The following is a 72,089-nucleotide window of genomic DNA, read 5'->3' as shown; positions in this document are numbered from 1 at the left end:
CTTCTTCATCGCTTCATGTGGCTTGACAACAAAGACATTGGGGCCATTCCCATTACACCTTGGAGTCAGTTGTAAGCCTGACAATTTTTGTAGCTATAACTAGCTCTCTTTCTCTCTCTACACTATCAATTGCTACATTGTCTTGCACTCATGAGCCATTGATGACAAGATTTATATTATTACATATCCAAGAAAATTGTTACATCAATGTAGCACCACACAACCCTTTTCTCATTAGGGAAATAATATGCAGAGGTGCAACTATTATGGCATTATGTCATGCTAACATACCAATTTACAAAAAAATCTTTCTATTTCCATTCTAAAAATTTTAAACCAAGCTCCAAAGAAAGAGTAAACACAATCAACAATGAAACACAAAATTGAAGTGATATTTCATTTAGATTTGGTAGTTCTATCTTATTCAACACGTCCCCTACACAACTATCATAACATTTGACTGGATGAACTAAAACTAGAATGAGACTATAACACATACAAGGAGTCTCTTACTCTAGGAAGTTATAGCTCTTCATCATCAAGAAAAATACATCACATCAAGGCCTAATATGTTCAATATGTCATCTCAAAAAGGTTCTACATTTGCCTCCCCTACTTTATTAACATCTTTTGCAAGAAGCACAAGTCTACATATCATTTTACCACTAGTTAGCAAACCTTTATTGAACACCCCCTAGAACCATGCTATGTGGAATTACACACATACTTTCAAGACAAGGTAGTCAAGGGCCTAGAGATTGACACAATACAAGTCATGAGACCTCGTTCTCTTAGTAAAGTAAGGGTGCTTAAGAAACAATCCTATCCATGGTATAAATACAATATGGCAATATTGCATTTTAGCCCTAAATCACTTTTAGGTCATGAAATATTTTAGGAAATGTGTTTACAACTATTTTTGTGCCAATGTGATGTTAGAGAACCTTCCACAAAGAGGTAGCAAGGGGCAATGAGCTCTTTTATCTCTGTATTGATATATGGTCGTTCCTTAAATGGTTGGATGAATGGGAGTGTGAAGTATCAACACGAATGTGTGGCTAATGTGGTAGGGTTGGCTTGCTTTTTTAGCTCTATTACAATAAGTTTTGGCACAAAAGATCATCAATAAGGATATCACTAGTACATCAACAAAAGAGTCCTCTTTCATGAATGGTGAGATAATTTGGCTTCTTTCCCACAATCCTACTCTCTAATTGCTCTACTACTATTACTTTTTGGAACACAACTCTTATATTCTTTTAGAATATGTTTCAGAAGGGAGAAAATATCATTTTCATGTGATATATCTACTCTTTTGGCTAGCCCATGGGATATCACTCAAAATTTTCATAGGACTCCAAAGGGATATATTTCTTAAGATTTTGGTAGTGCATTTTAGGAGAAGAGTAGAAGAACATAAAGCATAGCCATGGCTATAGTCATTGATTGTTTAAACAACTAATGTTTGATAATTCCATACAAAACAAACTTGAATGCTAACAATGTTGCTAAGATCTTTCTCTACTATAGATATTAGCATTCTATGCATGCTTCATGCATACAGAATGCTAGGTTTCTTCACGGCAAAGTGGCAAGTGAAGTTACCGTGTGGTAACTTCGCTCAACAATCCACTTTTCTTTCTCTCTCCTCTTTTCTCTCTCTCTCTAATTTGTTTTTGTTAACCCCAATACAAGGAAATCAAGGCAAAGCAAAAAAAGGCGGCAACTGAAGAAATAGGAGGTAAAAAGGCCAAGTGTAAGGGCAACCTTAAAAGTTTAGGGCAAGTGCAATAGAGGAAAGGCACATTTTAAATATAAAAGTGCACTCTAAATCTTTATAAAAGAGCACTAGTCTCCCTCCTGTGCAATTTGTGTTGAGAAGTAAGCATGTGAACTCTCCTTATACTGGAGAGGATAAGGGTAAGGCTCACGTTATATATCGGCCTGCTATGGGCTATCGCCCGTAGACAGGCCACGTGTCGGTGACCCTACACTTTTTAGGGGTCACATTCATTTTTTAAATATATAAATTTAATGAATTCATTCCATGTCAACTAACTGCATGGGTGAGATGGTAGGGTACCTGTCTAATAGCTGGAAGGCATGGGTTCAATTCCTAGGAGCAACATAGTAACATTTTGGCCCAAAAGGAGGGCTTTTCATTATCAACGGTTGTGAGCGAGTGCCATGTTACCAGGTAGGCCGAGATTTAACGTGAGCCTAAGGATAGCTAGTTGTAAATGAACTAGAGGACAGGGTAGCAAGGCGAAACCCTAACCCTAACTCCTCCAAAGGCTATATAAATTGCCTAAATTACACCCTCACAGTTGAGGAGAGTGTACTAGTTGTACCTTGAACAACTTACTAAGCAAGATCTTCTTCTTCTGCTTGAGCTCTCTCTCTCCCTCTTGTGCACACTCTTGAGCTTCCAACTTTGATTTTCCACATGGTATCAGAGCCACCTCTGATCCTTCAGCTTCTCTAAGCTTCCTTACATCAGTAAGTGCACATGAGCTTTCAACTTCTACCTCTTACCTCTTGACCACAATAGCCACAACCTGACCCACCTCTGATGGAGGACTTGGGGAGAACAAAGGAGGGCATTTTAGCTCAAGGTTTCTTCTAAGGAACTCCTCCCAAGCTCAAGGCACAGCAGCACAACACGAGAGACCCCAACATCGTGGATGCAAAAGGATGACATTGCTGAAAATGTAGGAAAAGGCGTAGTTTGGGCAGTGTGGGATCTTTGCATGTGGTGTGGTTTGCTAGTGGCACATTCTTCTCAACCACCATAGGGCTTTCATAGCCCCCCTAGTGGGCCATCTCCCTCTAAGAGGGTTTGGAGAAATTCCTCCTCTATTGGCTACTATGAGCAAAACCATAACTGTGGGTTTTTGGCAGCCATAGCCAGAAAGCTTTAAGCTTTCCCATTTTCAATTTTTTCAAATCTCTAATCATTAACAGTGATTCTAATCACTGAAGCATATACTCTGAAGTGTGTTCTTGGTCTGTGAGTAGCTCCAACACTTAGGGGATATCATAAGTTCACTGAGAAGCATGACTTCAATACCGGTAATAAGTCAAGTGTCTCACCAAGCTTGACAAGGTACTACCTAAACATCCCAATCTTGAGATGAGTGCTTCTAAGCACTGAAAAGGCATTCAGTGACATTAGTACTACTGCCCTATGAATATTGATGTGATTGAAATCTCCTCGAACTCTTCACCAAGTGCTCATTAATCGACCTTGCTAAACCAAATGCTCGTATACTAAACCGCAAGGAGGGGAGGAGCCGGAAGTCCAATCAAAGTTCACCTCATTGAAACCTAAGAAAATAGTAAAACTTAAATCAAGGGTTGTTCGCAAAATAGGACCACCAAAATCTTATCTTGAGATATTACATATGTATGATTTCCAACATTTTTCATCTTTACAGTTTTAAAGTTAGTTATCATTTGTAGGGCTATCAATTCTGCTATTTAGTTTGTACTTGGCCACCTGTAAAGAACTAGACACAGCCATTGCTTAAAGCAATAGGTAAGACCTTCCTATAATGGCCATGACCTATGCAGATGTAAGGCCTCAAATTCACAAGTTCAATGGAAAAGATTTTCATCCCTGGCAAGTTCTCGTAAAATATACAATGATGGAACGAGGCTACTAGCCCTTCATAAAAGGGACCAAAGTTATCGACCCATTCAATCCCCTTGATGTAGAAGATGATGAAAGAGCTCAGGACATCATCATGCTTCATTTGGATGAATCTTTAATTCATCATATTGACCAATTCTCCATTGCCAAAGGAGAAGTGGGATGAGGTTGAAAGGCTCTATGGCACTATAGGGAAAAACTCCAAGATCTTTCTAAAGATTGAGTTTTTTAGCTTGGAGTATAAACAATGAGAATATCTAAGCAAGTTTATTTCACATATGAAGGGGCTCATGGCACAGTTGGCCTCCGTTCAAGCACCAATTCATGATGAAGATGCCATTACCCACCAACAAGCAATCTGTTCAAGCCTCCTTTATCTAGGCATGATTCTCAATTGGTACCTGAGTTGCACCAACCCACCAAATCTCCATCTTAGACTGGAACTTATGCACTGGTGCTTGACCCCCACCATTCCTGTATTCCAACGCCCTGTTCATGATGCAAATGCTGACTCTTTCCATCTTTTGTCCTTTTTGAATCTGTGCTTCATCTAACTTCAAGGCAAACTTTAAAACATCATGACATTCCTCTAACGTGAGTCTATACATGTGAACCATTGCAATTTGCACTCTTCTTAGATCAACCCATATATTGTTAAATACATTGTATTCAAAACTAGATTTTATTTTTGTCTTTTCATATGACATAGATGCTTCAATATGAATGTATTCCCCGAAAACTTGTGGAATCATACGATTCATGGCAGTCCTTGCAATCGATACTCTTAGGGTTTGAGGTAACCCAAATGCAGTTATTCTATTACATTTTAGATTTTTAAACCATAATCTTGAGATAGCCCGATAATCTTTTTGACTAATGCCCACAGTATCACATGTCTCTACAATTTCGTTTGGTTTTACTGTGTCCTTTAAGTCCTTCACTAATTCTTTGAGAGTTGGGCCTCTCAAATCCATATTTTGAGGCGACCTAGGAATCCTCAAAATATCATTCTTATTCATTGTCTCTTTTAAAAAACTGATTCTCTCCTCACTCTCTCGAATATTAATACCCGACATGTTAGAGACATATTTTTTTGCAAGATTCAATCTGCTTCTTTGCTCTCTCACACAAGCTAGTTATATTTTTTAATGGTCTCTTTCTCTCTCTTAATCCTATTGGAGTTTTCTTTAAATGTGCTAACTTGTCTTGTAATGACTTATTAGCATTTTTCAAAATGTCAATCTTATTTGTAAGCTTAGAAATGCTTGTCTGTGCAAGAAATAATGCTTTTCTCATTTCATTCATCTGAGCCATGTATGTGTAAGATGCAGAGTATAACCTTTTACAATACCCAAGCATCCCATTATAACCTTCCCCAACATATCTCACGTAGTCATGAATATTTAAAAAATTAGGATTTTTACCTGTTGAAGGATCCTTTGGATAAATATTTCCATCTACCCACAAATCTATATGTTTCTTTCCTTGAGTTCGCAATCTGTTGGCCTCCATCTCATCTGTTAGTACTCGACGATGTATACTTCTCCAATATGAATAAATTGGATCTAGTTGGATGGCAAGTTTGTATTTGCATGTGCTCACATCTGTATCACTTGCAGAGGTGTTGCTAAACATTTTAGTAGATCAACGATCACAGTGATAAGAAAGTGAGAACACAGAAGAGAATGGTGAAAGAGAATGGAGAAAGAGCATGTGAAAAGAATATGTGGGAGTAGACAAATCGCGATATAGGTGGACATTTCTCGAAAATACAAATTCTCCCAAGTTCCAATACACAAAATGGCCGAAAAGGTGACCCTGACATAAATTGAATTTGAGGGACAATTAATGGCTCAGCTCTTTGATGAATTCAATATTCTCTCATTAATCACATCTGAGCAACCATATTTGGCATTTTCATTCTTCCAAAATCTCAACTAATTAACAACTTAATCATTTTCTTACAAGTGCCTTTTTTGAAGCGTTTTTGGCCCTAATGGAGGATTATACTTGTGTAACATAGGTATTGAGGAGTCGTCTCAACTTTATAAGCAAAGAAAAATATTTTGCCATGTCAAATAGTATTGTTCCTTGACCAATTCTACTAGTAACATGTAGCTTCTCTTCCATAAGAATTTTCTTAAGCAAGGGATATTCTAGTGTTAATTGAGCTAAGTACATACTTGAAATAGTAGCAAGTATGAAAAAAAAAGGCAGCCCGCTAATCAGATTTCAAGAGTGTGAGGTCTTTTGGATTTTACAGGATGACGAAACAACATATGGACGATTTAATGGCTAAAGGTGATTTACCCAAACCAACGATGGAACAAAAGTCAGACTTGATTATGATGCAACTTGATGAAGAACGAAGAGCCCGACAAGCTTTGCAAGTTCAATTGACCAATTTGCAACGATCTACCATTGACAAAGATGGACCGCAACCCGAAGATCTTATATGACGTACCATCGATGCGACACTTGAAGCCCAATCCATCCGCAAAGAAACAAAGATAAGTAAAAGAAACTTCAAATTTCGTACTTTCAATGGATCTCGAGATGGAAAGATTGTACTTGTATTTATTAGTCAATTTGATGATTACTTTCATGAAGAGACATATGCTGAGAAAGACAAAATTAAATGTGTCACTAACCATTTAGTCGATCGAGCATCTCTATGGTGGACTGTGGTTTGCAAGAGCATTGATTGTCCCACTACCTGGGAGAGTTTCCAAAAGAAGTTTTTGCAGAATTTCCTTCCTCCTTAATTCCATGAAAAAGCCATAAAGCAATGGGATCTTCTACATCAAAGAGATCGTGAACCTATTTCTCAATACACTGAACGTTTTTGGAATGCCCTACTGCAACTACGCATGCTCGAAGATGTACTTGAAGCGACTCACAAACGCAAGTTTATGTCCGGCCTACTTGGACATTACTATGTTGAAGTCAATATGTTCAAGCCAACAACCCTTGAAGATGCAATTTCTTTGGCTCATGACACTGAAGACAAGATTCACGGAAGAGACAAGCGACCACAACAATTTCAAACTAATGGTAACTATGGTTCCAAGCAATTCAATTCAAATTTTTGAAGATTCAATCAAAGTCGTTTTCTTCCATCTTCATTCCGTAAGTCTTGGACATGACCACCTGCATTGCTATCAAATATCAATCCAAACCCTAAGCCATCCTCACAGCCAAATCCCAACATTCCTAGACTTCCTGCCATTACCAACAATGTATCTAAAGCCAAACCCATAGTTTGTTACAAATGCCATCAACCTAGACATCTAGCAGCCAATTGTCAATCGAAAAATCCACCTATCCATATCAATTATCTTGGTGCAATGGAAGATGAAGAATGTGAGGAAATGCCTGACTTTACGGAAGATGATGACGACATTGCTACTACTTCAGATACTTTACCAGGTATGCCAACTCCACATTCTTTGTTGGCAATGAAATGTTTTTGTGCATGATAAAGAAAAGATTATTTTACATGATGATAGGAGCACACATGATTTTATTTCTGCAAAGTTAGTTAAAGAATTGAAATTACAAATTGTTTCTACACATTATCGCATTAAAGCAGCATTCCTAGGCACAAGATATAATGGAACACAAGAGGTGCATAACTTAGAAATTAAAATTGGTGAATACACTGAATGAAGAAATTTCCTAGTTGTACCTTTGCAGTCTAGTGATATTATCTTAGGTATGCCTTGGCGTCATCAGTATAATCCTGATATAGATTATTCCACGCATTCAATTAAAATTTATTTTCAAGGAAAACAAATCACATTGCATGGTATGCATGCTTCTAATAATTTTCCACTGCTTACTCATAATCAAGCTAAACGTGCATTACGTAAAAGTAGCAAATCTTATTTAATTTGGGTGAATGAAATTCAAGCTAAAGAAAAACATATGCATCCTAGGCATACACAATTTCTTGCTCAATTTAAATATTGCTTTGCTGATGATTTACCACCTGGACTACCACCTTCACGACCTGAAGATCACAAAATAGATTCAATTCCTGGTACACAACCACCTTGTAAAGCACCATATAGGCATAACCAAATTGAATAGAAAGAAATTCAAAATCAAATAGAAGAATTGCTTAACAGAGGATTAATTAGACCTAGTAGTTCTCCATTTGGCACACATGTTTTATTAGTAAAGAAAAATAATAATACTTATCGCATGTGCATCGATTATCATGCCCTAAATAAAATTACTGTTAAGAATAGATATCCGATTCCTAGGTTAGATAATCTTATGGATAAACTACAAGGTTCTACCATATTCAGTAAGATAGGTCTTAAATCTGGTTATCATCAAGTAAGATTGGATAAATTTGATATATTCAAAACTGCATTTAGAACACAATTTGGACACTATGAATTTCTAGTCATGCCTTTCGGTCTAACTAATGCACCAACTACATTTAGTCGAATGATGAATCGCATATTTCTGAAATATCAGCATTGTGTTATAGTATTCTTTGATGATATATTAGTATTTAGTAAAAATGAGAATGAGCATTATGAACATCTGTCTTTAGTTTTTAAGTTGTTAAAAGATAATCAATTGTATGCTTATCCAGAAAAGAGTGAATTCTTCCAAACAGAAATTGAATATTTAGGACATATTGTTTCATCAAAAGGTATTAAGGTTGACCCTAAAAAGATAGAAGCAATTTTAAATTGGCCCATACCCAAAAATGTGCATCAGTTACGTTCTTTTCTAGGTCTTGCTAGTTTTTACAGAAAGTTTGTAAGAAATTTCTCGTTACTTGACTTGCCTTTGACTAAACTTTTAAAGAAGGGTATTGTGTATAACTGGACTAATAATCAACAAAAATCTTTTGATTTATTGAAACATGCATTAACCCATGCTCCTGTATTACAACTACCTGATTTCAATAGACCATTCTTTTTAGTAGTTACTGATGCTAGTGGATCTGGAATAGGAGCTGTACTTATGCAAGATAATCATCCCATAGCCTATTCTAGCTGTAAACTGAAACCATCTGAACTTAAATATTCTACATATGATAAAGAATTGCTAGTTGTAGTACAAGCCTTACGTCAATGGAAACATTACTTAATGGGTTGTGAATTTATGATTAAAGCTGACCAACAAAGCATAAGACATCTCCTTAGTCAACCCCAAATATCTGACCGACATATTAAATGGGCAGCTTTCATTCAAAGTTTTCATCCCCTTGTACAATATCAACCCGGAAAAGAGAATGTTGTAGCCGACGCTTTAAGTAGAGGACCGACAATTCATAATATTTCTGTGATATCATTTGATTCCCTTATCCCTATGAAAGATACTTATCATTAGGATATTACTTTTCAAGCTGATTGGAATAAATTAGTTGCAAATAATTGGATTCCTATTGATTCATTGTCTTACAATAATGGATTTATGTTTTATGAAAAGAGATTATGTGTGACAGTTCCATTTAGATATTTGTTTTGCATGAGATTCATTGTCCTCCATATTAAGGTCATAGAGGTATTATATCTACTTTGCGTATATTGACTGAAGATTTTTATTGGCCACATATGGACACTGATGTATCTAACTTTGTATCTAAATGTTTAGTTTGTCAACGAGTTAAAAGACACCATGGTAAACAATATGGTTTACTAATGCCCTTATCTATTCCATCACAACCATGGGAACAAATTTCAATGGACTTTATTACTGGTTTACCTAACACTAAAGCTAACCATGATATGATTTGGACTGTTGTAGATAGGTTTAGCAAACAAGCATATTTCATTCCATGCAAGAAAACTTTAACTGCATCTCAAGCAGCTCAATTGTTTTTGAAAACTGTGTTTACTAATCATGGTTTACCAAAAGTTATTATTTCTGATTGTGATTCTATATTTTGTAATAATTTTTGGATTACTTTGTCTGCTAACTTAGGAACAAAGATTGATTTTTCATCTGCATTTCATCTTAAAACAAATGGTCAAACATAAGCTACTAACAGTACTATTTTAGATCTTTTACGTGCTTACACTATTTCAAAACCACACACATGGGATACACATCTACATTTACTTCAGTTTGCATATAATAATACTCTACACACAGCTACAAAGAAAGCACCATTTGAAGTGATTTATGGATATAGATTGTCTACACCTGTTGCATCATTATCAAATAAAATTCAGACTGTTGATGATATTGCTAACATGTACGCTACTATTTTTGATGAAGTTAAAGATATGATTGCCAAAGCCGAGCAATCATATACAAAACAAGCAAATAAGAAAAGACAAGCTATGAATTTCAAAGTTGATGATTATGTTTGGTTACGTATAGAAAAACGTAGATTACAAAGTATAGATAAACACCCAGTTGTGAAATTAGCACCTAGATTCTATGGACCATTCAAAATCATACACAAAATCAATGACAATGCATTTAAACTAGAACTACCACAATATTGGAAAATTCACAACACCTTTCATATTAGTTTATTACGACCCTTTAGAGGCCAATTACATGTACACCCTGTCTATGAAAACCCACCTTTGTTAGATGAAGAGACTGAAATCCTTGAGCCTGAAGCTATTATAGATACTGACTTTATGACCAGTAGAACTGGCCGTAGATATTCAGATATTTGGTCGAGTTTAAAAACCATCCAGTTGAAGAGGCCCAATGGATGCACGCTAGAGACTTAAATGCTTTCTCCACTCTGTTAGCTCCACATTGAGCTAATAGCAATTGAGGACAATTGCTATCCCACCTCGGGGGTATGATGCTAGGAGGCATATTACACGGTGGATTCCGTGAGGTTTTACGATGGATTCCGTAAACTTTTATTACCGGGGCTCATACACAAAGTGGATTCTTTGTGCGAGAAGTCGATGGGGACGCCTATCCTTTTCGGGCGTTTTGTTAATTTGATGTGTACATGGGTGATTCCATAGCGGGTGATTCCACAAAATACATATTTAAATTAATAAACGTTTATGAGTTTAGAGTGCGCACTCGTGATAAATTAAGGTTAGGATTGATTTCTAACCAATTTATTTATTTATGTAGCTGAAGACTAGGTATTCACTTTTGTCGGTTTAATTGTATTATTTTACTAACGATTGTGAATGCTTCAGTTGATGTGTAGAGATAGCAGCGGTGGTAGTGGAAAGCATTGGAGGATAGCATGTATTCAAGTTATCGTCAATATTTTGATGGGCACATACCTTAGGCATGGCGCCTATATTTTGTCGCGCCTATTTATCAAGGTGTTTGATATTTATTTATTATTTTTATATGCGCATGGGTGCACGATTTAGATATTTGTATTTGGACATTGTATTTGGGTACGCCTGACTTCTTGGGTGCCCATTAGCTTTATTTCTATTTGGCACAAAAGCAAACTCAAAAGCCAAAAGCGTGCTATTTTGTAATTTGGGCTATTATTTGAGCTTGAAGATGATTTATATAAAAAAAAATACATGCTTTGTGGAGCGCTTACACAAGCCATGGGGGGAGATTGCACCCAATTGGTCTCTTGTTCATGTCGTGCAAGCTTTCTACATTGATTTGTGTGCAAAAAGTAGAGTTCTTTTGTTCTTGGGGACTTTCTGATGCTCCGCGCACTTACGACATCCGATCTATGCACCAAATCTATGTTGGGATTAAATTTGTGATGCCAAGGCATTCCTAAAATAATGTCACTAGCTTGCAAAGGCACAACCAATAAATTTCCCTGCTCAACATAATCATCAATTTTAATTTCTAAATCATGAACTTCTTGCGTACCATTGTATCTAGTGCCTAAGAATGCAGCCTTTATGCGATAATGAGTTGGAATAGTAGGTAAATTTAATTCTCTTACTAGCTTTGAGAAAATAAAATCATGCGTACTTCCATCATCATGCAAAACAATCTTTTCTTGACCATACACAAGACATTTCATCCTTAATAATGAATGAGAATTTGGTATACCTGGTAAAGTATCTGAAGCATCACCGATATCATCGTCATCTTTAGTGAAGTCTAGCATATCTTCATGGTCTTTGTCTTCAGTCACTCCCAATTAATTGATTTGAACAACTTGCTTCTTAGATTGACAATTCATTGCTAAGTGTCTAGGTTGTTGACACTTGTAGCAAACTATAGACTTTGCTTTGGAAATATTATTGGTAATGGCTAGAAATTGGGCATGTTGGGATTTGGCTGGAAAGAAGGCTTAGGGTTTGAATTTGTGTTTGATGGTAAAGCAAGAAGTCGAGTCCAGGGTTTACGAAAAGAAGAAGGAACAAAGTGATTTTAATTGAATCTTCAAAATTAGAATTGAATTGCTTTGTACCAAAGTTACCATTAGTTGAAAATTGTTGGAGTGGCTTTTCTCATCCTAAATTTTGTCTTCAACATCATGGGCTAAAGAAATCGCATCCTCCAAAGTCTTTGGCTTGAACATATTCACTTCCGCATAGAAGTGACTGAGCAAACCGGGCATATACTTGCGCTTGTGGATTGCCTCAGAAACATCTTCAAGCATTCAAAGTTGTAGTAAGGCATTCCAAAAATGTTCAGTGTATTGCGGAATGGATTTACGATCTCTTTGTTGCAGAAGATCCCATTGTTTGATTACTTTTTCATGGAATCGAGGTGGAAGGAAATTCTGCAAAATTTTCTTTTGAAAGGCCTCCCAAGTAGAGGAACAATCAACACTCTTGCGGACAATAGTCCACCATAGCAATGCTCTATCTGCTACATGGTTAGTGACGCATTTAAGTTTATCTTTTTAGCATATTGCTCTTCATGGACCCATTAAAAGTATAGAATTTAACATTTATTTTACTTATCTTGGCTTCTTTCCTGAGAGATTGTGCATTGAGTGTCGCATCAATCATATGTCGAATAACATATTCGGGTTGCGCTCCGTCTTAATCGACATTGGATCGTTGAAGTGTAGCCAGTTGTGCTTGCAAATTTTGATGTGCTCTTCGCTCTTCTTGAAGTTGCATCATAATTAGGTCCAAATTTTGCTCCAAAGTTGGCTCTGGCAAATCATCTTCGCCCATAAAATCTTTCATGTTTTGATTGGACATCCTGCAAAATCTCAAACAACCTCACACACTCAAAATCTCGTTAGAAGGATGAGCATCGCTCAAATTTGGGTTTACAAGGCTTGTTTTTTTTTAATTAATGACTTTTGCAATCTTGCTTCTTTCATGGGTACGGCAATTGATGACAATCTTCTTCCAAGCGAGAAATAGATTGTGTGTGATAGCTTGCTTATTGGAAATCAACTCTACCAAAGTGCACGTAGGAACAGAGGCTTGTTGAAGTTGCAAAATAGGTTTGGAATAAACTCAGTGTGAACATCCACTAGATAGGGGGTTAAAGATTGAATTGAAGCTTTAGTAAAGCTTAGCTTTAAGTTTTTAATAAAAGCTTAAACAAATCATCAAAGTCAACGTGCAGGATAGTGGCATACCATGGATGATGTCAACGTCATGCAGTTCGTCCTTCCACCGCAGCTCGTGGAATTTTGGAGAGATTAAGCTTTAAGCTTAAACAATAAGCTTAGTAATTGATATTAAACTTAGCAATTTCTGTCTGAGTGAGAGGGAAAAAAAAACGTCTCTATAAAGGAGCTTCTCGAGTGGTCTTTCACAATTTGACAACACAACAAGGGGTTCTTCACCACCACGAACACGATTGTATTGACAGTTCATCACAAGATTGCATGTAGAGCCTGTTCATTCCGAGAGTTTCGCCTTCGCGCGAGATAGTAAGCGATTGGAAGCCCTTGATCTTAGCTTCACTTTGATACCACTAGCGTGCAAATCGGATTATGTATGCGCATGTAGTGAACTCCAAAAAGTCCCCAAGAATAAAGCATTCTACAAAAGCTCATAAAGCAAGAAGAGAGGTTTGCATGACATGAGACAAAAAGACAAATTGGGTACAATCTCCCCCCATGCCTTGTGTGAGTGCTTCACAAGGCATGTATTTATAAATTTATTAATCTACAAGCTCAAGAATATCCCAATTTACAATTAGCATGCTTTTGGATTTTTGTGTTTGCTTTTGTCCAAATAAAAAATAAAGCGTTTGGGCGTCCAAAAAGTCGGGTTGTGCCCAAATATAATGTTTAATAATGAAATATTTAAATCGAGCACCTATGCACATACAAAATAATAAATGTTTGTCAAGTGCTTTAATAAATAAGCGTGCCTAGATAAATACTGATGCCACACCTTAAGTGATAAGACGAGCACCCATCAAAAATAATAATTCTTCTATAAGGTATTACCAAAAGTTAATTAAGTATAGGCAATACCGTGGTGCTTTTTTAATCCTTAATGGTGTTTCCCTTGTTTACGGATAATCTGAATACATGCCATTGCTCGGTGCTTCCCAACGCCACCGCTACCTGCTCTACACATCAATTGAAGCATTCACAATTGTTAGAAAATAATAAGATAAAACCTACAACAGTGAATACCCAGCAGTCTTCAGCTATAAAATAATTAAATAGGTTAGAACTCTGTCTTAACCTTAATTTAATACGAGTGCACTCTAAACTCATAAACTTCCATTAATTTAAATATGTATTTTGCATAATAACCCAATGTGGAATCACCCACATGCACATTAAATTAATCTGTCGCCCAAAAAGGACTGGTGTCCCCATCAACTTCTCACATAAGGAATCCACCTTGTGTACAAGCCCCTGTTAGATTTCATGGATGCAGGAAAGAGAGCAACACGGAGTGAAGCAACATGCTTCCTCTCTCTATTCTTCTCATTATTCATTCAGCACACTCTTAGTGCATATACAACCTAAGGTCATAAAGACCATTCACACTAGAAGTAGAACCGACTTATTTAATGTACCTAACTGATCTAGCCAGACTAGCTGTGTCCAGCTCATGTCGGTCAAACACACATGAACGAGCTTGATATTCTAACACTCCCCCTCAAGCTCAAGACAGCATATGTACTCCAAGCAGCTGTCTAAAACCACAGAACTTATCTTTACCCAAGGACTTGGTAAAGATATCCGCTACCTGTTCATCAGTCTTCACATGCATAAGATCAACTCGTCCTGTAAGAACCATCTCTCTGATGAAATGGTAGTGTACCTCTATGTGTTTCGTCCTGGCATGATAGACTGGATTCATAGCCAGGAGTACACTACTCAGATTATCACATAGTAACTTCACTGGAGCATCTACTTGTATGTCCAAATCAGCCATAAGCTTGAGCAGCCATGAAATCTCACATGCTGCCAATGCAGCACCCCTGTACTCTACCTCAATACTCGACAAAGCAACCGTAGGCTGCTTCTTGCTGCTCCAGCTAATCATGCCGCTACCAAATCAAATGTATATCCACTCGTAGATCTACGATCATATGAGCAACCTGCCCAATCTGCATCCGTGTATCCAATCAATATCAAGGGCTTATCTCTAACATAGAATAGCCCATACTCTACAGTGGACTTAACATATCTCATAATGCGTCTAACTGCATCCAAGTGCGGCTTTCTAGGCTTCTGCATAAACTGGCTTATGAGCCCTACAGCATAGCTCAAGTCAGGACTAGTGATGGTCAAGTAAATCAAGCTACCAACCATCTGCATGTACATAGTCGCATCCTCTACTTCAGCCCCAGTGTTCATGTCTAGCTTGACATTCTGATCAAGAGCTGTATCCAGCGGTTTGCATTCAGCCATGCCATACTTCTTTAGCATCTCTATGGCATAGTGCTTCTGCATCAACCATAACCCATTGTCAGCTGGAATTACCTCAATGCCCAAGAAATACTTTAGTTCTCCCAAGTCTTTCATGTCAAATTCAGATTTCAGCATCTTCATTGCATGCTGTATACCCAAGTCATCATCACCAGTGATTATCAAATCATCAACATATATGACCAGCACTACTAAACCACTGTCAGTCTTCTTTGTAAATAGGCTGCGATCAACCCTGCCAATAGCAAAACCCAATCTCTGCAAGTAGTTACTGATCCTAGCATGCCAAGCTCTTGGAGCCGGCTTCAGCCCGTACAATGCTTTTTTCAGCCTGCATACATAATGCTGAAAATCAGGGTGAACATACCCTTCCGGCTGAACCATATAGACATCCTCTGCTAGGTCACCGTTAAGAAATGCATTCTTAACGTCCATCTGCTGCAATTTCCAGCCTTTAGCAACAGAGCCAAGGCAATCACAGTGCGTATGGTTGCCATCTTGGCAACAGGGCTGAATGTTTCCTCATAATCAAGTCCATACTGTTGGGCATACCCCTTTGCGACCAGCCTGGCTTTGTATCTCTCCACACTGCCATCTGACTTGCATTTGATTTTGTAGACCCATTTGCAGCCAATGGTCTTTTTCCCTTCAGGCAGTGGTACTAAATCCCATTTATTTTCACCCAAGGCATTCATTTCTTCATCCATGGCTACACACCAATTCTCCTCTTTCACTGCTTCAGCATATGTACTTGGTTCTTTGACCTCCATCATTTTTGTCATGTACGCATAATGCTTTGTAGAGTAGCCACTGTATGTCAACTTGTCAACAGGGTATCTGACCTTCTGCGAGCATCTAAGCTATGGTGCACTACTCGATTCCCCTCTCTCATGAGGCGGAATATACCGGCTCTGCCTTGTGCCAAGCGTATAGACAGTCGGAATACCAAGTTCGCTGTCTAAAGTATCACCAGACTCATAGCCAGAAGTCATTCTGCCAGGTGTCATCATACCAGATGCATCCTCAATAATTTTCTCTTTTCCTTTGCTGTTCAAGACATCATGTCTCCCCCTCACTGACATACTGGTGTCAGTGGACGGCGAGCTCCTCAATCTCCCTATCCATGGGGATACGGTCTGACTACAAGGTCATGTCATAACAGTGATCTGTTGTAAATCAATTGTAGAGGCATGAATGGAAGGCATATCCGTTGGCACTGCAACTGGTGATACATACCAAGAACCCATCTCATCAAAGATAACATCCCTGCTTACCAAAGTCTCCCTGGTAGAGGGATCATAGCATTTGTATGCCTTCTTCTCCTGCGAATATCCAATGAAAACACACTTATGTGCTTCGGGATCCAACTTCTTCCTTTTCTCATCTGGAATATGCACATAAGCAAGACAGCCAAAGACTTTCATGTGACTTACATCCGGCTTATAGCCATACAACTTCTCAAACGGTGTCATCTCATGAATACCTGTAGTGGGAGTCCTATTCAAAATGTATACGCCTGTCATAATAGCCTCTGCCCAATAGTAAAGTGGCATATGCTTTTCATTCATCATAGCCCTAGCAGCTTCCATCAGAACCCTATTCTTCCTTTCAACTACTCCATTTTGCTACGGAGTGTAGCTACAGGTGAGTTGCCTACGAATGCCATTTTCAGCCAAGAATTCATCAAATTCATTTGATGCATACTCCCCACTGCTATCAGATCTCAAGCAAGAGGTGTAGCATTCAAACTCCTCAACCTGTGCTTTAAATTGCTGAAAAATAGCAAAGACCTCATCTTTTGTTTTCAATATGTAAAGCTAGGTATAGCGACTGTAGTTGTCAATGAAGGATACATAATATCTAGAACCTCCCATAGATACATTATGAGCTGGCCCCCAAACATCAGAGTGCACTAACTGCAATGGACGTGTACTCTGTCGTACATGCCTGACAAATGGCAATCGTGACTACTTACCGAATTGGCAAGCCTCGCATACATGACCAATATCTGAATATTGGAACTTTGGTAAACCTGTAACCAGTTGTTTCTTTTGCATAATTTGCAGCCTTTGCACATTGACATGCCCCACTCTCTTGTGCCATATTTCCAAATCCCTAATAGTGCCAGAACCATGGGCAAACATAGTTGAATTCAGCTCTAGCAAAGAAGCATCAAGAGTAAACATTCTGCCATTCGTGTGACCATGAGCTATCAACTTGCAGCCATTGCTAAACTCTTCAATAAAGCAGCCATGCTTATTGAATCTAACCTGCAAGTTCTGCTTCGTCATCTGACCAACAGATAACAAGTTCTTCATAATTGAAGGGACATGCAATACATCATGCAACTTTTTCTTTCTGCCATTATGGACCACAAGAGGCACTTTGCCTTTATGCTCAATGCTATGCTGCGTGTCATCACCTGTGCATACATAGCCATGCTTTTCAGCCACCATATCCGTGAACCAATCACTGTGAGGGGTCATGTGATTCGACGCCCCCGAGTCAATGTACCACACTGCATCATCAGATGATTTTTCAGCAGCCTTATCTTTGACATACTGCATGGCAAACAGTCTATCACACCAGAGTCATTTGCCTGACTGGACGTAGCATAATGTCCATGCTGCTTGCCCTTCTGGTTTCCCTGCTTCTTCCAGCAGTCCTTTGCAATATGCCCATACTTTCCGCAGTAGTGACAATCCTTATCTTTATTTGGATTATCTGACTGACATTGCTGCTACCATGAGCCTCTGCCACCACGGGAGTTAGATCTCCCCCTGCCTCGAAAGTTTCCACCACCTCTTGCATTTGATGACTGCTGATTGCTATTACTATAGGATGCATTCTACTGGCCTCCTCTGCCAGATCCATAGCCTCTACCACGGCTACCATGACCACGCTGATTCGAGTAAAAAACTACATCCTTATTCTTTGAACTGCTTGACCCTGTAGCTAAGCCAAGCTTCACCTCTTCATGAATCAATAATGCAACCAGCTCATTAAAGTCAAGCATCTCAGCCCGCACAGACACTGAAGTGTCAAAAGACTTGTACTCAGGACCCAAGCCATTTAAGGTCACTGCAACCATATCCTCATCTTCAACCTGTGAGCCAACAGATGCCAGCTGATCTGTTATGGTCTTAACCTCTGTGACATAATCTTGTATGGATCTGTTCTTCCTCTCCATGTTATTGAATTTTTGCTTTAATTGTATCTTCCTTGCACTTGTGGTTGTGCCATAGTATTTGACTAATATATTCCATGCATCTGCTGGGGCTTTACAGTTCATAATCTGCATCACCATAGCATCCGAGATACATAATGACAACCAATGTAAAACCCTGCGAGCTCTTTCCGTCTAGGCTCGATGCGCTCGTCTTTGATCAACTGTAGGATTCCTTTCTGGAACTTCAAGTTCAACCTCAACACCTGTCACTAAGTCCCAGTATCCTTTGCCTATCAGAAAGTTCTCCATGCGGAACTTCCATATTGCATAATTGTTGCTATCAAGCTTTTCTCCCACAATCTGGGTTACATTATCAGTTCTACAACATTTGCCATGTTGTAGACCTTGACTGACTACCTACAAACCAAGATATGCTTAACAGTTCAACTTCAGCCCGGAACTGTTTATGACAGTTTTCTGCAATTAATTGCAGTGAAAAAACCAGGGTATTTCAACCCACTGAAAGTCCAAAGCAGCTCACACCAAGTGGCTTAACTTGTGAGTAAAGCAGTCAGTGCAAATACTATGTATTCACTTCGGTTTGAACTCCTGCAACCTCCTTGCCAGGGTACATATATGCGGTCTGAAAACTGTAATTCTGTGAGTGACCAGAAGTGATTTCAAGCCCAAAATTGAGTGGTATACATGTCATACATGTCCCAAACCTTCATAGACATCTGCTAGTACATGTAGCAATCCGAGCATAACCAATGGGGCACAAATCAGTGCATAGATAGAAGGTGTAAGTATCAAGCCTTCTGCTTACAAATTGCAATTAGCAACTTCTCAGTAAACCAAAGTCAATCCAGCTCCAAAACAGCCTCAAATCATGTTAGACATTCACTTTGAAGTGTTAGGTTCAATACATGAGCATTCGAGTAACTATAGGCATCCTGTCTTCATGAATCCAATTCATAGATTGCATTTACTGCTTGCAACCACTGAGACAATGTCACTGCAGTAATCACCAGCCTTAGACTTCAACTTCCATGATCCCTTGATGCTCAACCCAATCCATAAACCTCCAGCATACATATCCCATGTCATACATATGATAAATCCCAGCCAAGTGTTATGTAATGCTTCAATGGAAGCTAATGCTTGCTGCCCACTGTTTTGAGACAGGTCTCCAGCCTGTTTACACTTCCAGATTTGAGTACTTCCTTCAAGAAATTTCAGCTCAAAGGCATGAGAACTGATACATATGTCTTCCAGAGTGCTCCTTGGCTCCAATGAGGTCCATAAATCATATCAGAGAGCTTCAAGCTCCAATCAAGTTCAGATACAAGCTGCCCTATCAGTGTTTACAGCTAAACTGTTGTTATTTCAGATCTATAGATCAGATCTGTAGCTCATAACTGAGCATACATCCAAGTGATAGCATGCCAAGACCTTCAACCATCTTCCAAGGTGTATAGGCAAGCTGTAGATTACCTGAGGAGCTGCAAATGCCTTGTGTTGCAGGTGAATATGCCTTCAGCCCACAGCAGGCGCAAACACGCAAACTGGCATGATCTCTACTGCTACACATTTTGCTTATTATTATAATGGTAATGCACTCACTGGTGCTCAATCAGTCCTTGGAAGACTCCTCAGCAAGCCACAGCTCCTGCTTCAAGCAATGAGACTCCAATGCTCCACAATACATACCTCTGTGAGACCATTGATGAAAAATGACTATCAGTCCTCTCCCTTTCCCAGCTCTTCAGGTCAATCTTCAAGTCTTCTTCTTGAGTGCATTCCACCAGTGATCCCATTCATGGCTCTGATACCATGTTAGATTTCATGGATGCAGGAAAGAGAGCAACACGGAGTGAAGCAACATGCTTCCTCTCTCTATTCTTCCCATTATTCATTCAGCACACTCTTAGTGCATATACAACCTAAGGTCATAAAGACCATTTACACTAGAAGTAGAACCGACTTATTTAATGTACCTAACTGATCTAGCCAGACTAGCTGTGTCTAGCTCATGTCGGTCAAACACACATGAACGAGCTTGATATTCTAACAGCCCCAGCAAATACATATGGTTTTACTGAATCCACTAAAAAACCTCACGGAATCCACCGTGGAATATACCTCTAGTTTTGCGGAATCCATCGAAAAACCTCACGGAATCCACCATGGAATATGCCTCCTAGCATCAACTATCATCTCCTTGTTAAGGTTTCATTGACCTTAACAATGGTGGTGAGGGTAAACTTGACCTTTGGGAATCAAGGGCATAAAGGTAGTACCTTCTTCAGCCTTCTTCAACATGAGCATCTCTATGATTGATCAACCTTATCAAGGGCGCTAAAAGGAAAATAGCCCAAAAACTATTGGGAGAATAGGAAGATAAAAAGTCTTAGCCTATCCTCTGTTTTCATTCAACTTTTTCCAAAAACCATTTTTCTTGATGTGCATCACACTAAAAGGTGGTAGCCCCTCTTCAATGAACCAGAGAGAGAGAGAGAGAGAGAGAGAGAGAGAGAGAGAGAGAGAGATGCAGAGATGCACTCCATTATTATGAACTATGGATGAATTTTAGAATGTAATTGTTTTATGATATGTTGGATTTTTTAGGATTGGGCTATATATTACTTGTGTTATGTAGGATGGACAAATAATAGGCTCAATAGGTTTCTCAATTATAAGATAGTATACATATGCATTTACAAAAAAACTATGTGAAGATTGTGCTTATACATAGGAACTCTATAATCAAAAGATTTATAGTGTTAACCATGTATGCATATCTAGTGTGTATTACAACTATGTGTGTGCATGAACCAATATATATCCAACTTAATGGGATAATATGTGCATGCAATCAAATTGGGTTAAAAGCCAATGGCCAATAGCTGAGTGGGCATCTCTTGAATATGTATATATTGTATAGTTATATGTAAGTGAAGATAACAAAGAACACGGATACCATTCATTTTGTACCCACATAACCCTCTTGTGTTCTTCTCTTTCTCTCAACCCTCTTGCACCGCTAGCTTCTACCTTGCATCCCACCATTGCTTCTCTCTGAAAACTAGTATCAAAGCAATATTTTGGGGAGCTTGTGCTTGGAGTGAAGAGTGCAAGGAGTGAGGTTTTGTCGAAGGTTGAGGATTCGACCTTCTTCTTTGACATTGATGCTTTTTGTGTGCATCTTGTAGATGCATTACTTTTATCATTAGGATCAGGTGCTTGTGTCATTGAGGCTCTATTTGAAGCAATAATATCCCATTTCAGCATTGATTTGGGCAATTATTAGTGGCTGGGATTGAAGTAAAATAGCTTAGCTTTGGATGCTCGGGAAGAGATCTTGGTACATGGTTTTGATGTATGCAAGCACAAAGCCTGCTTAAGCAAGGGGAAACTTGGTAGGGGGTTGCTTATTTCAAGTAGATGATTTAAGTAAGGGGCTATATATTGGGGCCTTAAGCAGAGAGTTTAGGGGTCTTTATTATAAGTAGAGGGTTTAAGCAAGGGGCTTTATTGCAAGAAGAGGGTTTAAGAAAGGAGCACAAATTGGGGCCTTGAGCAGAGGGTTTAAGTAAGGGGCTTAATTTGGGTCCTTAAGTAGATGGTTTAAGCAAGGGCCCTTATTTGCAAGCAAAGAGTTTTAGCATGGGGCTTAAATGGGAGCATTAAGTATAGGCTCTACTTGTGACTTTCAAAAATAGAGAAGAGAAGAGTTTGATTTTTTTGAGATTTGTGGCTTGATCCATGAGGAAGCATTTTTGTTCCAAATCATCTACGGTTTGATGCTGATTAGGAGCAAAATGACTCCATTTTGAGAATTAAAAAATTGGTGTCTTGTGTGGACTGCCACTATTTCAAGAAGTAGCCTCCTTCTCTTCTAAACCTTTTTGTAAGATTTAAACTCTAACAAGTTGCTACTTGTTCAAAGGTTCTCAAATTACTCTCTTAGTTTCAAATTGTACAACTTTCGATAAATTTGTATCTTGAAGGATTTTCCACACCCGTTTATGCTCATTTAGAGATTATATGGGTTGAAATTGATTTATGATCACAATTGGTCTCCGATGGTTGTTTTATGTTGAGAAGATAGCCAAAATACTAAGGAAAGATTGCAAAAAATTTACATCCTTTTTGAGAGTGCTAAAATATCAAATTTGCATCAATTTTATGATGGTTTGATATCTGGATAGCCATTACTCAACTTTACAGGGCACTTTGTTTGTAGTCCATTAGTATATTTTGAGCTTGCAGTTGGCTATACCTTATTGTTTTTGGTCTACAAACATACTTTTGTCATTTTGGCTTATTCATTAAGTTTAGAGAATGCATTGTTCAATGTTCAAAAGCTTGATGTAACAAACTCTTCTATCGGAACTTGTGAAAATAATGGAAGGCATACCATGAGAAAGACTATTAGCAAGGTTGCGCAATAGGGCACACAATAATACCTACAAGGGGATGACCAACTAGACGTAAGCACTGACTTTGGAAGCTTGCTTATGGATATGGAGGCATGAAGCACAAGCTTAAAAAATGGCAACATCTAATACCATTATGCTTATCAACCTCAATTTTTTGTACAACACAGAGAGAGAGAGAGAGAGAGAGAGAGAGTCTTGAGGGAGAAAACATGGGAAGGTATAGTGCTCTCAAGTCCTCCTCTCTCTGAGTCCTAAGGGGGGAAACATGTAAAGGTATACTACTCTTGAGGAAGAGAGAGAGAGTCCTGAGGGAGAAAACATGTGAAGGTATAGTGCTCTCAGTCCTCCTCTCTCTTTGAGTCCTGAGGGGGGAAACATGTAAAGGTATAGTGCTCTTGAGTCCTCTCTCTCTCTCTCTCTCTCTCTCTCTCTCTCTCTCTCTCTCTCTCTCTCTCTCTCTCTCTCTCTCTCTCTCTCTCTCTCTCTCTCTCTCTCTCTCTCTCTCTCTCTCTCTCTCTCTCTCTCTCTCTCTCTCTCTCTCTCTCTCTCTCTCTCTCTCTCTCTCTCTCTCTCTCTCTCTCTCTCAACTAGCATGTGCGAACAATAACCATGGGAAAACATAGACAAGTGGCCAATCGACAAGTGCACGTGGAAAGCAGAGCAATGTGCATGCGTAGAAGCCAAGAGTGGGCCATTTGGGCATGCACGTGGACTCGGGTGGGCGAATTAGCAAGCCACACACACACACACACACACAGAGTTTTAAAAAGTGGAGAGAGAGTGGAAGGGAAGAAGAAGAACAAGAAGACGAGTAAAAAGGGCGGGCCAAAGAGAGAGAAAATTTGGAGAGAAGAAAAAAAAGAAGAGTGAGAGAAGGCGAGAGGATAAAAAAGAGAAGAAGAATAGGAAAAAAAGTGAGAGAGAGAGAGAGAGAGAGGGGGAAAAAGAAGAGATGACAAACATCAAAAGGGAGAGAGAGAATAATGAATACAGAGAGAGAGAGAGAGAGAGAGAGAGAGAAGAGTGAATTTTAGTAGTGACTGAAGGACGTCCCAAACCTTTAGAGGGCTTTTTGAACCTACAACATGCTCCAAACTAACAAAATTCTTAGTTTCCAAACCTATAGAGGGCTTCCTAAGCCTGCAACATGCTCATCGACTCTCTCTCTCTCTCTCTCTCTCTCTCTCTCTCTCTCTCTCAACTAACATGTACGAACAACAACCATGGGAAAACATGGGCAAGTGGCCAGTAGACAGGCGCACATGCAAAGTAGAGCAACATGCATGTGTAGAAGACGATAGTGGCCCGAAACAAAAAAAAAGAGAGAGAGGACTGAATGCGCAAAGAGAGAAATAAAAGAGTGAATTTTAACTGTGGCTTTAGGAAGTTCCAAATCTTTAGAGGGCTTCTTAAACCTACAACAAGCTTCAAACCTAAAAATTTCTCACTTCCCAAACCTCTAAAGGGCCTTGAACTTACAACATGCTCCAAACCTACAAATTTCTCTCTCTCTCTCTCTCTCTCTTTCTGGCAAATATATTATTAATAGAGAGCAAAGGGATGTTAAATACAAAGATGACAAGAGCTACAATTATGTGTCAAGGCATGACATCAAGATAGGAGAGAGGTGAAAGGATAGCTTTGAGGATATTAGAAGCTGTCTTACTCGCACCATCCTCTACTCCTAATAGGGAAGGAGTTGCCCATGCCTCTAGAATCTTCCATCCTCACCATTGCCACACACACACACACACACACACACACACACACACACACACACACACACACACACACACACACACACACACACACACACACACACACACACACACACACACACACACACACACACACACACACACACACACACACACACACACACACACACACACACACACACACACACACACACACACACACACACACACACACACACATCGCTGCATGCATGTGTGTGTGTGTGCGCGTGTGCGTATGTGCACATGTGCATACACATGCACACACACACATTCTCTCTCTATATCATGCTCTCACAATGACTTTGCAGGTACACCAATGATGTGGCATGTAAAACAAGGGGCTTCGAGCCAGTGCTTGAAGGTGGCATCGAAGATGGTGCCTTTTTTCTACTGATGTAACATTGACGTGGAGCAAAAGGCACCTCCACCATGAAGAGCTTGGGAGGTCAAGGGGTGGCAAGATGATAGGGCATGCCAAGATCTACGAAAAGGATGGAAGGCATACCATGAGAAAAAGCCATTAGCTTGGTTTGCGCAACAGGGGGCACACAATAATACATGTAGGCAGGATGACCAACCAGAGTAAGCACAACCTTTGGAAGCTTGCCTCTAGCTATAGAGGCATGACCAAAGTGAAGCGCATGCCAAAACAATCGCAACATCCATTACCATCATGCTCGTCAACCTCAACCTGTTGTACAATAGCACTTACTCTGAGAGAGAAAGCGAGCGAGTGAGCGAGCAAGCACTGTACCTTTGCATGTTCCCCCCCAATTCGCATGCACGGACAACAACCATGGGAAGACATGGACAAATGGCTAGCACACGAGCACGCATGGAAAATAGAGTCGATCGATAGAGCACAAGCCATGTAACAACAGGCTGAAGCTGATGGAACCTCTACTGTGAAGGGGAATCAACAAGCCACAAAGACACAGAGAGAGAGAGAGAGAGAGAGAGAGAGAGAGAGAGAGAGAGAGAGAGAGAGAGGACAAGGACGAGGATACCAAAATGTAGGGTACAGGCATGAAGTGAGGGAAGTTGCTTCTTGATTGCCACTCGAAGCTGCTACAAAGAAGCCTAGCGTTCCTTACGTGTGAAGCAATGCTAGTTTTCTATTAAGAAGAAATATTTGATAGTAATCAAGGAATTACCAAAATGTATTCAAACCAACATGGAAACTACATACTATTTTTAAAATGCTGTAATTGCAACTCCTCCTAAATTGTCAAGAATACTTCACAAAATGACATAAATGGATGAAGAGCACCATTCTAATAGAGTATAAATTGGAATGAACATTGAATTTGTTGGGGATGCTTGTTAGGATATCCCAAGTCCTTAAAGGAATACAATAGCCAAATGGAGAAAAAGATGGCAAATGCTACCCAATCCATTGAATCTTCGATGAAATTTGGAGATGAAAAGCAATTTTATCAAGAAAATAGTTTATACCCAATAGATTATTAAATCATCATCCATGCAATACAACCAAATAAATGAAACTTGTACTTGCAATTATGAAAAGTAACAAGTGAATGGGTCTAAATTGATCCCCAAAGAATGCATGACCTATAAAAGTAGTAATGATTGTTCATAAAAGGATAACCACTCTAGTGCACCAAGCAATTCGTTTAAGAGTTTTATAACTTCCATAATATGAACTACATAAAGTATAAATATGAATTGCAACCAAAGACATACTAATCCCATTTGTGTATATACAACAAAGCAACTTGCCTCCTTCTAGTAATCCAAGGATCCAAGTAAGTAGTCATGTTAACTACAAAGATTGACCCATCCACAACCCTTTTGATACATTCTACACCATTGAAAGCTAGTCATGGGTGGTTGAAAAGACACTAGTATGGTGATGAACAACCAAATAGAGACCAACGAATGAATCAAAATCCTGTCAATAACTTATATTGCTCAAAGATTGATAATCTATCAAATGCTAAATAATAAAGTGTGGTGAATATATGCTATTTAGGTTTAAAAGGTCATTTAGCCATGGTGGTGGTCGTAATGATAACATTCAATCAATTTTAGATTATGTGGTCGTAATGACATAAATCAAATGCCTCCTTATCATTTGGTCATTGTTAGGATTACCTTTCTTTGATTCAATAACAAATCCAATCGTAAAGACCCATAAGAACACAAATTTCTCTAATAATATTACCTAGGGAAATAAGAAAGTTACTTTTGAATTAAACATAGAAAATAGAGGAATGGCTAAATGAAGTCATATATTGAGACAACTTCTAATATCACTAAGTGAATTAGAAATGTGCTTGTGAGTGGTCAAAATTCTTGAATTTGCAATGTATTTTCTAAGAAAAAATGTAACGAAAGCAATGATTGAAATGGAAAAACATAGGAAATGCAAAATGAGAGAAATCACAATAGGTGCAAAAATAGAATGAATGATAGGATATGGGTTATTGCCTAAAAGCAATACATGCAAAAAAAGGGTCAATAAGTTATTTTTCATATTAATTAATTTGTGGCTTTCTTTTTATGTGTGGCCTTGTGTTTAATGAGATGTCTCCAAAATTGCAATTAAACAGCTTGTTCCTCGTTTTTGGTTGTTTTGAAGGAAAAACTAGATCAGTATTGAACTTGAATCTATGATATACATATATTCACTTGCAACATGGCCTTTTCACAGAGTTTTTCTTGAGTAGTCCATATATTTGCTTTATAGTGGGTGCTCTATTCTTTACTTTAAAGCCGTGATTTTTTGTATTGGTTAAGGGTCTACTAAGAAGACTAATTCCATTACAGTTAAGTGTACAAACACCCTAGTAGCCAAGACAATTGTAAAATAAGGTAGCTGCTTATCGGTTAGCAATTAGTGGCTTAATTAGGGGAAATAATTCAATAATAAAGATTCATGGTTGATAAAATTCATACATAATTTTGTGGGCCTTGTGCACTCATGAAGTAGCAACTAGGGAATTTAAGGTTTAAGATATATAATAAAATTAATGAGTTAACATTAGAACCAACCTTCAAATCACTCATGGTTTCGAGTGATCTAGGGAGGACCAGTGATCACTAGTGTGGCAGATCCTCTTTTCTTGGGAATTTGTTAGTTCATTTTTATGAATGTATAGATGGCTATTTCTTTGGGACAAATTAGTGATCACTAGTGTGGCAGATCCTCTTTTCTTGGGAATTTGTTAGTTCATTTTTATGAATGTATAGATGGCTATTTCTTTGGGACAAATTGATGAACATGAGGTTATATGTGAATGATGGAACACCTAACGACATGTATCCACAAACCAAGAATTGCGGGACTATCCTCACTATTTGAGATAATGGAGGGATCACATTATATGAGCCTCTCTTGTCTCTCTTGGAGGTTTGTAGGAGCAATAATTGAAAAAACTTGTGATATGCTATATTAGGGTTCTAAATCTCTTCAATTTGAGGTTTTGGGGAAGAGGTAAGTAAGAAATATTGGACCTAAACATGGAAGGAATGCTAGAGGAAGTGGGAGAGGTGGATCCACAATATTTGCCCTCGGTAATCTTCAATCCAATGTGCTAAGGCGCCTTGGTCATCTTGCCAAAGTCCTGCGCATAGTTGGTGGATTGAGAATTTGGTGCAAGCAAGCTCTTATTTTGATAAAGCTGAGAGGATATTTTGATGGGACAACCCTCCACACTTGGGAAAGTTGGAAGAAAACATTGCCTTTAGCTAGGCTTAGAACATGGAAGAAACATTGAAGAGAGTGTGGAGGCTAATGTTGATGAAGCTCCCAACTTGGGATAAGCTAGTTGGTAAGGTCCCAATATCCTTGATATGCCATTAATGTGGTATGAAGGAAAAAAGCGTAGTACATTTGTCTTGGGAAAGTGTCGAACTATAGCTAGTTTACAACAAAGCCAAGAGATGGCTAGAGAAAGCCAATCTCTATAGCGCTATTAGTCTCAAGGTGGCCTTGTTTGGAGACTAAGGTAGGTTTGATGAATAAACCATGAAAGCAATCAATCTCATGAGGGCTACGATTATGACGTCCATAAGGTTGCATAGAAACAGCCTAGTTTTCAGCAAGAGAAGGTCTATTGAACCAATGGATTTCATCTCTAGTCTAAGGGATAATTTGGTAGTATTGTTCAACAAAATTAAAAGCTAAAGTGCAGGTGTACAAGTTAATGTATAAGAAGCTTGGTAAGACCTAAAGGTTTTGGCTTATGCAGGAGGCGTTTAGACTGACTAATACGAATACCGCACCACAAAAACAAGAATTAAGAGCATTCTGTTACTGTTCTTTTTATTATATTTTAATTGCAACAATTTCATGTTCTACCGAGGGGGAAAGGAACATTATATAAGCGAAGACGGTCAAAGCGAAAAGATCGAATGATCCCGAGCAGTTGTGTCTTCAGGGGCAGCGAGACCGTATCGTGGACGATCTCCCCTTCTCTCTGCCTTCCTCAACCCTAGTGTCTGCTTCACTCGCGGGCCGGCTCTTCAGTCCGCTCGTTTTCTCATTCCTTTTTGTTCCTCGTCCTGCTGTGTGCTGGTCCCTGATGGCCTCGCCTGTGGCCGTATCTTCGCCTGTTGCGATTTCTTCTACGGACGTGCTGGACTGGAAAAAGATGAATAAGCAAGAGCTTATCGATGCCCTTGCAAGCCGAGGGCTCGACACTAGTGGCATCAGACTTACCCTCATTAATCGTCTGCAAAGCTCCTGCAAGGCCGCTGCTGCTACTGCTGAGGCAGCTGTTCCGCAAGTGGACGGAGAGAAAACCGACTTTCAGGACGCCAAAGATAACCAAGGACAAGAGAACAATATAGATTCAAGCAGGACCGCAGATAAGGTTACAGATGATGAAAATGACTCTAAGGAAGGCTCAGATGATGCTGCAGTCAAGCAAAATGTTGCTAAGACTAAGGTTTCTGATTCACAGTCTGGAAATGTTGGTATCACTGGATCGGTTGGTCCTCTTACAGATCTAGAGAAAAAGCAAAAACGTGCAGAGCGTTTTGGAATGGAGCTTCAGGTTTCTGAAGAAGAGAAAAGGAGGCTTAGAGCTTCAAGGTATTCTTTGTGTACATTTGAATATATCTGCTTCATTGATGCGTGTAGGCAAGCATTCTATGCCAGGTTTTTTTGATTTGAAGGTGAGGCACATTAACTATAATCTCTTTGAAGAAGATCTCAGAGGTAAACTGTCTACACACTGTCAGTTAATAGCTGATGTAACTTAGAGAGCAGAGTGGTACTAACTGGCAGGGGATTTTAGTGGTCATCAACTATTGCATTGCAATGAATGACCTAGTATTCACTTTTGTTAAACGTAGGTCATAATGCTTTTGCACTTTTCATTTCCCGAGCTATAAGTGCCATATTTTAGTAATAAACCTCAGACAAATCATTTGTTATAAGCCAGCTTGCTAGTGATTGATCAGTATCTAACTGTGCCTGACACAAAGAGGCAGGAAAAAAAGAGAACTGTGCCTGACACAAAGAGGCAGGAAAAAAAGAGGATAGATTGCCACGTGTTGGAGGATCCATGTGAAGTGTTTGAAGCCTTATTTGAAATCTGGTTGCTGTCTAAGATGTAGAATTCAATGTAGAATTTCCTACATGGTTTTGGAGTTGCAACCTTTCAAACCTGTAGAGGTTTTCTGAACAGGCATTTCTCTGTTCAAAGAAAGCAAGCAGTATATCCTTAAAGTCCATTCTATGATTCATGCCTAGAGAAAGAAGCTCATTAGAATGGGGTAACTTGAAAGGTACTAGCAATCTTCTAATTTTGTGCTTCAGAACATAAACCTTGAATAGAAGAATATCTTTGTCTTCAAAGGTTTAGTGCTTACAAGCTATCCACAATGTACATTGACCTTCTTGACATTAGAATTATTATCTTTGTTTTGAGTTTTCAAGAAGATTATCAAGAATTGCCGTAATAATGATCAAATGAGGGGGCACTTAGTGATTTGAACAAGGGTCATCAATCAGTGGTGTATTTTTTAATGCTAATTTTTGTAATAAAGTGTGTCAATAACTAGGCTTGAATGTGGGAAAGTTCTAGTCTTTTATTGGGGAAGAGTTCTTTTTTTAAACTTGTAGGTCTTGTGACTTTGGGTTAGCTTTGCCTATGTACTTATGCTCTCTAGTATATACCCTTGCTTCAGCTGCCCTGTTGCTTATTTGCTGCTCGTGCTCAAGTTTATGAGTTTGCGTCTCATTTTAATTGGGTGCTTGTGTTTCCCACAAATTATTAAAGTACTTGGGTGCCAATTGATTGAGAAAGACTATAACTTGATGGTCTTTTGGCTTCAGTGGCAAAGTTAGCAATTGGTTCAACTAGTCTGTGGCAAAGTCATCAATTGGTTGTTGCTATATGGCAACTTGACTTCTTAGTCAAATCTCTCTAAAATTAATAACAAGTAGAGTTTATGTTGAAGGTTAATACTTTAGATACAATCTTGATTCCCTTCTAAAATGGAGAACAAGTAGAGTTCACGGTTAAGATGAATGCTTTCGATACAATCTTGACCTACATAATAGTTGGTGAGATGAATCCAATGGTCAAATGCAAGGGAAAATTGTTTTAATCACGAGTAAAATTTGTGTCAAAGCCCTTGTACTAGCTAGACATTAGTTGTGGTATTGTGAATCCTCCTTAGATGAATACAACTAAGGTGGGTATGACTAGGATAAATTTCCAAAAGCCTTGAGACTTAGCAATTGTGACATCAAGTTACACAAAGCCTTAAAAGTCGATCCATTAAAGTGAGTTACCTTAAGTATTATTGGCTATGCTGATAAGAGATGCAAGTGTTGAGTAAAGGGTAAAGAGGAGGTGTGGAGTACACCTCAGGAGTTGTGCCCACCATGCATAGGTGATCCTTGTGTAGTGGATGGAGGATAGGTAGGATGAGTGAAGAAAACTACATACCCTTAGATTAGAATTAATTAATTAATGCCTAATCTCTAATGTCAGCGTTGACATTAGTGGCCAATAAATTGATCAAGGTTAGAATTCGACACCGGGTATCCCCTAGCACTTGTCAGACATAAGTTATTACAACTCTACCTATGGCATCAATGATATTCTGGGGTCATGAGTTCTACATTGTGGTATGATCAAATCGCACCTCACGTGTGCAAGTCAAATTAGCACATTTGATTAACTTTTAATCAAATGCTAAGCAAAACCATAGAATTTCATGACCTCGTGCCATGGGTTTCCAACTCCCACATTGTGAAATATATAACTTGTATCTCACATGCCCAAGTCACATTTGCACATTTGATTAACTCTTTAATAAAATGCTAAGCAAAGCATCAAAATTTCACATCCTTTTAATAGTTGTTGTTTGGCATGGGTTGAGGATATTTATTGAAGTATTAATAGCCTCGATCTAAAGGCGTTGAGGGAGCTTTGTTGTGAATAGCATAGAGCATGCCATATTTATCTCAATCGAGTTTCTATGCTCTAGGACCATTTTGCAAATGAGAGTTGGTAGAGATGAGTTGGCGAGAAATGTCGTGCTTATGTTGAAACTCGGTGAACTTGTGGGAGATAAACTTACCACTGCAATCACTTCTTATACAACCTACATGATGACTTGCTTGGTTATGCATGAGGAGCACCCTTGATGAAAAGGAAGTAAACATGTATTTACCCTTTAGAAAATACACTTACATGTATTGAGAAAAATCATCCACTGTGAAATAGAAGTACATTGCGTCATCAAGGGTGGTGGTGGATGTTGGTCCACAAAGATTAACGTGAATTAATTGCGGGGACGTCTAAGATCGATGTTTGGTTTGTTGAGGGAATTAAGTGTCTGGTTGTACTCGAACACAAACATGTTTGCATGATCATGTTAATGCTATGGAGTTTGTTATGGCAGCAAACATACTTGATGATGATGAGCTTTATTCTTTTGAGGATGCATAACAGAGTGTGCATTGGATGGCATCAAGGCAAGCTGAATATGATTCTATCATGAAGAAATAAACATGGGATCTAGTTACATTGCTTGTTGGAAACAAAGCCATTGGTACTAAATAGGTGTATAAGCTGAAATAGAAAGTGGATGGATCCATTGATAAGTATAAGGGCAAGCTTGTGGCAAAAGGCTATGTGCTAAAGAAAGGCATTGATTATGAGGAGACATTTGCTTATATATCTCGTACGACCACTACCAGGTGCATGGTTGCATTGCTGCCCATTATGGTTGGATTGTGCATCAGCTTGACATTAAAACTGCATTTTTACATGGGAAACTTTAGAAAAATGTGTATATGGAGCAGCCCACAAGTTTTGCAATTGAGGATCTGAACACTTGGTATGCAAGTTGAAAAAGGCTTTGCATGGTTTGAAGCAAGCTCCGTGAGCTTGGTATGTTTTCTTACTCAAAGCTTAGTATGTCTTCTTACTCATCGAAGGGTTCATTAACAACACATCAAAGTCTACTCTTTACGTATGCAAAGAGAGGGGATCCTTGCTAGTCATTTGTTTTTATGTGGATGATCTTTTGCTCATAGGGATACATGTTTGGTCATTTGTCTTTATGCAGATGATCTCCTGCTCATAGAGACACATGTTGATCACATTTCGGCATTTAAGAAAAATTTGCAGTAAACCTTTGATATGTTAGATTTAGGGTCTTTGCACTACTATTTGGGCATTCAATTTATTCATGATACTAGAGGCATTGGATTGTCACAGTCCTAATATATTGGTAAACTCCTTTAGAGGTTTGACTTCTAGGAATGCAAGTGAGTAAGCAGACCGATGGAGACTAGACTTAAGTTGTCTTTGCATGATGATAGTGATATGTTTGACATTCATACATATGCTCCAATAGTTGGATGCTTGAGCTGTTGTCCATCTCTGTCTACACTATGCGAGAGCCTGTTAGTAAGCTTTGGCAATTGTAGATGTAGGTCTAGAATGCAAGGGAGGCGATTTCTTGGAGGACATGGCGAGAACTCTTCTTTCTCATTTAGCGCCCTGATTCAATACACTAACCAATCTTTCTAAGAAAAGGGAGGAAGAAGAAGAAGAAGAAGAAGAAGAGGTAGAAGGAGTAGGAGGATGAGAAGTCCCAACATGACAAAACCAAGGAGTCTACTTGCCACATCTATGGCAAGATAGGTCGTTGGAAGAAAGATTGCTTAGACAAGGACAAGAAGAACACCTTGAAGTAGAAGACTATAAAGGACTCAAGAGCGGTGGTTGCTCCTTCATCGACGACCTCAACTACGAGTACTTTTAGAGGGTAGCTCATGGTTAGTTGGTGCATGGGTTGCTAGAGATTGTGGTGAGCCACTCGCCATGTGTATCTTGCATTCATGGCAAGTAGCATAGAGATGCTATTCCTAGCAAAGCTTCATGACTTATGTGGACCCATGAGGATGGAGTCCCTTAAGGGGAGTTTGTATTTTATGCTGATCGTTGACGATTTTAGTAGTATGACACAGACATATTTCTTGGAAGTTTGAAGCATTCTCACATTTTAAGAATTGGTTGGCCTTTGAGGAGAACAAGTTTGGCAAGAAACTCAAGACCTTACGTTTCCACAAGGGAGAAAAGTTTGTCTCCTAAGAGCCAACTCATTTTTGTGCACACTGTTGCATTCACTGGGAGTTTCCCAACACAAATACCCATCAGGAGAATGGCATATTGGAGCTGAAGAATTGTAGTGTGATTGATTTGGTGTAGATGTTGGAGGCACTAGATGAGGTGTTCGAGATGACAATTATGGGCCTTCTCTATTAATTTTTAGATCATGAGATTTGGTGCACTCTAAGGGGCACTTTCATCTCCCAATAGCGGTATGTGTAGGAGCTCTTGGCCACGTTTGGGATGGAGGGTTGTAAGGCCATTTCTACTTCTATGGATCTGAATTGGAAGGTTACAACCCTTGTAGATTCTCCAATGGTGGGGGCTTTTTGCTTATGTAGTTGATTGGGTCCTTGATTGGCTTCTTAACACTTGGGTTGATTTGTGCTTTCCTATAGGTTTGTTACCCGCTTTCATGAGTAAACCCAAGGTAGTTCATTGGAAGGCTGCTATGAGGATTTTGTGGCTCTTGAGGGGGATCATTGGTCTCGGTATTCATTATTCAACAACAATTAGAGATTCGGCTTTGGTTCTTATAGGCTTGATAGATTTATATTGGACCGAAGATGTTGACCAATGGAGATGAATGACATGATATTTCTTTACTTTGGGTGTAGCTGTTATTGCATGGAATAGCAAGAAGCAGCTTGTAGGTGTTCTTTTTCCACAGAGGTGAAGTATAGAGCGGTGTCTTCTACCATGTGTGTTAGCATGGCTTCGGAGGTTACCAGGAGAGATTGGCTGCCCCCAAACCGGTCCTATGACACTCCATTGCGACAATGAGAGTTGCATTGCTTTGGTATAGAACCTTGTGTTTCATGCTAGGTTGAAGCACATTGAGATACAATACCATTTCATTTGAGAGAAGATCTTCGATGAGACTATTGATGTTGTTTACTGCAAGATAGAGGATAATTTGGTAGATTTGTTTATGAGGGCGCTTCCTCAGGTTTTTCTCCAACAACACTCTAGATCCTTGAGCCTTATGCTGTGTCCAAGATCTGAGAGGGGGTATTAGAGATTGGTCATTCCTTGGATTAGCATTCTTAGGCTATAGTTGGTGCAGTTAGTTCTCTTGGGTGGAGTTATGCATTTTTCCTTGTCAGTTTTGGGTGGCAATTCCAGCAGTCATTAGATGGATTCTCCATTTCTTGGGCAGGTCAGACATGACTCAGCAAGCATGCAATTATGCCACATGGCAGCCAAGATGATTAGCACTGATTATTTTAGTGTTTTATGATCAGTTGGCAGCATTTATGTTCAGGTTGGTTGGCAGGTCAGACATGACTCAGCAAGCATGCAATTATGCCACATGGCAGCCAAGATGATTAGCACTGATTATTTTAGTGTTTTATGATCAGTTGGCAGCATTTATGTTCAGCATTTACTGGCTGCCTGCATTATTTTATTGCTTTGTTTCATGCTATTTATGCCCACTAGGCTGCCTGCCATCCGTGCTTGTCTTTTCAAGTGTTGGAGAGAGAGATTGGCGTCAGGAGACACTTTGACAGCCCCTTGTATATCTGCCCTCTTCATTTCAGCATTCATTGACTGCAGATTTTTGCGCTCTTCTATCTTTTTTCTCTCCCCCTCTTCTCTTGTGTTCATTGTCTTTCAGTCTTGTCTATACGCTTCTGCATTCGCTGCACTCTTGAGAGAAACAGATGGTTCCACATTCAGTGAGGGCGCCCAGCTCTGCAGCAGATGTAGAAACTGTAAATGCAAAGGCAGCTGCAGTAAAAGCAGGGTACAAGCAGTCACATGCAACCTGGACGGGCAGAAAACAGGCTGATGTGGCAGGATTTGATGTCACCCAGGCTGGAAAGCAGTGCACAGCAGTTCATAACCGGAAAACTCAGACCTGTAGCAGAAAAACAGCATCAGAAACTAACACTTGTGATTGATACCATCTCAGAATAGGGGGCAGCAATGGAAGTGTGAGAAATTGCTGTAGTAAACTGCATAAACAGAAAAGAGGAAAGAGAGACACTACAAAGTGATGGAGATTTTAGTGAGCTGAGAGTGAATGCTATGGATAACACACACACACACACACACACACACACACAGTAGAAAGCAGTAGAGAGGAGAGTGAGCACGACACACTTGATGTTCAGTACAACGACTAGTGTACCACTTTTTAAGTTTTGATAATATATATAAAGTACAAGAAGTGTAAGGGTGCGTTCACACCCGAACACGGTAAAAGGCACGGCGAGCCTTTATACCCAACAACCTCCCACCTAAAGGCAACATGCCTGAAGGGAGAGAAAAGAATAAGCTAAGTCTATGTATGTACAAAGTTGAAATACACATATACTATCTAACCCCCACCTTTTGGCGGCACTGAGCAAACCACCAGGCTAGGAGACCTTTCGTGAGAAGGTCCCCAAGGTTATCATCTGTATGTATCTTGACAAGTTCAATGTCCTTGCCACTTGGTGTCAAGTACATCCATGATAAAGTGATACATCACCTGTATGTGCTTTGTCTTTGCGTGAAAGACAGGGTTCAATGCTAGCATGATAGCACTATGATTGTCACAGTGGAGGATAGGAACCTGTGTAATACCAAGCTCTCTCATAATACGTGAAAACCATAAACATGGTAAAAGGCACGGTGAGCCTTTATTCCCAACAATCTCCCACCTAAAGGCAACATACTTGAAGGAAGAGAAAAAATAAGCTAAGTCTATGTATGTACAAAGCTGAAATACACATATACTATCCAACCCCCATCTTTTGGCGGCAATGAGCAAACCACCAGGCTAGGAGACCCTTCATGAGAAGGTCTCCAGGGTTATCATATGCATGTATCTTGACAAGTTCAATGTCCTTGCCACTTGGTGTCAAGTACATCCCTGATAAAGTGATACTTCACTTGTATGTGCTTTGTCTTTGCGTGAAAGATAGGGAACCTCTGTAATACCAAGCTCTCTCACAATACGTGAAAGCCATATGCCACATATTTTGCCTTTGTAGTAGACAATGCAACACACTTTTGCAGCCTAGATATCCAAGAGATTGCTTTTCTTGTGAACATGAACACATATCTTGAAGTAGACTTCTTGCAATCAGTATGGCCAGCATAGTTTGCATTCGTGAAACCGACAATAGATGACTTCTGCTTACCAAAATAGATACACAAATCCTTTGTGCTCCTAAGGTATCTCATGATATCTTTCATTGATTCTCAATGCTTTTTGCCAGGATATTCCATGTATTTGCTAACCTCTCCCACAACAAATGTAGTGTCAGGACATGTAACCATAACATATATCAAGCTATCAATAGCTGAAGTATAGGGTATCTTGGCCATTTCAGCCTTTTCATCATTTGATGTAGGGTTGTTATCTGCACTAAGTTTCACATATGGAGGCAATGGTACACTAATGGCTTTTTCCCCCTCCATATTGAAACGTTGCAAAACTTTCGTGACATACTCCTGCTGTGACAAATAAAGAAGACCCTTTGATCTATCTTTGAGTATACGCATGCCAAGAATGTGATTTGCCTCACCATGATCGTTCATATTAGAGCTACTTTGTAAACTCTGCGTCAAGGAGTCCAAGGCATGATCATCCTTGCCTGCAATCAGCATGCCATCTACATACAAAACCAAGAGAATAAGGCTACCATCTGGTGCTTTCTTGGTGTATAAGAAGTGATCAACTTGAGAACGATGAAATCCTTGAGATTGCGTGAATGTATCAAATTTGTGATACCATTCTTGTGGTGCTTGGTTTAGCCCATACAAACTCTTGTTGAGTTTACAGACCATGTGCTCTTTTTCCTTTGCAACAAAACCTTCAGCTTGTTGTATATAGATCTCCTCATGCAGATCACCATGTAAGAAGGTGGTTTTTACATCCATTTGTATGAGTTTCATGTCTTTAGATGCAACCAAGCCCAAGATGGTCGCAAAGTAGTCATTTTGACTACAGGAGAAAAGATTTCATCAAAGTCTATTCCATGTTCTTGCTTGTACCCTTTAGCAACCAAGCGTGCCTTGTACTTTGGCAAAGAACCAGAAGTGACTTTCATTTTGTAAACCTATTTGTAAGGTAGCACTCTTTGTCATTTTGGCAAATGTACCAAATTTCAAGTGCCATTTTTCATGAGGGATTCCAGCTCTGAGAGCATTGCTTTGTTCCATTTCTTACTATCCTGTATGTTCATTGCAACTTGGAAGCATGACGGTTCACCACAATCTGTTAACATGATATAATTAGCCACATAGTTTACACTAGGAATAAATCTATCTGGCTATTTTGTACTTTGGTCGACTTGCGGATCCAGTGGTCAAGATCTGCATTAACAGCTTGCTGTTTTGCAGGTTCAGCATTCTGTACAGCTGGTTCAGGTTGTTCCAAAGGCACATGTTTTTACTGAATTTGTGGGACATCATGGGCAAGATGCTACCAATCATTTTCAGCATCATTCCTTGTATTTTCAGGGACATTTATAGCAGATATTTGTTGTTGTCTAACAAGCATTCTTTGCTGTCCTATTGGTACATCCTCTTGGAATACAACACTTCTAGTCTTCTCTGTTTTTTCGGGCTGTTTGTGCATGCGATCTTCGCGGAAGATGACATCATTGCCGGGTACTACTTTTTTTTTCTCGAAATCCCATAATCGATACTTCATCTCACCTTCATCACCATATCCTAGGAAAATACATTTGCAAGACTTTGGCTCTAGTTTGTTGCGTTCTTCCTTGCGAACGTGGACAAATGCCTCGTAGCCAAACACTCTCAAGTGAGCATACAAAGGTGGCTTGCCCGACCACTCTTCTTGAGGGACTGTCTCCCCCGAAGACTTGTTTGGTGACCGATTAATCAAGTGTACGGTTATCATAGCAACCTTTGCCCAAAATCCATGGGGTAAAGTAGCATGTGACAACATTGTAGAGACCTTGTCTTGAATGGTCATATTCATACGCTCTACAACATCATTTTGGGACGGATTATGAGGGACAGTAAGCTCCCTTTTAATCCCTTTGCTATCACAAAAGTCTTGAAAGGCTTTGGACACATATTTTCCACCATTGTCAGAGCGAATACATTTTAATGTCTTGTTGGTCTGATTTTCAAGAAGTGTCGGGAATTCTTTAAATTTATTCAAGGCCTCGTCTTTCCTACGAATTGGTTAAACCCAAACTTTGCGTGTGGCATCATCAACAAAGGTGATGAAATACTTCTTCCTTGTTAAAGATAATCCTGGCATTTGACATACATTTGAATGTACCAACTCTAAGGGTGAAGACTTTAGAGAGAAATTTTGTGTGTTACGTTTGAGTATGTTTACCATAAATACAATGGTTGCTCTGTTCAAAATCAGCATACCTCAAAGACGGTAAATAATCCAAATAATCCAAAGACGGTAAATAATCCAAATGATCGCGCTGTTCAAAATTAGATTGACTCATGTGTCCCGACCAGCTATGCCACAAAGAAACACTTGGTTGCTCAGTTATGGCGACTACATGGTCACGCACACTAGATATATGCAAAGGATACATGGTATCACTTTTGGACCCCTCGGCAACAATGCGAGAATCCTTACAGATTTTCCATTTGCTGTCCCCAAAGATGGTGTGATAGCCTTCATCATCTAGTTACCTTGTGCTTATCAAGCTCTTCTTGAGCTGAGGTACATGTCTGACATTATGCAAAACAAACACGGAGCCATGCTGAAATTCCAGATTCACATTGCCAATGCATGCAATTTCACATGCATAGTTATTCCCCAAGTGGACAACACTGTGCACACCACCATTGTAGTTAGAGAACCACTCATGATGTGGTGTGACATGGAAGGACGCACTTGGATCAAGTATCCAAGTGTGCATATCATCCTTAGAATCTACAATCAATGCTTGTGTACTCAAAGAAGAAGCAAGAAGTATATCACCATCACTATCATTATCATGAGTGACTACATTAACCTCTTCTATCTTCACATTGCTCTTCTTTGCAGGCTGGTTGTCCTTGTTCTCAGCCTTGTTGGCTTCAGTGTTTTTGTTTTTGCCTTTCTCTTTCTTCAATTGAAAGCAATCCTGTTTGTAGTGCCCTTTTTTGCCACAATGATGACACTCCACATTTTTTCCACAAGATTTGTTGTGTGCTCTATTTTTAGAACTGCTCTTGTGGTGAAAATTGCCTCTAGTATGTAATGCATTAGAAGACTTGTTTGCTGAGTTATTTTGCCTATTGTGTTCTTCTATCAGCAAAGAACTCTCCACATTAGAGTATAACAATTGAGCATTCGAATTACTCAAAGCTGTCCTGAAAGTATCCCAACTTTTAGGCAAAGTGCATAACAAGAAAGTAGCCTTGAACTCTTCACCAATATGGAAATCCAAAGCAATCAGCTGACTGAAAATTGAGTTAAACTCATTCAAATGTACAGACATGGCTGTATCTTCTTTCATGCGAAAGTCCATTAGTTTTTTCGGCCAATAAACCTTGTTGGCTGCACTTTTTTGAGCATACAATTCTTCAAACCTTTGCCACATTGCATATGCTAAATTCAGCTTCTCAGTGTTAAAGAGCAAGTTGTTTGACACAGAGCTCAATGGAGCGAGCAAGCTCCTCCAAGTCATCCCACTCGTCTTGTTCCATGTCTGCCGGTTTGATTCCCTCTATTTTGATGGGCTTTACATGTTTCTTCTGCACCAAGACATTGTAGCATTGTTTTTGCCAATTTGCAAAATTATGTGCACCCTCAAAGCTTCTTACAAAAGATAATTGATGTCTCTGTTTCCAAACATAATTTGCAGTCCCAAATTGACTAACCAGTAGTCACCAAAGGCAAGCCCAAATGTGACACAAGTAACCACAGTACACAAAAGTACCAAGCAACAATGAAAATCCTGGGATTGCAGAACTTTCAGATCTGCAAATAGATTTTCAGAATTAAAAGGTGTCTATTGCTACACTCCTCAAGCAATTATTGACACATTCAGAGACCAAGCCACCGATTACATATGAATTCCCCAAAATTTCATTGCAATTTCTGCTCCAAAGGCATTCCCGGGCACAAATTTGACAATTTTGATCAAAAGGCCCAAAATTTTAGAGGGTAATCCGTTCAAATTGCATCAACACACATACCCAAGTGCATATACTAGGCAATTCTTGCACAAATTGATGAAATTATGCAAAATCCCAAATTTTCTTGGGTTCGATGTGCACAAATTTCAGTGAAATAATTTTTTTTTTCACTAAAATGTGAAGCCCCAAAGATTCCCGCGCAAATGTGCACCGATTATGCAATTTTTGGGCCAGACTGTCTAGTTCTGCATTAAAGTTCCCAAATCCGGGAAAAGCCCCAAATTTTCAGGTTAAGCTTGCACATTGTGCATGTGTGTGAACACCCAGTTTTGGGAGGAGAACAAATTTGAAATATTAAAAAAAAAAGACAGTTTTGACTACCGAATTCGTGAGACTGATGGCCCATCTGGTCATGGGTGACCTGTCGAATAGGTCGCAGCTTGTCCCGTCGGAGCGCGCGTCACAGCTTGTCTCGTCCGCCGCTTGGTCTTGGTCACGTTTAGGTCCCTTGTGACCCCCTTCAACCTGTCGCTTACAACAGGCATTGACAAAGCTGCCGCTTGTTGGTCCCCTGATGGCATGCACACTGCTGGTGTGATTGCCTTTGTCAAGTAGTTGAATGTTGACTCAGACCTGCACCTGCTGAGCGCTAACTACTGATGCCGACACCTCTCACTTGAGGTTGCCTGAATAGCCTGTCCAACTTTGAGAAGTTTGCACTCCTTGAGCTCTAATACCAGCTTGATGGAGTTTTTATTGAGCTGAGAGTGAATGCTACGGATAACACAAGAGACAGAGTAGAGAGCAGCAGAGAGGAGAGTGAGCACGACACACTTGATGTTTGGTACAAAGACTAGCATACCACTTTTTAGGTTTTGATAATATATATAAAGTACAAGAAGTGTAAAGGTGTGTTCAGTGCATTCACACTTGAACACGGAAAAAGGCACGATGAGCCTTTATTCCCAACACAAAGAACAAGAGAACTCAAGAAGAATATGCTTGGGAAAAGGAATCCATGGGCCAAGGCACTGTTAGCAGTCATGTTTGTCATGCCTTGTCATCTCCTGCGTGTGAGCCTCAGTCTGAGTCAGACGAGGACTTTAGGAGCTCTGACTTGTCTATCACTTGTTTTGACGGAGGAGGTAGCTCATTCTAGAGCACTCAGTTTATTGCATTTCAGTGCATTTTCTCCTCCAGTCGGGATTTTATGTGCATTTCCCGGGGCAGTTTCTGCATTCTTCAGCCTGCCTCACCTGCCGGACATTGTCCACCCTTTCCGGGATTTTTCTGAGCATTCCTGGCATTTTTACCAGCGTTAAATGCTGGTTGGATCAGCATTAAATGCTGGTCGGACATATTTATGGCCTCAAATTTCAGGTCGGCCAGTTTTTGGGTTTTTTGGCTATTTATAGCCATTTCCCACTTGGCAGTCAGTTGTATTATCATCTTCCCTCCTTCTTTGGCAGGTATACACTCCGACTCCATCATCTTCCTCTGTCTTCGGTGCTGTCGTCATCATCAGCCTGATCTGGTGCCCTCACTGACGCTTCGGGCTGCGTGCAGGAACTGATCAGTCCATTTCAGTGTATTCAGCATTCATTTCAGTCAGTGCAGATTTTCTTCCTTCATTTTTTGCTTTCTCTCTCTCTCCCTCTGTGTTCGTGTTTCTTCTTCCGTTGCGCACTCTCACATGGTATCAGAGCCTGACTGAGAGCATGGAGGACCTAACCTTGTGGAGACATACCTCACCCCTCTTCTGCTGCTGTCGCTTCATCTCCAACTGCCCAGGCGGCCCCTCCAGGTGGCCATTCTTCTTGCGTTTGCTGCAGACGACTACTCCCGAGGCTGCCATGTCATCAAACGACTCCTCCTGCTTGCGTTTTCCATCAGGCGGCCCCTCTTTCAGCTGGGCGACACATCATCAGGCTACGTTTTGCAGATCTGGTGGTCGTTTCCACTCCTGGTGGCTCATCTCCTGCTGGCGACCCACTCCCAGGCTGCGTTTTGGTGCTGGCGGCTTCTTTTCTGGTGATCTTCATAAGATATCCTTGCGTTTTGCAGCTCCAGGTGTTTGTAGGCTATCACAGCCTGTGTTTTGGTGGTTGGTGACCAGACTGCTGGTCCTACTTCAGCTTCGGCATAGTTTTCTTTGGTGTTTGGTGTTTTGCAGATTGGAAGATGTCTTCTCATCAGTTTACAGGCTTTGATGACTCAGATGACGAGCTTTTGTCTCAACACTCATCTGAACGGAGGCGTGATTTCTATCACGAGGACCGTCGTTCGGAGTCTATTCCTCTTTCCAGTCCCCCTTCTATTCATGTATCTCGGCGATCCCCTTCTAGTGGGCCGACGATGCAGCCTTTGGTACCCCCTGTACAGGTACCTGTACTTCCTCAGCTGCCCAAAGAGGACCGGTTGGATGGCTCCAACTTTTCTCTATGGTCTTGCAAGGTGGAGTGTGTCTTGGACTCCTTCGATCTTTGGGAGCTTGTTTCTGTTCCTATTCCCCGGCCTAAGGTGGATCCCGCAGATGGGACATCTATGGATCGTGCAGCCTTATGGGATCGGCTTAATTCTAGAGCCAGATCTTTCCTCTTTCTGAGTTTGTAGGATTCTGTCCTTGTTCATGTTCACATGTTGAAGACTGCAGCAGATGCGTGGAGAAAGCTCGCGTCTCTCTATCAACAGAAGACGTTTGCCCACCGGATATCTCTTGAAAAGAAGTTGCGGATGCTCGCTATTGATGATAGTCCTTCCATGAAGGACCACATCAACAGATTACAGGATATGAGGGATGAGCTTGCATCCCTCGGTCGGACGATATCTTCTAAAGACATGGCTATGATTCTTTTGACTCAGCTGCCATCGCCTCGGTTTGATGTCTTCTACACCAGCCTTCTTACATCGAGGACCCGTGAGAAGCTTCTATGGGAGGAGCTATCCCCGCTTGTCTTGGAGCATGATGAGCGACTCAGAGAGGTCAGTGCTAGTGGATCCGACTCCACTAAAGCCTTTTTTGCAGGTTCGGGAGGATAGAAGAAGAAGACAAAGAAGTCAAAGGCTAAGAAGAAGGACAGTTCTTCAGGCTCTGACTCAGATTCAAAGAGACCGAAGTGCCCACACTGTGGGAAAGGGACACATCCCGAGGAGAAATGTTGGAAGAAGTACCCTTACCTTCGTCTGGGAGCGAAGGGTGGATCTACATCGGAGCCTTCTACTTCTACACCCGCTGTTACCTATGAGTCAGTGTTCCTTCATATCCATGCTTTGGAGGAGGATTCTTCTTCCGTGGCTGCAGTGTCTTTTGCACAGCCTTGGTTAGTGGACAGTGGCGCTTCGAGTCATATGACTCCCCGAGGTGATTTGTTACAGGATCTCCGTCCATCAGAGGGTTCAGTCACTGTTGGTGACATTTTATCGGTGCCTATTAGTGGTGTTGGCACATTGCCTTTGTTTACCGACCGACCTTCGAGCTCCTTTTCACAGGCCCTACATGTTCCGGATTTGGGCCTTTCCCTCCTCTCAGTTTATGGCCTTACAAGGCTTGGCACACGAGTGATCTTCACCGAGCATGCCGTTGTTATTGAGGATTCTCTTACAGGAGCTGTCTTATCTACAGGTTGGCAGGAGAGCGGGCTTTACAAGCTCCATTCCCCTTCTTTGATGCAGGGTCCTTCGAGGCATTCTATTGCTACACCCGTTCCCGCTTGTGCCCCTTCTATTCCACAGGTTCCTTCCCATCCCCCACCCTCTCCTCCGGTGGTTCCCTCATACCCCCCATCCCTTTCAGAGGGGGACAATCTCGGTGATGAGGCTGTGGATTCCCTGGCCCCTAGTGTTATAGAGGGGGATTTCCAGGATCGTGAGGAGCTCCTTCAGCAGCAGTCTACATCGACGGACTTCATCGACCTTGGCATTCCTCTTGCCACCCCAGGATCCGTTTCTCCCTTGGCCTTCCGCCACATCGAGGATCTGAGAGGGGGTGTTAGCAGTCATGTTTGTCATGCCTTGTCATCTCCCGCGTGTGAGCCTCAGTCTGAGTCAGACGAGGACTTTAGGAGCTCTAACTTGTCTATCACTTGTTTTGACGGAGGAGGTAGCTCATTCTAGAGCACTTAGTTTATTGCATTTCAGTGCATTTTCTCCTCCAGTCGGGATTTTATGTGCAGTTCCCGGGGCAGTTTCTGCATTCTTCAGCCTGCCTCACCTGCCAGACATTGTCCACCCTTTCCGGGATTTTTCTGAGCATTCTTGGCATTTTTACCAGCATTAAATGCTGGTCGGACATATTTATGGCCTCAAATTTCAGGTCGGCCAGTTTTTGGGTTTTTTGGCTATTTATAGCCATTTCCCACTTGGCAGTCAGTTGTATTATCATCTTCCCTCCTTCTTTGGCAGGTGCACACTCCGACTCCGTCATCTTCCTCCGTCTTCGGTGCTGCCGTCATCATCAGCCTGATCTGGTGCCCTCATTGACGCTTCGGGCTGCGTGCAGGGACTGATCAGTCCATTTCAGTGTATTCAGCATTCATTTCAGTCAGTGCAGATTTTCTTCCTTCATTTTCTGCTTTCTCTCTCTCTCCCTCTGTGTTCGTGTTTCTTCTTCCGTTGCGCACTCTCACAGGCACAAGATGACACAAAGCTCCAACTTCAAGTGTTAGTGGGCATTGTCTCCCTCCATCCACCGGGATGCATTGAGGTGAATGAGATGACTAATTGTGGAGGAGGGAACCTGCCTATAAATATGCATAAGTAATACCAATGGGGGTGACCAGTTGGGCTGTCCAAATTGGGTTGCCCCAAACACGAGAAATGTCCACTAGTAGACACATACTCACCCACGAGATACACAATTTGCTAATAGGTGCAATATTCAATGACATGCACAGAACCACTGCTCGCTCATAGGATCACAATGGTATGAGAGTGTCAACTTGCTCTTTGTTGCAAGATTTAACAACATGCACAGATACTACTAGTGAGGGTGAACATGGGAGGCACGTGTTGCAGGTGATGGGATATGATGATAAGTTCTTGTTTGGTACTCGTGCTTTTGGCGTAAGTTCCTAAGATGTGTTGTTGCGATTGGGGTGTGGAGAGTTGCCACTCCTTGACCATGGCAGACCATTGTGGAGTGTCCAGGGGCTTTGCATGCACATGTAATCATAAAAAAACTTAATCTATTATTTTTGATGGTTTGTGAAAAGAAGATGCCAAGGACAGAGAACATGTTAAGGGGAGAGACCATGATATATATATATATATATATATATATATATAGAGAGAGAGAGAGAGAGAGAGAGAGAGAGAGAGAGAGAGAGAGCCCTCCGTTTGTGGTCGGCTGCTCTGCGTCAGCGTGGAAGCCTGTTGCAGCCGCGTTGAAGCCTCACTGTCCTGTTGCTGCAGCCGGGTGGTTCCCGGATTTTGCAGGTCTGCGGGACTTGCACGGAGAGAGAAAGAGAGAGAGTGAGGGAGCGAGCGAAAGCGAGAAGACAGCAGTATGGTTGGCCTGGATATGGATTTTCTCGACCGGACGGTGGCAGCCCTTGGCCCTGATTCCGATACAGAGGAGCCGGAGGATATGGTGCCATGCACGGAGGAGCCGCCTCCGGGTTCTGAACTGCCGCCTGCAGGCAAACGCTCCAAGCATACTTCAGACGAGCCAATGGGTCCTCAGGACCGTTCCTATGCGCAGGTTGCCTCTGAACCTGTGGATTCGCAGGAAATTGACTGGGAGCATTTGCTGGACTTTGCCAATACTCTGCTTGGCGATTATGTCCAGCATAATAATGAAACTTTCTTTGCTGCGGCTGCGGATGATGTGCTGGAAGCCACAGTGGACCCAAAATCAGTCTTGCGGTCCTTCTCGGTGTTTTATGACCGTGCAGTTATACTTTTTTTCACCGGTAGGATCCCAGTGCTCTCACATATTCGCCAATGGATGCACCATTTATTGCAAGTTGAGTGTGTTGAGGAGATCTTCCTTGGACCTCGCGGCTTTTATGAGGTGCTGTTGAAATCGGAATCGCATCGAGCTGAGCTCCTGTCTAAGTTGCCACTATTCTTTGATCGCCGCTTGGTCCATGTGGTACCATGGCGCCCTATGGCTGACTTCCAGCGTCTGCTTCAACGAGAATGCCCGGTGTGGGTGGAAGTGGAAAATTGTCCAGCGGTATATTGGCCATTGTTGAAGGACGCGATGGCGGTTGTGGGCACAGTGCTGGTTCCCCCAAGCCTCAGGGCCATGAACCGAAACCGTTTATGCATGTTATGGGATACGGCCAGGAAAAGGCCTGCGTGGCTTCGCCTCAATTGTTCTGGCATGCATCCTTTGCATTTTCGCCTGAAATGGGGCAATTTTGTCGGACACTGCTTTTCATGTGGTAAATTAGGGCATTTTGTGGCCGAATGCTCGGAATGGCAACCGTCTTCTGAGGAGGCGCAGGTTGTGCAGCCCAAGGATGACATGGTGCTTGATGCCCCGATACAGGAGACCCTTCAGCCACCTACTGTCATGGATAAAGGCAAACAACAGGTCCGGGGTTTGGATTCTCCTAGCACTGACTGGATTGAGGCACGACAAAAAAAAGGTAAAAAGTTGGACGCAGGCCTGGTAGATCTTGGGCCTAATGCTTCCCCGGATTCCGTGCGCATGTACACGCGCAGGAAAGACATGGTCACCTCACTGTAGGCTGCGCGTACTATGGCCCCGTCCGCCCCCCGTAATCCGTCTTCAAGGAAAGTCTATTTAGAGGGCCCCAAGGGCCCACCTGCTAAGCTGGCGTTTGATGCAAAAGGTAATGTGATTACACCTTGGGATAGGCGTTATCCCCACCCTACCCCCAAGGCAGTGGATTTCCCTTCTACCTCTAAAGCAGGTCGCCCGAATTCGTTTGCTATATGAAGATTGCCACGTGGAATGTGCGAGGCATTTGCTCTCGCCATAAGCAACATACCATGTGGTCTGTCTTGCATGAGAACCAGTGGGATATATTGTGTGCAGTGGAGCACAAAAGTCACGGTGAGGCAGGAAAAGTTGTGGATTGTCATGGATTCCGTCTGTTTTATGCAGGGACACATGCTAAGCACTATTCGAGCGTGCTGATGATTGTCCATGAGAAATACCAGCCTGTTCTTGTTAAAAATGATGTGCAGGGCCGCTTTCTGGTAATCGAAGTCTTATTTGAAGGAGAGATTTTATGGTTGCTGGGACTCTATGCTTCGAATGATCCCGCATCCCGACGGGATCTATGGTCGACTTTGCAGGGCTCCATGGCACTTGGCCGCAGGGGGTTTTTGATGGGAGATTTCAATATGTGTGTTGACTCTTCTCAGTCCACCTCAGGGCATTCGGTAATGGATACGCCAGAAAGCCGGGTGTGGAACTCCTTTGCTTTGCACGTACTTAAGCAAGATCTTTGGTCGTGGCTTCACCCTTCTGTTTCAGGTTTTACTTTTCATTCCGCACAATATGCAACCACTTGGTCGCGGTTGGACAGAATGTATATCATGCAGGGGGATGATTTTCTTCCCGAGATGCTGGAGATGAAGGTCTTACAGCAATATGCGTTGTCGGATCATTTCCCTCTCCAGCTTGAGATGCGGGCACAATCTATTGCACCTTTTATGGAGTTGCTGGATAAGCTCCCTTTACGCTTCAACTCCTCTTATTTGAAGCATCCAATTTTTCAGGGTTATATACAGCAATTGATTGAGAGGTTCTTATTGGACTTTGCCTCTGAGGGTTTGGCTTCGTTTGCACGCCTGCTCTCTAATGTGCAGCGGGTTGCTCGGCAGTATGGGATTCATAATGCCTCTCTTTGTCGTCGACATCGACATGTAGCAGAGGACTTATTAGCCTTGGTCCGTTCCTTGCTACTGGACTCCCCAGATGATGATTTTCTGCTGTCACTGGAGCGGCGTTTGGCCCATCTTATTCAAGTATTTAGCTTGAAATCTTATCAGCAGGCCAAGCTGCATAACTTGATTGACACATTGCAAGATAGTGTCTGCCAGTCTCATAAGTTCTTTCGCGCCTTGCATGCTTCTCTAGCTCGCGAAAATATGGCTCAACTCCAGGATTCGGAAGGTCGCATGGTCACTGATCCGCAGACCATTATCAATATGTGCAGAAATTATTTTATGGATCTTTTTGGTTCTTCTTCCTTGCCGTCTAGCCAGGTTACGCATGCCCGCTCGGTCTTCTATCATCTGGTCCACCAGCAGGTTCCATTTGATATGCAAGCCACTTTGGAGGCGGATATTTGCGAAGAGGAGGTTATGGATGTTTTGTTGCACCTGCCTAAGGATAAAAGTCATGGTTGGGATGGTCTCACTAATGAATTTTTTGAGCACTCGGCCACGCAGTTGGTAAAGCCATTGGTGGTCATGTTTCAGCAGGTTTGGGAAACAGGGGTCATGCCTTCTTCATGGAAAGAAGGCCTTATCAAACTGATTCCCAAGGTCCCTTCGCCGTCAAAGCTGCAACACTGGAGACCAATTTCGTTGATGGGCGCAATGTATAAAATCTTTTCCAAAGTGCTGGCAAATCGGCTTCACAAGCACCTTCCAGCTATTGTGCACCCTCTCCAATATGGTTTCATTAAGGGCCGCAACATTTTGCATAATATCTTAAATGTGCAAATGGCTATTGACTATGCGCGGCACTCCAATCAGCAAGTGGTCTTGATTCAATTGGACCTGGAAAAGGCGTTTGACTGTGTGGACTGGTCTTTCCTTGCAGATCTTATGTCTGCTATGGGCTTTGGTATCCGGATGTCCCGATTGATCTACACCATTAGTACTGAGGCTTCTTCAAGAGTTATGCTTAATGGTGGGGTTACAGAGCCATTTGTCCTTGCACGCTCGGTCAGACAGGGTTGCCCTTTGAGTCCTCTCTTCTTTGCCTTGGCGACTCACCCGGTCCTTTCAATGTTATCCTCCATGGCGGCTTCTGCCCAGCTGGCAGGGTTATCTCTTCCTTTGGGGCAGCACTTCATTAGCCAATCTTTGGCTGATGACTCCTTTATGATTTTGCAGGCGGACAGGGATAACATTCGCAAGGCATTAGATGTTTGGACGCTCTTTGGTCAAGCCTCTGGTCTTCGCATCAATGCCTTTAAGTCAGCCATTCTCAGTTGCACGGAGCCTGATTTACAGTCATTAGGCTGGCAGGGCCAGGTGGTTTTCCGTGGCTCCATTGTCAGGCATCTTGGATACCCATTGGGGGTGGATGTACGGCCAAAGGACCTGCTGGAGTGGATTTCACAAAAACTGGCCGCGAAGTTTATGTATTGGAAGTCGCAAGCCTGGCCGTTCCATGTCCGCCTCAAAGTGGCTCAGACAATTATGCTACCAATGCTGACGTATTTCCTGCCATTACTGCCATGGACGCCCACTACTTTGAAGGCTCTCACTCATCCCATTCGTTTCATGCTATGGAAGAAAGATTCACTGCAGGCAGGCATTTCCTATATTTCATGGTTACATGCATGTACCCCTAAGCGCATGGGTGGTGGAGCTATCTTGGATGCAGAAACTCACATGCTGGCTCTTCGTTGGTCTCTTTTTCGTGCCATGTGTGTGGATCATCACCCGTGGACCATCATAGCCTGTTATTTTCTTGAGGACAGTGGGCTCCGCCAGGGTAACACACGGCTTCGGGCCTCATGGTGGCATGTCCTTAATGTTGACTCTCGATTTTCCAGTCCCTCTTCCTCTTTGTTACTGCACTTGGTCGGCTCTTGGAAAGTGGTGCTCCAAAAGGCCCGTTGGCATCCTGTAGGGGACTGCTTGCAGACTAATTCTTTTCAGCTGGAATTGTTGGCAGTATCCAGATTACTTTCATGGGAAGATAAACATCAGCTTAGACCAAGATTTAACTGCATGGCCCGTTTGAGTGTGACTTCGATTGCGGATGCTACCCTTGCTACTCGCAATGTCCTCGCATCGTTTCGGACTACCAGGAGACTTTTCAGGATCCCGTGCGGATACCGTGATTTATGGGGGAAGCTTTCGTCGGAACTTCAGGGTAGGTAACCCTTTCCTGCCCTGGCTATGGATTGCCCTTGGCAGGACTGGGACCTTGCAGGCCGGTTGAGTCTGGAAAAGGCCTCTACTAATCAGGTGTATCATCTTCTCATTAAAGATCACGAATGGCTGGGTGTGAAAGCTAATACTGTTTGGGGCCTGCGGAAATCACTGTCATGGTGGCAGGCAACGCTGATGGAGGGATGGCAGAATAAGGCACCTTTCAAATGTAAGGTCTTTCTGTGGTGGGTAATGATTGGTGGTCTTCCTCTTGCCTCGGCCCTTTCCAAGCGTCGAATCTCGAATGGCAATTGTTTCTTCTGCACCACTTCGGCGGAATCGGCCCGACATCGTTTTCTTTCTTGCCCGCTCGCCAAGAATATCTGGTCACTCTTGTCGCAAATCTGGCGCGCAGTGGTGGGGTCCTCACTGACTCCTTTCGATTGGGTTTTTGTGCGCCCAAAGAATCCCACACCGCCACCGTTACATATGAAGATCTTATTTCACTTTTTCAGATACTGGGGATGCTGGCACATTTGGACCACCCGAAATGCTTTTCTCTTTTATTCGGCCTCTAATGTACCGCGACATATTGCAAGGCTTAAAGGGCTCTTGCATTGGCAGCTAGATCTCATCAGGCACTCTGACTTGCTCCCTCGGGAGGATTTGCATTCCTGGCATTTGGCAATTGCCTCTAGGTCCTTGCCATGATTGGTGTAACCTTTTTAGTATACTAGTCCGGGGATTTCCCACACGTTGGCCTACGGCCCTCGTGTCTCTTGTACTCGTGTAATCATGTAATCTTGTACTTTTTTCGTAATTAATACAATTACCTTTTACGGAAAAAAAAAAAGAGGTGGTCACAGATCGATAAACTAAATTGATAAATTAGTATACTTTTCTGTCAAGTTATAGATAGTGTACATATTACACTTACTGACGTACAAGATGGATGCTTTATCTGTGTATTTGATTTATTGTGTAAGATGTTGCCTGTATCTGCTTAAAGACTCTGCTTGACTTATATCTGCGCCAACACAAGTTTAGTGAAACTAAGATACTTCCAGATTGCCAGCAGCAGATGCAATGGCAATTGTATGATGATTTTACTTGTGTTCTAATTGGCAACTTCCTTGTGTGCCTTATATATATTTGCAGGTTTGGTGGCACACCAGGTAAGACCAAGACAACTTCAGATGAACCAGAGACTGAGAAGAGAAAGCAGCGTGCTGCAAGGTGATTCTGGTTCTGTTTGTTGTTTACATGAAATTGTGTATTAGTGACGATAACTTTGAGATGGAATGTGAGGTCTGTAATTTTCTCCAGGTTTGGCATAGTTGATGATGAATCTAGGAAGAGAGCTCGACAAGAGCGTTTTGGACCTGCTTCAAAGCAAAATGGTTCTGTTGAAAGTGACAAACGAAAAGCAAGAGCAGCACGGTTTGTTAGATTCTTTCTTCTCTTGTTTATGAGCAGTTGTTAGATTGTTGAGTTTGCTAATGGGCTGCTTTCTTTCTGTCCAGCAGGTTTGGTGCAGCCACTGAGAGCAGGGATGCAAATACTGACAAGAAAGCTGATACAAATGATGGGCCTTCTGCCTGAAGTTGGATGTAGACAGTGGGGTTTTTGTAGTGGGTTCAGGAGTGGGTTGTATTCACAGTAGCATGCATTTGATTTAAGTTGCAGAATGTGTATTCTGTGTGCTGCTTCTGTGCATCACCTGTGTGTGGGACTTGTCTTTCCTGTGTTTTCCTATGTGCATGCATGCTGAAGCATGTTGTGTTTTGGATTTCTCAGGGTAAAGAAGTTTCCCTTGGCTTGCATGTGTGGTCAGCTGTCTGGATCCCATAATGTCAGTGACTCTGGTCTAGTAGGCAGCAGTCTACACTAGGCTGAAGCTAGAATGCTAAAGCTGTTTCATGTCTAAGGAAAGCTTTTATTTTAAGTTTAGGTTAGTATCGGTAAATTCTAGACAACCACTACTTAGAACTGACTTGGCTTGAATGGTATGGATTTTTTGTTGTCATTCAGTGACCTTGCTGTGTGATTGTCTGATCTGATCTGTACCTTGAGCTGATGGCTGAATTTGTATGGTCAGTATGCACGAAATTTAAGGTTGTAAAAGTTAGCATGCATTTCTATGTTTGCATGGGGACTGGGATGCGTAGTGTCATTCGTGATTCTTATACACAATGTAAGTATCATCGTGCTTTATAAAAGCAGTGGATTTTTTCTATATGGTCTATTGATAACTGATTCCTTGAGAATGTTGGATCAATTTCAAAATATTACTCTTTTGTGTTCATACAGTGTATTCATGTCCTTGTTCTGGAGGGTTTAATAAAGCTATTGCTTCCTGGTAAAGCAGCTTAGTCGAAGGTGAATAAGCAACTATAATTTTTACTTTTCGTAAAACTTCATTCCATGTGAAAGTTTTTTGTTCGTTGATTCCTTAATTGAGAACTTTTGGCCTAGTTTGTTCACAATCTTGGTTCTGAAGGCTTTAAACCTCTGTATTACTTCCTGTCAAAGGAGCTTAGTTTTTTTTTTGGCATAATGCGTGCTGAATGGCTATATATTTTATTATACTGGACTTTCACCAGTGGGTGTTTCCTGACAAAGGAGCTTAGTTGAAGGTGAATAAGCAGCTGCATTTTTTTACTGTAGTGTACGTCGTCATACGGGTTCTATAATCTGCATATTTACATTTAACTTGAAGTCCAAGTCTTCTATAGTTGTAACAGCATGGGAGCTGTACCTGGTTTAAGGGCATGCCAATTATTTGACAATGTCAAGGACATTTTGGTTCATGAAGATGCCTTTAGTTTTGAAGTGAAGTCCTTTCCAAATCAAGTGGTTATTCTGTGTCCCTCTGCACCCTTAAAACTATGCTCACAATGAGTCTTTATTGTGGTGCAACAAATTGGACCTGGCAGATTTCACAAATGAGAAATTGTTAGCATTGGGGTTCTTAGTGTGTCAAGTTGGATTGATGTACTTTCTATCAATATTAAGCGATATTATTGGGACCTAGTTTTTTTTTTTTTGGGGGGGGGTGTGTTTTAGAACTAGGTTGCTTTTGGTCTTCTAGAAGCCATGACCTCCCTCATTTTGTGTTTTAGTATGAGGATTTATTTGATGCTGTTTTGAAAAGCACTTGAATTGGAGATACCACTTATTTCCTTGGTACTAGGTTTGAGGATACATTGATGACAGTCAACCTTATGCTCGTTGCTTTTTTGTAATGATCGATCATTCTAGAGGTTATGCTCATCACTTGAATGGATGAGTCTTTAATCATATCACTTTTGTGCAAGATGTCTTTTTGGTTTTGTAATCTCAATTAACGTGGTCCACATATTTTGGCCTCGCAATGCTCTTCATTTTCTATTGTTCTTAATGTCTCTCAATGTGCATTATTTGTGTGAAGTTTGTTTTCGGCTATTTGTTTTTATCACTTCGTCATTTCCATACATTGAATCATTTTGCTTTTGTGCCTTTGTGACTTATTTTATTTATGGTTATAGTAATCATTTATAGTAATTTCTTATGTGCTACTACCTATACCTTAGCATGAGATGGTATAATGATGTTCCATATGGGCTTTGTTCTTTTGTTAAACCAAATGGTTCATTGAAGTTGCATTAAGGTGAGGAAGCTCTAGGTATAACATTGACATGTGGCACTAAATGCCAAGTGACTTGGTGCTACTAACACCATCATCAGGTTGGTAGATGAATTAGTGACTTGGTGCTACTAACACACCATCTTCAGGTTGGTAGATGAATTAGTGGTTGGGCATTGCCAATCCAAAACCAACACCCTTTTGATTGGCTCTCTTGTTTGGGTCATAGGCACTATGGTAGTTTGATGCTTTCAACCAATTCTTACTTTGTGATGCTTTGCATTCTTAGATGCAAAGGAAGTTGAGCTACAATTGATTGGTGTTCATTTTGATTTCATTATCTTTCCAAAGTCGTATCCTTTCCCTCGTGTTACCAACATGAACCATTTTATCATGTGCCATAATACCCTTTTTTTTACTATGGATAATTTGTGCGCTTATGACAAGTGGAGCCATTTCTTTGTTATGTGTAGTATGATTTTGCTATGATGGATCACTCCATTCCAATGAGGGAAGTTTAGATGTAATACACTTGGCCTTATAACCTTTTCTTTAAATGACTTTTACCCTATGCAACTCTTACCACTTGGTGTATGGATAAGGGTTTTTTTTTTTACATTGCATAGCTTGAAGTTTCTTTTGGAACAATAAAGCGGAAGATTTTCTTGAAAAGCTTGGTACATGTACTCACATGAATTGAATTATGAAAGAGGTTCTTATAATGTCATATGGTCTCATTGAATGTTCACTTAAATATTGCTTTTTGGCACTTAAAATAGTTTAAGAATTGAGTTGCTTTTTAAAGCAATCTTATTGTCTTATTCCTATCATGTGTTTAGTCCGTTGAATTGAAATTTAGTCCATTGTTGAATTGAAATTTAGTCCATTGAGTCAACATTTTGCTTTTGTCCTTGGAACTCATCTCCCATCATTCCTATTGAGAAGCCTCAAGTTAACTATATATCTTCATGAACTTCAAAGGCATGGTGTAGAAAACTAACGAAGGTTACACTTTTGCCCCTAACTTGGAACTCATGTCCAATCACTCCTATTGAGAAGCCCCATGTAAATGTCATATTTCAATGCCTTAACAACATTTAGAGGCATTTATTTGATAAGCCGAATAGTTGGTAGTGCTTTTGAGCATTTGGGGAATTACTTTACAAAATCCCAAGTTAAGAAAAGCTTTAGAAGATATGACTTGAGCATGCTTCATAATGTGAGGGCCATGGTGCACCTCATCAAAATCAAGTATGTAACTAAGGATGGGAAGTTTTTTAGTCATCTTCTAACCTAATAAGTTACAAGCATTGTTACTACATGATGATGATGGATAGTCAAAAGTTGTGTAGGTTAGTGTCTTAGAACATGGGGTTTTTATTTTGTGACTTTGTTGGATAGATTAGCTAAGCTTGGGACGAATTGTGGAATTTATGAGTATCCTTGCTTCTTCATTGTCCTTGAAAACATCTTGCAACATTTGGAGCACCAACAAGATGCACAATGTATTCTTTGATAGATGAATCCTAGCAATGTATCTTTAAAAAAGTTTCAACTTCATAAGCTATTGCATACCATAAGGGGGCATCTTGTCATGGAAGGGAATTAATACATCAATGGTAAACTAACTGATGTAATGTGTAAGGGATGCATGCTCCTTGAAGAGGTTATATGCACCTCCTTTCATCTTTGAAAAGTTATCTACTTACTATTATCATTGTATGGATACTAGAACTTGTAAGCTTACTATTATTAGCAAGCAACCAATTTAGTGTCTACAATGCTAGCAAGCATGCTAATTAAGATGCGTCATGTGGATTTCGTGGTGTTGGAGGATTTGTCATGTGTCCATTGAGTGGTGATCAATATGTGTATGGAAAAAGTATCTTCAACATCTACAATCTTAGTCAACTTTTGCATCTTGTAGGGGGACACCTTGTTGTGGAGAGCAGTCAGCATGTCATTAGCCAAGTGGTCTATAAAGTGCATGAGAATGTTTTCCAAAGAAGGTATGCACACATAACATTGAAAGGTTATCCACTTATTTCTAGTGTTGGATGAATATTAAAGCTTGAAACCTTGCTATCACTAGCACCTAACCATATCTAGTGTGTATATTTACACTACAATGCTAGCAAGGATGCTAATTTAGAGGCCTCATGTGGGTTTGGTGGTGTAGGAGGATCTAACTTAGGTCCATGGAGTGAGGATCAACATATTTGTGGAATACACTATTAATGGTAGATTTTATATTTAATGGCTTATGTAACTTGTTCCATTATGTAAGTCAACAAGTCATTTCAAGTCTTGAAGTCAAAGCTCTCATATGCTAACCTTAAGCTCACAACATTAAGTCCCTCATCTTTACAGAGTACAAACAAGTGTCCATAATACACAAGAATGCATGCCTTATTTCTCACATACAAAGGTGGAAGGTAGTGTATTGAAGTGAGGATCTTCCTCATCCTTATCCACACCTTGGTCTGCATCTACCTCCAATTTTTTTCTTTGTGTTTTCTTTGTTTTTAAAATTCCATCCATATAAACATGATATCTTGTCCTAGCCTTGATTATATCTAAATGTGAATTATAAATTGGCTAAAAGCTAAGTACACTTGGTGTTTGAGTTGAGATACTTGCAAGCATCTACAATAGAATGAGGACCAAGGTCATAACAAGGTCTCTAGAAATCGAGGTTGAACACTAGAACCATAGTTATTGAAGATCTATGAGCTATTTGAGAAGCTTTCACCCGCTTCACTTGAATAAGTGGAATATGATATGAATTTCGTATAGAAAGTATTTGTGTTGAGTAGTAGGTATAGTCTTTAAGGTTAGATGATGAAGGAAAATGGGAGATAATGAAAGAAAATGGGAACCCATACTGAGCATTTTCCTTCTTTTTTTGCTAGAGGATTTGCAAGGTTGATTCTAGTTCTTAATTTTCTTTTGGATTAATGCGTATGGGCTAGCTATTGATGAAGTTTATGATGCTACATAGTATGCCCCTCATGCTTTGGATGACACACGGGCTACAATGGTTGGGATAGAAGGTTGTGACCTTATGAGGGCACGCTAACCTTAGAAGCTCGGCCTTAGTTCAGATTGTAGGCTATAACTTGCATGCATGAAGCTAGAATTGATAGTAATCATTAGTCAGCCATATGGTGGTGAATACGTTCATGGGCCTTGTACACATTGCTTGTCACATTATGGGAGTTGGCCATGCTCAAGGTCATTACCTCAACCATGGGAAGGGGGATGCCGAAGGTAGGGCTAGTGACTCGAGTGAAGTTGTAACAAGATAGTCGTACTGGAATTTGCGGCTAGATCACCTCCTTTTCAAGGAGAGTTTATCTATTGATGAAGAATGTGAGGTAGGTGGAGTTTGACCCCTTGATAATTGCTATCATGACTTGAAACAATCAAGGAAACTTTTAATTATTTGGCCTTTTGGTGACACCATGGTATGCAAGAAGATAAAGGATTTGTAGAAAAAGGCAAGACTCAAAGAGTATTGAGTTGGGTAGCATTTGCCCAATCAAATGATAGTTAATGCTTGTGATGTGTTCACAAATTCTCGACCCTTGTGATAGTTTTCATTATGGTTAATGAGTCTTAACTTTAGATGTCTTCAAGCATGGTTAGTAAGTATTAATGGTAGATTCAATGAACTCATCATTTCTATATTGTGTACTCACTAGATCAAGCCCTAAGTGAAGCATGCTATTAGATAAAATCTTCATGGTTAAGAAATAAGCAAGCCTAAGGGATACTTCTCATTTTCCTTTCCACACAACATAGTTGATTGTAGGCAATAGAAAAGCACAATGAGGGTGTACTAAGAACACATACAATTAATCAATGTTTGTACAAGAAACTATGCATTGCACTTGGAATCTCATTATAACTTTTGACTTTGAAGGAATTTTAAAATTCTAGTTGCATTATCTTGTTGAGCAATGTTTTTCACATTGTTTGAGTACAAGTTTGATCTAAGTTTGAGTCTTGAATAAAAAAAGTTACACCTTATTGTAAGTGCACAAATTTTCACCTTAAGGTATTGTTTTTAACCTGAGGTCAAGTTTCACGTCGAGATGTTCGAGTTTCACTTTGAGGTTTTCCTTTTTTAGCTTTGGATCATGGTTGTCATCCTTAGTTCCTTGATTCTCATTTGAGATCCACATTTTCATCTCAATGTCTATATTTTTCACATTGAGGTCCAATTTCTTATCTTGAGGCACTTGATTTTAGTTTTTCATCTTTTTATGACCCAATCATTGATTTATTGCCATTCCTCTGTGGTCTTGCAAAAATACTTTTCGAAATTTTGTTGGTCAAAGCCTTGTAAAGTTAGATGATGGTGTTTCATTTATTTACACTAGTTGATGTATTGGTGCTTTTTTGTGTTCTTGTCTATGCACATAACTTTTTGAGTCCTAAGAGGTACAAGTATTAGGAGGCTATGTTGTTTTAGAACTATGTCCATTACATATAAGCTGCTTGATTGTATTGCTAAAATGGTTATGTATGTTACTATTGATTTGAGCACATTAGGCTTGTGAAACAACTCACTTCATATTTTTTTCCTCACTCAAAAGGCTTTATTTGATAGAGTATGGTGTAAAAGTTCATATGAAACGATTGAATTTTTGTGCCATTAAATAGGGTTGAGGTTGTTGATACCATAAGTAGGGTCATAAGCCATGGCCTTTTGATTGTTACGTCTCTTAGTATTGGTCATACAACAACATCTTTTTTCGATCCTTACATCTCTTAGTATTGGTCATACTACAACATCTTTTTTAGACTAGATTTGACCTTTCTACATACCATATATTATCAAACATGCTATCCATTTTAACCTTCCTTTGGATCTTCTTCCATGTAATCATATTTGTGCCTATAGTATGAAGGTATCACCCTAAGGTTTTGTGCATTCTCCTTCTACAACGTTTTGAGAAACTCTTGTACCATTGTAAGGTGCTTCTCTAAGATGGCCTCATGTTCTTCCGAAGAAGCCTAGATTACTTGCCTCTGCTATGTTGTCATTAGTCTACCCCTATGTTGTTGAGATATCATGTTCTATCCATCATACAAAATGTGATATCTAGTTGATTCTAGAGCCAACAAAAGAGCTTTCCTAAATGTTTTTTTTCCATTTCACTGGTCATTTTGTGAAGAAAGATTGCTTCTCATAGCTAGGTCTTAAAACTTATAGGAGGTTAGGTTTTCAAAAGCATACCAAATTTTTTTTGGTGGTTTTCTCACGCTTTGAAGTATTTGTTACTTGCTTGTTTTCCTTCGATACAAAAGTTTGATGTTTGTCATTGTGGACTTTTTGACTTGTGGGTTAGATTTGTCATTCTTCTTAGGTACTACTTTATTTGACACTCCTTTTGTTCGGATCTCAAGATTGTCATGAGCTTTGGCACTTTTGGCTTATAGATTTTGCTAATGGTTTAGGTGTTACTTGTTTTTCATGGACAAAGACCACTATCTCCTTTTTGTGATTTGAAATTGGTAGCAACGTTGGTCTTTGGCTTTCCCTTAGGTTCTACTTGCATTTTAGCCATTGATAGTCTTGGGACTTTGTTGGATGATATCTATGCTAGGGACATTATTGTTGTGATGGGTTGAGAAAGTAGGGGCACATCTAGGCGATGGCTAGAACTTTCTTATTCACCTGGGGAATCCATAAGAAGTATTTATCCTCATAGAACCCTTGCAAAGACATCCATTGTGATTCCATGGATTTTTTATTTTGGGACTTCTTAAATATTCTTTGTCCCCCCCCCCCCCCCCCCCCCCCAGTTGACGTCTGCTAGGCCTTTTTCTAAAGGGTGGTTCTTGAATCCTTATTAATTCATTTTGATAACCTACTTTTTTTTTTCTTGTTTCATGACTTGCAAAACTAGCTTCTTGTCCTTCTTCAAGGATTTTTGGAGAGCCTCGATGAGGTTATTATCTCCCTTGTTAGTTAGCCTCACTAGGTTGAGAATGTGTGCGTGATCTTGGGTCTATTGACTAAATGGTACAATGGTGTTGGCTCATGGAAGGTTCAGATAGTCCATTTGAAGGGAGTGAGCCTTGAAGTGGAAGCATAGAGCAAAAGCAAGAGCTATGGTGGAGAGAGAGAGAGAGAGAGAGAGAGAGAGAGAGAGAGAGAGAGAGAGAGAGAGAGAGAGAGAGAGAGAGAGATGATGTGGGAACTCTAATAGTCACAATGTGTGACCAGCCTTCCTTTTTTTCAAATGTTAGTAAAAGGATAAAGAATAAAATGATAGTGATGGGACACATGCCACTTGTAGTGTAGAGGTGTGCGGGTAACTAATACACGGTGGGGGTATAGTAAGTGCAACTAATACACGGATGGCTAGGCTCCACATATACCTTTATCCCCAACAACCTCCCACTTAAAGGAAAATGTGCCCTTAGTAAGAAGAGAACATGAAAAAAAAGGTGATAAAGTACAAATGTACATAAGTGCTATAGGATGAGGAAAGATATCATCTCATTGAATGCCCATCAACTTCCTAAGGAAGGCAATATGCTTTGTTGAGAGACTTTTAGTGAGAAAAATATGTAAGATTTTGGTCAGTTGAGATCTTGACAAGCTCAATGGACTTGTCCTCAATGACCTCTTGAATAAAGTGGTAATACACTTCGATGTGTGTTGTCTTTGCATGGAAAATTGGATTCTTGGTCAATCGAATAACAACTATAGAATCCGAATGTAGTGTAGAGAACTTGTTAGTAATACCAAGGTTTGTGGCCTTAACCAGAGAGCCTCCTTGCAAGCCTCACTAATTGCAACATACTCTGCCTTGGTAGGTGATAGGGCCATGAATTTTTGCACCCTAGACATCCAAGAAACAACACCTCTAATAAAGGTGAACGCATAGCCAAAGGGATTTCCTACTATCTACACGTCTCGCATAATCAGAGTTAGTGTATTCCACAACTCGTGTATCCTGGCCACCATAGCAGATACACATAGTTATTGTGCCCTTCAGGTACCTCATGATACCCTTGACAATATCCCAATGCTGTCAGCCAGGTGTAGCCATATAGGGTGCCACAACTCCCACTACGAATGCTATGTTAGGGTGAGTAGCTATCATGGCATACATCAAGTTGCCCATTTCGGAAGCATTGGCCATCTTAGCCTTCTATTCATCAGACTGTGGAGAATCGGCTTGACTAACGTTCACATGGGAAGGTAAAGGACAACCAATGGTCTTAACATCCTATAGATGAAATTGCTCAAGGACCTTCGAGATGTCCTCCTTTTGTGATAGGTAAAGGAGCCCCTTAGAGTAACCACACATAACACGCATCCAAAGAATATGCGAGGCCTGTCCCATGTCCATCTCAAAGATCTTTTTGAGGTGACCTTTCAAGGCATCCAAATCATCATGAGCACTCCCAGCAATCAACACATCATTCACATAAAGGATCAAAATCATAAGGCTACCATCACGAGCATTCTTTGTGTATAAACACGGATCCATATCACTGCAAGAATATGCTTATGAATGCATAAAAGCATAAAACTTGTGGTACTATCCCCTAGGTGCTTGCTCAAGGCCATAAAGGCTCTTTCACAATCTACACACTAAGTGGTCCCTGCCAGGTTCTACAAAGCCCTTAGGCTGCTCCACGTAGATCTCATCATGCAAGTCCCCATGAAGAAAACCCGTCTTGATATCCATCTAATAAAGATTCAAGTCAAGCTGAGCAACCAAAGCCAGTACTAAATGTAGGGTAGTCATCTTCATAACAAGAGAAAAGATTTCATCAAAGTCCACACCATACTCTTGCTTGAAGCCCTTAGCAACCAATTTGGCCTTGTATGCTAGCTTGGGATGTCAAGGGGTACTTTTCAACTTATACACCCACTTGCATGGCAGAGCATGCTTTTCACTAGGAAAAAGGAGCCAAATCCTAGGTATGATTTTTCTACAGTGAGTCATACTCTGACTGCATAGCCCTCTCCCAAGAGTGACTGTCATCTCTATGCATGGCCTTGTCATAGGTAAGAGGTTCACCAACATCTGTCACAATAACATAATCCATAGAGAGCTCAAACCACACAGTTTGTTGTCTATCTCTAGTAGAAGAGGCTACAAAGGGGGCGGGCATCTTGTGGAGCATCAAGGACCTAGGCCCTCGGAGCATCAATCGTTGTTGTAGGCTATCTAGCTAGTTGTACAATAGTAGGAGGATCCTCTTGAAATATCACCTTGCATACCTCAACGACATGCTTAGGATGCTTATACATTTGCTCCTAAATGAAAAACAACATTGTTGGCTACAAATAACCTTTCGATGTTGCGGATCCTATAGACAATAGGCCATCTCATCTGCATCTCTATAACCAAGGAAGATGCACTTTCTAGACTTAGAATCCAGCTTATTGCACTTGTCCTTGGGTACATGGAAGAAAGTCTCACAACCAAAGACACGTAAATGAGTATATGAGGGAGGATTTCTAGACCATACCTCCTCTACAACGTGATAGTCAAGAGTGGTACATGGGGACTGATTTATCAAATGTACAATAATAGTAACTACCTCAGCCAAAAAATGCAATGGTAAGCTTGCCCGGCTAAGCATACTGCGAACTTATTCATGAATTGTCCTATTTATGTACTCAACTATACTATTTTGGGGTGGAGTGTACAAGATGGTTAACTAACACTAAATACCCCTCATGTCAAAAATTTCTCAAAGGCTTTAGAGACATACTCACCCCCGTTATGTGACCTTAGGAATTTCACCCTATATCTAGTTTGCTTCTCAACTAAAGCAAGCTAACATTGAAATGTAGTGAAGACTTTCGATTTCTGCTTATAGGATATGCCTAGACCTTATGCATATAGTCATCAATGAAGGTAACGAGATACTTCGCACCACCTAACGACTTATAGAGCATGGGACCATAGACATCCGAATGAACGAGAGCCAATGGCTCACCCATGTGTGTCATATAAGACTTTTAATGTGCATCACCTATTTGCTTGCCATATAAATAGTGATCACAAGACTCAAAGCACTTATAGTCAAGGGGTGAAATATACTAGACGGGTAAGCATTTTCATTCCTTTCAAGGACATATGCCCAAGCGACAATGCCAAAGAGATACATGTGGAATTGTATCCACTGCCAAAACATGGTAAACTAATTTAGATACAAGCAAGGGATAGAGAGTATTGGACTTAGCACCATGTGCAATGAAAAGATTCTCATGGATAATCTTCCATGAGGAATCATCAAAAGAAATAACATAACCTACATCATCCAAAGTACAAGTAGAGATAAGGCTCTTCGTGAGAGCCAATACATGATGCACATCATGAAGAGTAAACATGCTACCTGAACCAAACTACAGCTGGACATCACCAATACCAACTATCTCTAATGCCAGGTCATTACCCAAATAGATAGATCCACTCAAACTGTGATAGGAGTGGAACCACTCCCTATGAGGGGTCAGATGAAGGGAAGCCCCTGAATCTATCACTAAGTATACCCTGATAATGCATTAGTCAACTGTAAAGTATTAAGAGAAGCAACTGCAAGTATGAAAGCATCATCAAAATTAGTCTCTACATAACATTAATCTCTTCAATCTTAATACTGGACTTGCTAGGGACAATGCTGTGATCATCATTTTTATCATATACTTTACCCTTGCCCTTTTCCTTATGCTTGTCTCGTCACACATTTTATGCCACTATGGTCGAATATGCCCTGCTTTCCCATAGTAATGACAAGTCAATGAGGACTTATAGCCGTGTGACTTATTGCAAGACTATCCATGTGACTGAGAATGAGACTGCTAAGAGTCTCTCCCACGATGGTCATTATCGCTCCTACCATTATTACCTCTAACTATCAAAGCATGAGAGGTGCAGGAAGCATCAACATTCTTTCTGTTAACCTCTTCATTCAAGAGTATACCCTCTATATCTTGTAATTTTAGCCCATCTCAATAGCATGTTACACACATAGTAGTATGAAAGGTATCCCATGATTCAGGTAGTGTAACCAAGAGGAACAAAAGAGGGACATTGCTCTTGAATTCAATCCCCTGTGAAAGACAAATGGTTTAGAATAGAATGGAACTCATTTAAGTGGACTGACATGGAAGTGCTCTCCTTCATGTGAAGGTCCATGAGTTGCTTCAAACCCAAAATATGTGAGAAGCGGGGCTCTTCTTGTCATAAACATTGTGAATCTTATCCCATGAGTTCCATGTAGACTACCTATCAGAGAAAACATCATAGAACACCTAGTTAGAGAGGAACAATATGATGGTGGAGTTACATAGCTAATCTAATTCAACCAAATTCTCTGATGCATGAATATGTTTGGGCTTGATACCCTCATGTTTCAAAGGCTTAACCTGCATTTTTTGTATTAAAACATGCCAGATTTGGGCCTTCCAATAGCTGTAGTTGGTGCCATTCAACTTGTCAAAATTAAAGATAGCACTATCATTGAAACCACCAGCCATACTAAGACCAAGTAAATGTAGAGAATGGAAAAATAGGTTGCTATAATAACCTACAAATCATCCCCAAAACCATTGCTAGATCAAGTTGATGTACTGACCAAGTAATGAAGTGTCCACAAACTCAATGCAAAGAACTATCAAATGGAGGTGACTGCTCACATAAATAGTGCAGTAAATTGCAATTACAACATGCTAAAAGTGAAGTACAATAGTGAGAAATCAATGCCAAAGAGGGGCAATCAATGATATAAGACAAATTGCAATTGCTAGGGAATAGTTCCAATTAGTAGTGAGTGAATATGCGACTGACAAGAGAACTATCAAAGAATTAATGTGTCAAATTGAGATACATCCCATATGCATAACCATCATGCATAGAGTGGGTCTTGCAGGCAATAGAGGAGAACAAACAAAGGCACAACGGATTGAGAAATGTAATAGAAGCTCAATACATAACCAACCAAGATGCATACATCATTGATAACATCATGATAGAGATGGGTGCTAGCCAAGAAGTAATGTCAAATCTGCCCACTAAGCATCAACTGCATACATAAAGCATGACAAGAGCGTGTACATAAAACATGACAAGAGCATGTACATGTTGCCAAGTCCCTTAAGCTCAATTGTATAACCAAATGCTCAATGTAACATCCAAGTCCCACAGTCTCAGTGTAAGACCCTCAAGCTCAATTGCATAACCAAATGCTTAATGTAACATCCAAGTCTCAAGTAGCGGCTCCCTCTCAACAAAAAGTAGAATTCTAAACGAGCAAACAAAGCTCAGAACATCATGTGGAAGGCATCCGTACATCTGAGATCCAAGTAGCATATATTCGGGCATCTGACCCGAGTAACTTACAAAGCTCTCATTGTAGCATCCAATGACAATACATAACAATGAATGACAACCAATGTCAAGAATCAAAGCTCCAATCTCAACTCAAAAGCAATCCAGGAGTATAATCAAGCATGTAAGTTCAATGCTATACCCTAGTGTAGCATCCAATGACAATACATAACAATGAATGACAACCAATGTCAAGAATCAAAGCTCCAATCTCAACTCAAAAGCAATCCAGGAGTATAATCAAGCATGTAAGTTCAATGCTATACCCTAGTGTAGCATCCAAAGTGCTCGAGAAGCATCAACAAGCAATAGGCTTGAAGTTTATGATAAAATAACATTGATCCTTGCTTATTATAGCACTAAAAAACCTATGTGAAACTGAGCAAATGGGTGCTCAAATCAATTCAATGCCATATCATCCCCCAAGTATTCGATATCAATACATATGTATGCGGGCATCCCGGGAAGCATGTACGAGCTTCAAACAATGAAGTAAAACCTTCACAAACATGTAAGCAATAGTTCTATTGTTGTATACAGTAGGGAACTACAGTGTATGAGCTCAAATCTCATGTACAATGCACAATGTCAATGCTAAGGGTGTTTGAGATGGTTGCCCAAATGCCAAAGCCCACAAGGGAGGTGGGAGAGGTGTCAAATCTTATAAGGGGAGGGTTGCCTAAATAGGTGAAAACACATGGACCATTGATGGATGGGCTGCCTAAGATGCTAGCATCAATTGGAATTGTACCAATGCTCAATGCCCTCTAACAAGGCCCTAGATTAGGCCTTAAAAAGGGGAAGAAGCCATGTAGACAATAGGGCTTAATGCATACCTTGGGGTGAAGAATCCATGGCTACCATTGAAACTATGAGATGAAGATTTTCTCCATAATCTAAAGCAATGTTGAGTTGAGCTCAAGCTCTTAGGGAAGATGGCTTTGGTATACTAGTTGAAGGGAGTGAGCCTTGAAGTGGAAGCACAGACGGAAGCAAAAACTATGGTGGAGAGAGAGAGAGAGAGAGAGAGAGAGAGAGAGAGAGAGAGAGAGAGAGAGAGAGAGAGAGAGAGAGAGAGAGAGAGAGAGAGAGAGAGAGAGAGAGAGAGAGAGAGAGAGAGAGAGAGATGTGTGGGAACTCCAATAGTCATAATGTGTGGCTAGCCTTTCCTTTATTCAAATGACACTGAAAGAATAAAGAATAAAGTGAGAGTGATGGGCACCTACCACATATGGTATACAGGAGTGCAAGTAACTAATATATGATGCAGGTGTACTATTAGTGTAACTAATACACGAGTGGCTAGGCATAGACGCCTTTATCTCAACACAATCAAGATTACCTTTTCCTTTTTGTTATATGATAAATAAGGATTAGTATATGACTCATCCTCAAATGGCTTATTCACATAGTTGGCATGGATGCTACTTGGAGGATGTATCATGTAGGGCTAAGTGTTAGTGGATTAGTCTGTTCATGGTGGCTGAGTTTGTGCATGTGGTATAGCAAGTTGGGCACTAGAGATATTATATGCATTTTATTTTCCAACATTTATTGTGATTTGGCATTATTTACAATTAGTCAGCTAGCATTTAATGCTAGCTGACCAATGATATTTTATGGCATTTATTTGGTCTATATATTTTTAGGCTCCCTCCACATTCATTCATCACCTATTGACAGTTCTTGGGGAGAGGAAGCAAGTGCCAATGCTCCCTAGCCAGTGACTCACATTGCTTTTGCATTGTCTCATGTCTTGGTATATGGATTTCATTTCCCGAGCATCTCTTTTCTTCTGAGTTCTCTTGTAGTGTTTCTCTTTTCTCTTTATCTCTCTTGTGTTCAACACTCTATTATTTATAGCAGTTTTCCACACTTCCATCGCTGCATCCACTTCTGACATGGTATCAGATTTCAAGTTCTAACATTGTTTCAAATTTTGGATCAAGGTTTTTGTTGCTATTTTCTATTATTTCAGATCTGAATTTTTGATTTTCTGTTGCTAATCTGATGTGATTCTAATTGCTGCGGCGACTAAACTATAGCATGAGCAACCATATCCTGGCAATTTTTGACTTGTTTTTTGTATTCTTCTTCAATGTTTGCAGTCTATCATTTTTGTTTTTGCTATTTTGGGACTGATTTTAGGGTTGGGGACTTGATTTGTGACCCTTCTTCATTAGCATTTTGGTGGTTGTAGGTTGAGGTGACCTATTTGTGGACCAGTCGACTACATTTAATGAAGTTTCAATATGCAATTTTGTCATCAACATCTGCATTTCATTCTTTCGTATCTATGCAAAGTTGGATGACATTATTTTGAGGCTATTTTTGTAGGTTTTGGATGTATTTATTTTTAAAACCTTTTTACTGAGATACATTAACGCTTTGTAACTCTTGCATTACGAATTGCATTGTGGGGGGCTAGTAAAACAATGCATAGCTCACTTTACTAATCGATTGGAGCTATAACTATGCTAGCTATAGGTAGGTGTAAAAAACTAATTATAATAAGTGATAAGGCAGTGGCCATGTGAGGATCATAATGACCATTGACATACTAAGTATAGATGTTGAGCTTTCCATCTCAACACTTTCCCTCAAGCTCAATTATATCTTTACAACTTTAAGTAAGCTTTGAAATTTTTAAAACTTCTCTACACCCTATGCAAGTACTTTCTCTCTCACAAAGTGGTAATGCATCTCAATATCTTTTGTCATAGCATGAAACATTGGGTTCCTATAGCTAGTTCATGTAGTCATAATGAATGACAACTGGACCATCTCCCTGGACATCCACATTACCCAATAACTTTTGCAGCCAACGCTTATTTTTTTCTTCATTTTGTTGTGAATAGGATGCATAGTTTCCTTGCTACAATTTATCACTATGAATATCATCCTTCTTAGCATAAGAATGGGTTACAATACAACCTACCTTGCCATAATAATGACAAATAATAATAAAGTTGCTAGAACCTCTATTCTGCCATCCATCTTTTCCTCTAAAGATCCCCCTAATACCTCTAAAGTTTCCACAACCTCTTGAAACCTACATTTCACTTAATTACTAATTTAACCTATTTTATTGGTTATCACCCCACTATGTCTCATACCACAGTCTCTTGAAGAGGATGTGCCACATCCCTTCCCAAACTTGAGTAAAATATTTCGACGTGTTCACCACTTCTTTTAGATAATTCACCTTGTATGTTGGTCTCTTTAGTTCATGAGAGAGACCAACTTATCAAAATTTGGAAATGGCTTTTGTTTATATACAGAAGTGACAAATGATTTTCAAGCCCTCATTTTTAAGGCCACCCAAAGTAGATGAAATCAAATCATCATCATCAGGCATTGCATTAATTGCTGCCAAAGCATCTACAATGCTTCTCACCTTCAAAATATACTCATTGATAGACATTTTTTTCTTTATTTAGAGTATTCAGCTCTTTCTTGAGTTGTACCTTCCATGATGCCTTTGTCTTGACTAAAAACATGTTCTTAAAACTTGTCCAAGTTGCACATGCTACACTTACAATATATCCCAACATAGTATTGTCAATAACTACAAATGGCCAACACATCACCTTTTTGTCTTTTACATTCCATTCATTTTAGGCTTGTAGTTCATTTGTAATCATAGGGTCACTTAGCTTTGGCTCCTTTTCTATACATGAAATGAACTCGTAAAGACCTTTTTGAATAAGAAATTTTGTCACATGAAACTTCCATGATGGGTAGTTGTTTTTGTCTAGCTTCTCAATGATGGGGTTTTCACTATTCTTTTCCATTATTACAAAATTGATACAAAACAGCAAGCAAGTTTTTTGCAATCTTTCATGACAAATGCACACAATACATTAAGTAGTCTTTTTCAAAACTACTCAATAGTACATGTAATCTGCAACTGATTTGTAGATATAACTTGTGTTTGCTTCTTGGAAAACACCTCAAGACTTACAGATTCAAAAATTTGTAACCTATGCACCCACTTTCAATCAACAAAATTGAAATCATAGTATATCTTGAAACTATTGTCTAAAACCTTGTTGCTCTAGGGCCTGAAACAGCCTTGGATGGCCAAAAAATAAAATTTTTAATAGAATATATAATGCTCTACTTGCACACAAAATGTCATTGTAATTTGAGATTTTTGCTCTGCCTTACTTTTGGTGCCTCTATAAGTACTATCCAAGAGAAAGAATGGAAAAATGGGAGAGCTTATTACCCGTTTCTTCTTGCTCAAATCCTTGTTTCTTCTCCTTCACTTCAGTATTCAAAACGAGGCTCTCTCAATGGTTCTATTTTGATACCATGTCATGAATCACATGATGGGGAGACTTTCCTGCGCTACTTCACCAAACACACAACATGTACACAAGAGGAAGCTCACTCAAGAACAAAAGGAGAGATGGAGACAAAAACGTTTTCTTGATGGTTTCTTCTTCTTCTTTCACACATAATACAATGTGTATAAAGTATACATAAGATACAACATAAAGGAAAGTGGCTTACTAAGTCAAACAGTGCATAACTGACTATACTAATCGATAGGCACTATAACTATGCTAGTTATAGGTAAGTGCAACAAACTAAATATAACAAGTGATAAGTCAATGGCCATATGAGGATCACAATGACCACTGATATGCTAAGAGTAGATGTGTAGACCCATCTAATCAATTGGTCCATCATCAGTGTCTGGGTATGTGTTGAGCTTGACATCTCAATATCTTTTGGTTGAAATAAATCATCCCTCTTTTCTTTTTGCTGACATAATTCAATTGAAAACTTTTTTTCTCTAGAAAAATCAGCATCCAACTATTTTTTCTACATAAAACTAGCAATATCTTGGTACATATCAAGGGAATAAACCTATAAAAAACGAGAACCTCTCTATAATTCTAATTTTAGTATAGTTAAAGTATTGGTAATAGTATTTATACATTACAACCTATCATTATCTTGCAATAAGCTATGTCTTCTCAACTCTTTCTCTTTCTTATAAACATACTGCTTATCGAATACCATATTTTTGTCTTCCTTGCTTCTGACTCATTTTTCTCTATCTAGAACCCATATGCTAATGTATCTACATCTGCATAGGTTGTTCCTATAGACAAATATTCTACAAGTTTCTCCATATCTCCTTTTCCAAAGTTTGTAGTAGCAATGGGCATTCCATTCTTGCATGCAGAAATCATTCCATCTTTCCACAAGATCAAGTTTCTCATCATACTATGTTGAAAATTTTCATAGTCCTTTCTTTCATGATTGGAGCCATCACACCACACATGGACCTGCAAAGAAACTCATTCCTCGGTGGAGCCTATAAAGGACTAGTTCTCCCAAAATATTCCCACCTACACACTTTAATCTACATATCCTCCATAAGGTAGATCTATCAAGTTAGCTATTGTTGAATTAAGAAAAAAAGGCTTCAACTCTATTGAAGGTTGATGACTTGGCTGGACCATGCTTCTCCACAATTTGTTTCGTGTTGTAATGATCTCATAATCACTATTTACAAATTCCTCTAGGTCATTAGCCTTGAGAAAAGAGCTAGATAAAACCTAAATAATGTCAAATAATACAGTATATGACTTACCTCCTAGAGTTCAAAGGGCATGCTATTGTAGATGTGA

General features: G+C 40.2%; 1 protein-coding gene across 2 annotated transcripts; it reads left to right on the top strand.

Moving 5' to 3' along the window:
- Window positions 1-29,109: 29,109 nt before the first annotated feature.
- On the top strand, window positions 29,110-53,747 carry LOC148010793 (uncharacterized). 2 transcript variants are annotated; one of them, XM_087671281.1, is made up of 4 exons: window positions 29,110-29,810; window positions 52,603-52,680; window positions 52,771-52,884; window positions 52,968-53,747. In XM_087671281.1, exons 1-4 carry the CDS (start codon window positions 29,299-29,301, stop codon window positions 53,044-53,046), a joined length of 783 nt encoding a protein of 260 aa, XP_087527407.1. In that variant the 5' UTR covers window positions 29,110-29,298; the 3' UTR covers window positions 53,047-53,747. The 2 variants fall into 2 exon arrangements, with proteins under 2 accessions (XP_087527407.1, XP_087527408.1); XM_087671282.1 differs by having other exon boundaries at window positions 29,112-29,810; window positions 52,971-53,747.
- Window positions 53,748-72,089: the final 18,342 nt, after the last annotated feature.

Source organism: Lygodium microphyllum, chromosome 29, assembly GCF_053477565.2.
Source record: "Lygodium microphyllum isolate KBCC chromosome 29, Lygodium_microphyllum_v1.1.10, whole genome shotgun sequence".
NCBI classification, from domain to species: Eukaryota; Viridiplantae; Streptophyta; class Polypodiopsida; order Schizaeales; family Lygodiaceae; genus Lygodium; species Lygodium microphyllum.
This window is presented reverse-complemented; position numbering and strand designations above follow the sequence as displayed.

What these genes read in the sequence shown, in the direction of transcription:
- LOC148010793 (XM_087671281.1), top strand. Translation starts at nt 29,299, where the DNA reads ATGGCCTCGCCTGTGGCCGTATCTTCGCCTGTTGCGATTTCTTCTACG. An exon ending in AGGAGGCTTAGAGCTTCAAG is followed by an intron (nt 29,811 to 52,602) that starts GTATTCTTTGTG and finishes ATATATTTGCAG; the next exon opens with GTTTGGTGGCACACCAGGTA. An exon ending in AGAAAGCAGCGTGCTGCAAG is followed by an intron (nt 52,681 to 52,770) that starts GTGATTCTGGTT and finishes AATTTTCTCCAG; the next exon opens with GTTTGGCATAGTTGATGATG.